General features: G+C 38.9%; 3 protein-coding genes and 1 long non-coding RNA gene across 4 annotated transcripts; 1 reads left to right on the top strand and 3 right to left on the bottom strand.

Moving 5' to 3' along the window:
* Positions 1-25017: 25017 nt before the first annotated feature.
* Positions 25018-31241, bottom strand: LOC107636609 (uncharacterized). The gene is made up of 5 exons (XM_088484681.1): positions 31111-31241; positions 26312-26421; positions 25830-25879; positions 25368-25661; positions 25018-25276 (listed from the first exon to the last, which is right to left on the bottom strand). The coding sequence occupies exons 1-5, from the start codon at positions 31239-31241 to the stop codon at positions 25070-25072; spliced, it is 792 nt and encodes a 263-aa protein (XP_088340807.1). The 3' UTR covers positions 25018-25069.
* A 1315-nt stretch (positions 31242-32556) lies between these two features.
* On the bottom strand, positions 32557-33909 carry LOC148568339 (uncharacterized). The gene is made up of 3 exons (XR_015880619.1): positions 33643-33909; positions 33360-33555; positions 32557-33105 (listed from the first exon to the last, which is right to left on the bottom strand). It is a non-coding gene; the product is annotated as an uncharacterized LOC148568339 (long non-coding RNA).
* A 3394-nt stretch (positions 33910-37303) lies between these two features.
* Positions 37304-42093, bottom strand: LOC107639423 (uncharacterized protein At5g02240). Its single transcript, XM_016342917.3, has 7 exons — positions 41519-42093; positions 40098-40369; positions 39962-39998; positions 39771-39868; positions 39628-39689; positions 38600-38723; positions 37304-37831 (listed from the first exon to the last, which is right to left on the bottom strand). Exons 1-7 carry the CDS (start codon positions 41757-41759, stop codon positions 37712-37714), a joined length of 954 nt encoding a protein of 317 aa, XP_016198403.1. The 5' UTR covers positions 41760-42093; the 3' UTR covers positions 37304-37711.
* Positions 42094-46005: 3912 nt separating this feature from the next.
* LOC148568338 (uncharacterized) lies at positions 46006-46320 on the top strand. Its single transcript, XM_088484680.1, has one exon. It carries the CDS (start codon positions 46006-46008, stop codon positions 46318-46320), a length of 315 nt encoding a protein of 104 aa, XP_088340806.1.
* Positions 46321-72089: the final 25769 nt, after the last annotated feature.

Raw genomic sequence — 72089 nt, 5'->3', positions numbered from 1 at the left:
AACCCCTACTCAACCCAAAAAGTGGCATCAATGCCATCACTTTGAGGTCCGAAACCACACTGCAAGAGAGGAATCATGAGGAGCAAAGTTCACAAGAACACGCCCCAGTGGAGGACATGGTTGAAGTGGAGGACGTTGAAGAGGAAGATGAAGTACAAAACATGGATGAAGAAGAAGCAGTTCAACCAAGAAATGGAGAACCAAAGGAAGCTGAAGCTGTAAAAGACGCCATTCCTATCCCATTTCCACACCTTGCAAGGAAGACCAGGAAGCAGATGGAACTTGATCTCAAAATGGTAGAAATATTCAAAAAGGTTGAGGTAACTGTTCCCCTTTTTTATGTTATTCAGCAAGTACCTAAATATGCAAAATTCCTAAAAAATTTGTGCATACATAAGGATAAAATTAATGAATTAGCAACTATTCCTTTAGGTAGTTCCATATCTACTTTAATGGGGGATATACCTAAAAAATGTAGTGATCCAGGTCCATGCATGGTTAATTGTACCATTGGGGTGTAATATTTTCTGACTGCATGTGTGACTTAGGAGCGTGCATGAGTATTATGCCTTTGTCTATATATGATGCTTTGAGGCTCCCTCCCTTAAAAAGGTTGGCAGCTCGTTTTGTGTTAGCAGATAAAAGCATTATTACAGTGGTTGGAATTGCTGAGGACGTGCTGGTGAGCATTAAGGGATCACATTTTCCATTGACTTCTATATCCTGGAAATGCCCCCTAATGACTCAGGAAGACCATCATCAATCCTGCTTGAAAGACCATTCCTGAAGACTTCAAAGTTCAAGCTAGATGCCTTCTCAGGAACTTACTCCTTTGAGATAGATGGCAGAGCAGTGAATTTCAATTTGAATGAAGCTATGAAGCACCTCCTGGAAGATCATTCCATCTTCTAGTGCGACATCATTGATGAAACTGTAGCTGCAGTTCACCAAGAAAAAGTAGAAGAGAAGCACATGGAGCAAGGTCAAAGTGTGGGGACACCCTCTGAACACAATGAGGACACCTTGCCATTATCACTAGCTCCAGATGATCCAGAGCCTAGCCATGAGCAGATATTGGAATTAAAGCCCCTTCCACCCCATCTCAGGTATGCTTACCTTGAGGATAATCAGAAGCTCCCAGTTATCATTGCAATGGAACTCACTTCCCAGCAAGAGGAGCAGCTGCTTAGTGTGCTGAGAAGATACAAGAAAGCAATTGGGTGGAGCTTGGCGGATATAGTAGGCATCTGCCCTCAAGTTTCTGAGCACACGATATTTTTAGAAAAGGGAGCAAGGCTTGTCCGTCAACCCCAAAGAAGATTGAATCCCACCATCTTAGAGGTTGTCAAGAAAGAAGTGACCAGGCTACTTGAAGCAGATATCATCTCCCCATCTAAGATAGTGAATGGGTCAGTCCAGTACAAGTGGTGCCCAAGAAGTCTGGAGTCACAACAGTAAAGAATGAGCATAGAGAGCTCCTGACAACTAGAGTGCAGAATTCATGGAGAGTTTGCATTGATTACAGGCGTCTCAACCAAGCTACTCGCAAGGATCATTACCCCTTGCCATTTATTGATCAGATGCTTGATCGCCTGTCAGGTAAATCCCATTACTGCTTTTTAGATGGTTATACAGGCTATTTTCAAATCCATATAGCTCCTGAAGATCAAGAGAAGACTACTTTTACATGTCCCTTTGGAACGTATGCATACAAAAGGATGCCTTTTGGCTTATGTAATGTGATGACAAGTCATCTTAGCCTAGTTTCACTAGCCTTTTTCTTTTGTTTTCAATTGATTTTATGCACTTTCTTAAGCCATAAGCAAGCCAATTGGGTAGATTTCCATGTTTCCTTTGATTCAATCAACCATGTATGAATTCATGCACTTTCATGAGATTTTATGCTATAATTGTCATATATTATGAAAGAAACACAATCTCATGATTTGGGGCATAGCTTTGATTGTTTTGATTGATTGATGATAGGTGGAAAGAGTTTTGAAGAAGGTTGAAGGAAGAAGGAATGGCTAGGAGCAGGAGAGAACAAAAAGTTTGAGCCAAAGTTTGCCTCAAACTTTAGCTCAAACTTTTAGAAGAGTTAAAAACATGCCAGAGGAAAAAAGCTTGAGCCAAAGTTTGCCTCAAACTTTAGCTCAAACTTTTGGAAGAATTGAAAACACTCCAGAGGAAAAAAAGCTTGAGCAAAAGTTTGCCTCAAACTTTAGCTCAAACTTTTGGGAGAAAAGCTTGAGCCAACGTTTGCCTCAAACTTTTTGGCAAACGTTGGCATCACAAAACCAACACCCTGGAGGAGAAAAGCATGCGCCAACATTTGCCTTAAGCTTTTTGGCAAACGTTGGCGCCACACATATACACAAGGGGGCCAACGTTTGAGCAAAAGTTTGACCTCAAACTTTAGCCCAAACGTTGGTAGCAGCAAGTGAAGCCATCTGGTATAAAAAGTTTGAGTAAAAGTTTGCCTCAAACTTTTACTCAAACTTTTACGATTTCAACCCGGTTCACAATGGATCTTTCTCCAACTCCAAGAGCAATCAACCAAGGCCTTTATCAACCCAATTCCATCAAGAGCAAAGGCCCAATTCAAAGCTTGAAGACCATTTGAAGAAAGTGTATAAATAGCTTAGGATTTAAGTTTTAGGTGAACTTTCCTTTTAGTTTTGCTGAGTAGTTTTTGGAGAGCTTTTGGTTTTGAATTATTTTGAGTTTCTGAGTTTCGGAGAGGAGAATTGAATTCTCTTCCTCTTAGTTTTCTTGTTTTCATTTTCAATTACACTTGTCTTGAGTCTTGGGTGTTGAGAATTGGGGAAATTCTGTCTCAATCTCACCTTGAGATCTCTTTCTGTTTCTTTTACTGCACCATTGGAGAATTGAGATCTACATTCAAGCTTTCTTCTGTTTTGATCTTTAATTTCTTGCAATTGAATTCTACATTTGGATCTAGGAAGGCATTGAGATCTAGACTCGGTTATCTAGTCTCTTGGGTCCTGAGATCTGGAGTTTGCATTTTAAATTCTCTGTTTAAAGCTTTTCAAGTTCATTTACATTTCCGTTTGAGATCCGGTTCAATTCAAGTCACTTTCCACTTGTCTGATTAATGCAATTTACTTTTCCTTGTTTAATTTCTGCAAATCCACTTCCAAATTCCCTTTACCATTCAAGCCATTTACATTTCTTGCACTTTAAGATTCTGCAATTTACATTTCTTGCAATCTAAGTTTCTGCAATTTACATTACTTATTCTTTAAGATTCAGCTTATTTACTTTCTTTGCTCTTTAATTTTCTGCAATCTACCCTTCTCCCTTTTAATTTCATGCAATTTAGCTTCTGTCGAATACAAACCACTCAAATCAACTCTTGATTCGCTTGACTAAATCAACCACTAAACTAAAATTGCTCAATCCTTCAATCCCTGTGGGATCGACCTCACTCCCGTGAGTTTTATTACTTGATACGACCCGGTGCACTTGCCAGTTAGTTTTGTGTGTTTGGAATTCATTTTTCGTTTTCCAAAATTACACATCAAGTTTTTGGCGCTGTTGCCGGGGATTGATTAGATTGACAATGATTAAGTGAAGTGGAGATCTAGATTAAGCACTTTTTCTTTTTCTTTTTACTAAGCATTCTAACTGTTTGAATTTTTGCTTAAGTTAACACTAACTTCACTCTAGCAATAGAGTGTTTAATTCTGTTTCCTGGTTCTATGTTTATGTCAGGAGGAAGAAGCAATGAATCCATACCTTTTGATCCTGAAACACTTTGGAGGTTGAGAAGAGAACCAAGAAATGGAGAAAAATCCAACAAATCCACAAGTGGGAGTGGCCAACGACAATGGTCAGCCCCAAAGGAGAGTATTGGCTTCATATACACTTGCTAATCCAAGGCATTGTGGGAGTAGCATCCTTACCCCAAATGTCGATGCAAATAACTTTGAATTGAAGCCCCAACTCATCACCTTGGTGCAGAACAACTGTTCCTATGGAGGAGGCCCCTTGGAAGATCCAAACCAGCACCTATCCACCTTCCTGAGGATATGTAACACAGTGAAGACCAATGGTGTGCATCCTGATAGTTACAAATTGCTGTTATTTCCATTTTCCCTCAAAGACAAAGCCACTCAATGGTTGGAATCCTTCCCAAGAGACAGCATCAACAACTGGGATGATCTAGTAACCAAGTTCCTTGCCAAGTTTTACCCACCTCAAAGAGTTATTAGATTGAAGACTGAAGTACAAACATTCACACAAATGGATGCTGAACCCTTGTATGAGGCATGGGAACGATACAAAGCTCTAATCAGGAAGTGCCCTCCTGAGATGTTTAATGAATGGGATAAACTCCAAAATTTCTATGAAGGACTGACAATGAAAGCTCAAGAGGCACTTGACTATTCAGCAGGAGGCTCAATGCAACTCATGAAGACAGCTGAAGAGGCCCAAAACCTCATTGATATGGTGGCAAACAATCAATATTTCTTTGCTCATCAGAGACAACGTCAGCCATCACAAAGGAAAGGAGTGATGGAGTTGGAAGGAGTGGACTCAATTCTGGCTCAAAACAAGATGATGCAGCAGCAAATTCAGCAACAATTTGATCAAATGGCCAAGAGGATTGATAGTCTCCAAGTTGCAGCAATCAACACAAGCCAATCATCAACCAAATGGGGGCAAAATGAAGAAAACCAAGAAGATCAGTAGCAGGAACAACCTCAATATATGCACAACCAAGGCTCAGACCAAAATGAAGTTTATGGTGACACCTACAATCCATCCTGGAAGAACCATCCAAACATAAGATGGGGAGATAACCACACTCAAAACCAGCAGCTATGGCAAAGAAATTCAAACCAAAACAACTCAAGAAACAACCAAAACCACAACCAGCAAAACACTAACCCCAATCCATATAGAAAACCCCAAAACAACCACCCAAATTCTAGTTACTATCCACCCAATAACCAAACCACTAACCAAAACACCTACCATCAACCTTCAACATCTCACAACCAGCCACAAGCGTCACAAGACACTCAAAGAATCTCCAATTTGGAGATATTGATGGAAAAGATGATGAAGCACCAAGAGATAATGATGGAAAAACTCATGAAAAATCAAGAGATGGCCAGACAAGATCAAGAAACAGCAAGAAAAGATCAAGAAGCAGCAAGAAAAGATCAAGCCATAACAAGCAAAAACCAAGAAGCTTCAATCAGAAATCTTGAGATGCAAATGGAACAAGTAGCTAAACAAATTACAGAGATGAGTGAGAAGCAACCAAATGCATCCCCTAGTGCCACTCAAAACCACCCAAGGGACAAAGAAAAAGCTACAAAGTGGGAGGAGTGCAAAGCAATCATAGTGGGAAGTGAGAAGACTGGGGAGAAGAAAGCCATCAATCAGGAAGAACACAACAAACAAATTCCACAAGAAGAGACAGAAGAGAGAAGTGAAGAGGATAGAAAGACCAAGAATGCAAAAAGCTCAAAGAGAGATAAGGACATCCCTGAAACACAACTACAAGAGAAGAAGGAAGGGATGAAGCCATATATCCCCAAACTTCCATATCCTCAAAGATTCAAAAAAGAAAACAAGGATAAGCAATACTCAAAGTTCCTAAACATATTCAAGACACTCAGCATCAATATTCCTTTCTTAGAAGCACTTGAACAGATGCCATTATATGCCAAATTTATGAAAGAAGTGCTAACAAAGAAAAGACCCTTGAAGGAAGGACAGATTATTGAAATGACAATGGAGTGTAGTGCTATTCTCCAAAGAGGTCTACCAGAGAAGAAGGATGATCTTGGAAGGTTTTATATACCTTGTACCATAGGAAACATAACTATTGAGAAATTATTCTGTGACCTTGGTGCAAGTATAAACTTGATGCCTCTATCTCTTATGAGGAAGCTTAAAATTTTTGAGCTGAAACCCACTCGAATAACTCTTCAAATGGCTGACAAGTCCATTCAACAAGCACTTGGAGTTGTAGAGAATGTGCTGGTAAAAGTGGGAAAATTCCTTCTCCCAGTTGATTTTGTCATCCTGGATATAGAGGAAGACCCTAACACTCCCATCATCCTGGGGAGGCCTTTTCTTGCTACGGGCAGAGCATTGATAGATGTTGAAAAAGGAGAATTATTGCTGAGAGTGCATGATGAGCACCTAGCATTCCATGTTTTCAACACCCCACATGAGCCCACTCAAGAAAAAGAGTGTACGGAGGATAAGGCCAGAGATCAAAATTTGAAGGAGGTAGTCAATGAGTTAGCTTCAAGACTTCCAAATCCATGCTTGAAAGAAGTAGAGATGGTGCAACAGACCAAAGAAATCAAGAAGGAACCAGATCCAAAACCTCCAGATGAGAAATTCAACATCTCAGATAAGGAACCACCAAGGTAGGGAGTATCTCTTGAGAAAGAAAAGAAGAAGAGGCCAAGAGGGTGGAGAAACAAGAAGATCCCTACTGAAGGCTTTTCACCAGGGGATAAAATAGTGTTAAACACCCAACCAATGAAGGTGTCCCCACAATCATCTGAATACTACACTGTGAACCGGGTCTTTTCACTTGAACACCTAGAGATCATCAAAAAGGAGACCGGAAGGAAGTTCACAGTAAGAGGAGAAAAGCTGAGGCACTATGATTTTCAACCCCCATGATCTAAGGGGATCGATGTCAAGCTAATGACAATAAAGAAGCGCTTGTTGGGAGGAAACCCAACCTGAGGTAGTTTTCTTTTCATAGCCTTTTCAATAAAAATGTTGAATAATTGATATGCATTGCAAGGAGCTAAGTTTGGTGTTGCACACCAAAACAATTTAAGGGAGAATGAAGGATTCTAAGTTTGGTGTTCCACTAAAATCTCATTTAAAAGCATACTCTCACCTCCTGCATAATGCTAGCTCCAAGAAATCAGACAAATTATTCAACCATTTAATTGCTTTTAGTTTTGGTTCCATAACCTTTAGCATGGCCAAAAGAATTCATAAATGTACAACCCGTTGCATTAGAGACAATGGCAAGGAATTAAGTTTGGTGTTCTCACACCAAATTAAATCCAAAAGCCACACTCAATTCATGCATACTAACCAGTCACCTAAGGGCTTGAGAAGCAAGCAACTTTTGAGAATTATGCAGGGAACTAACCACCATTTGAGGACATTATGCATCATAACTCAAAAGGGACACAACAGAAGGAAGGACAAAAGAACTGCAAACCAATAGGTTGTATCTATACTTAACTTCTACTGTTGAGAAATGCTTTGATTTATGTCTTGCTAAAGTGTTCATCTAGTACAAGTAGAATCATTTTTTTTTTTGCAATAAGTAAGCTAGTCTAAGTGTGTGCTTGTGTGTTTACTTTCACTTAACTAAATGCATGCTTTGTCCCCTGCATCTTTAATTCAATAAAAGAAATGTTTGGAATGTGAAGTAAGATAGTTCTTTGTTAGCTGGAAGTACAATAATAGTAAGTGGTGGTATGTATGTGTGATTGTATGATAGCTCACTTTTAGTGAATAAAAGAACCAGACTGTCTCCTTTTAAGTAGAAAGTAGCTCACTGTCTATGAATCTCAATAAAATAAAACTCCTTGGTTAAAAAGAAAAATAAAAAGAGAAAAGAAAAAGCCAAAGGTGGCAGCAGAACAAAAGAAAAATAAAAAGAAGTAAAGCTAGACACCAATAGCTTGAACCTTAGAATATATGCCTGTGGTGTCTTTGTACTAGGATCTGCTTGGATTATTAAGTTCTTTGGAGTGCATCAACACTCGGTGACTTGGGTTAACTAACCCGGGATCATCAGCTGAAAGTCTACTATCAAGAGCAACCTAACTACAAGGCATTTAGTAACCCAAAGAGGTGCTGGGCATCAATGTTTTAAGAAGGAATGTGAGCCAAGTGTCTATAGTGAATAATGTGTCAAGTATAAAGAAAGAAAAGAACTTGTTACATATGACACTGAACTAAAGCTTATAGAGAAAAACAATAGTCAAGGACAAAAGAATAATGAGAGGTCATAGCAGTGTGTTGCTTGATGCTTGAAGGAGACTTTCTAGGCCTAAAAGTCAATAAAAAGTGAGTGTTTACATATCCACATAAAACCCCATGAACTACCAATAATACTCTGCTAGCATGAACATCCTCTTCTATTTCATTTTTTCTTCTCAATAATTCTTTTCTTGCTTGGGGACAAGCAAGCTTTAAGTTTGGTGTTGTGATGACAAGTCATCTTAGCCTAGTTTCACTAGCCTTTTTCTTTTGTTTTCAATTGATTTTTAGCACTTTCTTAAGCCATAAGCAAGCCAATTGGGTAGATTTCCATGTTTCCTTGGATTCAATCAACCATGTATGAATTCATGCACTTTCATGAGATTTTATGCTATAATTGTCATATATTATGAAAGAAACACAATCTCATGATTTGGGGCATAGCTTTGATTGTTTTGATTGATTGATGATAGGTGGAAAGAGTTTTGAAGAAGGTTGAAGGAAGAAGGAATGGCTAGGAGCAAGAGAGAACAAAAAGTTTGAGCCAAAGTTTGCCTCAAACTTTAGCTCAAACTTTTAGAAGAGTTGAAAACATGCCAAAGGAAAAAAGCTTGAGCCAAAGTTTGCCTCAAACTTTAGCTCAAACTTTTGGGAGAAAAGCTTGAGCCAACGTTTGCCTCAAACTTTTTGGCAAACGTTGGCATCACAAAACCAACACCCTGGAGGAGAAAAGTTTGCGCCAACGTTTGCCTCAAGCTTTTTGGCAAACGTTGGCGCCACACATATACACAAGGGGGCCAATGTTTGAGCAAAAGTTTGACCTCAAACTTTAGCCCAAACGTTGGTAGCAGCAAGTGAAGCCATCTGGTATAAAAAGTTTGAGTAAAAGTTTGCCTCAAACTTTTACTCAAACTTTTACGATTTCAACCCGGTTCACAATGGATCTTTCTCCAACTCCAAGAGCAATCAACCAAGGCCTTTATCAATCCAATTCCATCAAGAGCAAAGGCCCAATTCAAAGCTTGAAGACCATTTGAAGAAAGTGTATAAATAGCTTAGGATTTAAGTTTTAGGTGAGCTTTCCTTTTAGTTTTGCTGAGTAGTTTTTGGAGAGCTTTTGGTTTTGAATTATTTTGAGTTTCTGAGTTTCGGAGAGGAGAATTGAATTCTCTTCCTCTTAGTTTTCTTGTTTTCAATTTCAATTACACTTTTCTTGAGTCTTGGGTGTTGAGAATTGGGGAAATTCTGTCTCAATCTCACCTTGAGATCTCTTTCTGTTTCTTTTACTACACCATTGGAGAATTGAGATCTACATTCAAGCTTTCTTCTGTTTTGATCTTTAATTTCTTGCAATTGAATTCTACATTTGGATCTAGGAAGGCATTGAGATCTAGACTCGGTTATCTAGTCTCTTGGGTCCTGAGATCTGGAGTTTGCATTTTAAATTCTCTGTTTAAAGCTTTTCAAGTTCATTTACATTTCCGTTTGAGATCCGGTTCAATTCAAGTCACTTTCCACTTGTCTGATTAATGCAATTTACTTTTCCTTGTTTAATTTCTGCAAATCCACTTCCCAATTCCCTTTACCATTCAAGCCATTTACATTTCTTGCACTTTAAGATTCTGCAATTTACATTTCTTGCAATCTAAGTTTCTGCAATTTACATTACTTGTTCTTTAAAATTCAGCTTATTTACTTTCTTTGCTCTTTAATTTTCTGCAATCTACCCTTCTCCCTTTTAATTTCATGCAATTTAGCTTCTGTCGAATACAAACCACTAAAATCAACTCTTGATTCGCTTGACTAAATCAACCACTAAACTAAAATTGCTCAATCCTTCAATCCCTGTGGGATCGACCTCACTCCCGTGAGTTTTATTACTTGATACGACCCGGTGCACTTTCCGGTTAGTTTTGTGTGTTTGGAATTCATTTTTCGTTTTCTGAAATTACGCATCATAATGCACCGGCTACTTTCCAAAGATGCATGATGAGTATCTTCTCGGATCTTATTGAGAACTGTATGGAGGTTTTCATGGATGATTTTAGCATTTATGGTGATTAATTTAGCCTTTGCTTGGATAGCTTATCTAGAGTATTAAACAGGTGTGTTAGTTCAAATCTTGTTTTAAATTTTGAAAAATGTCACTTTATGGTAAAACAAAGTATTGTGCTAGGACATGTTGTCTCTAATACTGGTATTTCTGTAGATCCAGCAAAGGTAGATGTCATTTCTAGTTTACCTTACCCCTCCTCTATGAGGGAAGTCCGTTCGTTCCTAGGCCATGCAGGTTTCTACAGGAGATTCATCAAGGACTTCAGTAAGGTAGCATTGCCTTTATCTGGACTACTGCAGAAAGATGTTGAGTTTGAGTTCAGTGAGAATTGCATACGAGGATTGCATGCAAGCATTTGATAAGCTAAAAATCCATGTTCATTGATATGTTATGTTTACTTTTATATTTTTAATAAAAAAAAGAGAAAAAAAGAAAAAGAGAAAAAAAATTATATATTATATTTTACAGCATAAATAAATAAATAAATAAATAGGGGACAAATTACCCCAGTGCTAAGTTTAATAAAAGATCAATGCATGTGTGATAAAATTAAAGAAAAGTTGATACATGAGTATGTGAATTATACAAAAGTGGGAATTTTGGGTAGCTAGGCATGATTCTAGAGTTATATAGAGTGTGTGTATGTCAGGTGATAGCTTAGGTTACTCAAAGATTCAATTTATAGCTCACTTGTTCATACATATATCCTCACCCTTACCTTAGCCCCATTACAACCTTGAAAAGACCTCATGATGTTTGCATTGGTGCATTAAATAATTGTTGATTGGTTAGATGAAGAACAAAGTTTTAGAAAGCATGACTAGAGAAGACTAAAGTGGACTACCATATACACTTGAGAGATTAGAGTGCACATACATTACCAGTGAGGGTTCAATGCTTGATTCTATGTTCCCTGCTTTCATGAGCTATTTTCTTTTGCAAGTCTATTTGTACTTCATTTCTGTGATTTGAATTAGTGAAATCCAATTCATATGTGTTCTTAAAAGATTTATTTACTTTTAACCAAGTAGGTAGAAACATTTTGCATGTAGTTGCATTCATATAGATAGGTTGCATCTCATACTTTCTACCATTCCTCTTCACTCTTATAGTTTCTCTCGAGCTTAGCATGAGGACATGCTAATGCTTAAGTGTGGGGAGATTTGATGCACCACTATTTCGCGGTACATCTTGTGCTTAATTGAGTGGATTTTATCCACTATTCTCACACTTATTCAAAGAAATCGCATGTTTTACATTTTCCTTCCTGATTTTGTGCTATGATTGAAAACATGCTTCTTTGGCCTTAATTTTGCTATGTTTAATCCTCTCTTATTACCATTCGATGCCTTGATATGTGTGTTAAGTGATTTTAGGGTTTATAGGGCAGGAATGGCTTAGAGGATGGAAAGGAAGCATGCAAAAGTGGAAGGAATACAAGAAACTGAAGGAACTGCTAAAGTTGTCTAGCCTGACCTCTTGGTACTAAATCAACCATAAATTGAGCTACAGAGGTCCAAATAGGGCGGTTCTAGTTGCGTTAGAAAGCTAACATCCGGGGCTTCGCAACGATATATAATTTGTCATAGTTGACACGCTGTTAGGCGATACGCACGTGTGGATCACGCACACGCATGACCTGGAGAAAATTCAATCCACGCGTACGCGTGGACGACGCGTACGCGTGACTTTGCCGCGTGCTGGACGTATCAGAAATTGCCCCCAGCGATTTCTAGGCTGTTTTTGATCCAGTTTTCGGCCCAGAAAACATAGAGTAGAGGCTACAGAGTGCGGGAATGCATCCATTCAATCACACTTCTCATTATTCACATTTTTAGGTTTAGATGTAATTTCTAGAGGGAGAGGATCTCTCCTCTCTCTCTTAGGTTTTAGGATTAGGATTTCTCTTAGATTAGATTTACTTCTTCTCAATCCCAGGTTCAATGTTCCTTTAATTTAGTTTCTTTTCTGCTTTTATTTGTCTTAGTATTCTACTTTATCTATTTCCCCTATTGATTACTTTATGTTGCAATTTGGTTTATGAATTCTCATGTTTAATTTGATTTTCTTTATTTAATACAATTTGAGGTATTTTATATTTATGATTGTTTCTTCTATTTATGTTATTGATGCTTTTAATTTAATTTGGATTTCTCCCCTTTTAGCTTTGGTTGAGTAACTGGTGACACTTGAGTTATCTAACTCCTTGTTGATTGAAAATTGGAATTTGCTGATTGATTTGGATCCCTCTAAAGCTAGTCTTTCCATAGGAGTTGACTAGGACTTGAGGAATCCCATTGATTAGTCCACTTGACTTTCCTTTATTTAGTAAGGGTTAACTAAGTGGGAGTAATAAACAATTCTCGTCACAATTGATAAGGATAACTAGGATTGGATTTCCAGTTCTTATACCTTGCATGGGTTTTCATGACAATTAATTTACTTTATTGCCAATTTATTTCCTTATTCCCTATTTCAAAAACCCAAAAAAATACTTTTCTTATAACCAATAATAAATCATACTTTCCTGTAATTCCTTGAGAGACGACCCGAGGTTTAAATACTTCGGTTATTAATTTTATTGGGTTTGCTTTAGAGACAAACAAGTTTTTGTACGAAAGGATTCTTTGTTGGTTTAGAAACTATACTTACAACGAGAATTTATTTGTGAATTTCTTTACTGACAGATAATCTGTTCGTCAATATTCAAACACAAGTAAGACAAATAATACACAAGTAAATTCAAGCAATTAGCACATAGTCACTTAATATGCACAATTAAACAAGCCATGACAAGTAGCAAACCCAAACAAAATAATCAAATGCAAATGATGCATGCTTGCCCTATGGCCAATGAGCTCATTTATCAGTTATACAGCCAAATCTTACATATCCGGTAGCTAACCCTGGACAGTCCCTTGGTGTGCGCATCTCTCAAGAGGAATTCACATCTCTTGGAGGAATTCATCCAAAAAGGTATAAGTTAATGTGTGGAAAATGATCCAACACAAAACTCACCGGCAAGTGTACCGGGTCGCATCAAGTAATAATAACTCACATGAGTGAGGTCGATCCCACAGGGATTGAAGGATTGAGCAATTTTAGTTTAGTGGTCGATTTAGTCAAGCGAACAAGAGTTCATTTGAGTGATTTGTATCCAACAGAAGCTAAATTGCATGAAATTTAAAGGGAGAAGGATAATTGCAGTAATTTAAAGTGCAGAGAAATTAAAGAAGCTAAATCTTAAAGTGCAAGTAATATAAATTGCAAAAACTTAGATTGCAAGAAATATAAATGACTGAAGCTTAAAGTGCAAGAAATGTAAATTGCTTGAATTATAAAGGGAATTGGGAATTGGGATTTCAGAAATTAAACAAGAGAAAAGTAAATTGCAACAAGCAGGAAAGTAAAAGATGAATTTAATTGCAGCAGATCTCAAACAGAAAATGTAAATTGGCTTGAGGAAGTGTTCAATAGAAGAATTAAAAGGGAATTTCAGATCTCAGGGGTTAAGAGACTAGAAAACTAAGTCTAGATCTCACTACCTTTCTTGATCCAAATCAGAAATCAATTGCAAGAGAATTTAGAATCAAACAGTAGAGAAAGTAAATTCAAATCTCAATTCTTCAAATTGTGCAGTGAAACAAAAATAGAGATCTCAAGGCGAGATTGAGACAGAATTTTCTCAATTTTCAACACTCAATACTCAAGTAAAACTTTGCAGAAAAGAAAACAAGAAACCGAAGAGGAAGAGAATTCAATTCTCCTCCCAGATCCAAGTTACAGTAAGTAAAATCCTCCAAGAGGTGTAAATTCAAAAGTAAAAGTCGACCTCTTCTTAAATCAAACTAACTTCTATTTATACACTTTCTTCTAATGGTCTTGGAGCCTTGAATGTGGGCCTTGGCCTTGATGGACTTGGATTGAAGATAGCCTTGGTTGGTTGCTCCTGGGTTTGTGAGAAAAACCCTTTTGCAATTCGGACTCTGAGCCTTTAAGTTTGAGTTGAAGTTTGAGGCAAACTTCAACTCAAACGTTGGTTTTTTGAAATTATGCAGAAAGGTTTTTCATCTGTCATTCACGTTTGAGTTCAAGTTTGGGGTCAAACTTGAACTCAAACGTTGCCCTTCCAGGATCACATTTAGTGCCAACGTTTGCCAGCCCTGGGACGTATGCTTATGCCAACGTTTGCCTCCAAGTTTGAGGCAAACTTGGTCGCAAACTTGGCCTCCCTTGGGTTACAAGTTTTATGCCAACGTTTGCCTACATGTTATATGCCAACGTTTGCCTCCAAGTTTAAGGTAAACTTGGACGCAAACTTGGCTTCCCCTGGGTGCATACATTTCACCAACGTTTGCCTCCAAGTTTGAGGCAAACTTGGTCGCAAACTTAGGCTCCTCCAAGGTTAGTTGTTGCACCAAGTTTGCCTCCAAGTTTGCGGCAAACTTGGGCGCAAACTTGGGCGTAAACTTGGGCTTCTCCAGGGTAAAATTTTGAAATCTTCTCAGGGTGGTTTTGCTGTCTTCTGCCATCCCCTTTCTTCAACTTTCCTCCAAGCCTTTTGATCACCTGTCATCAATCAACAAATACATCAAAGCTTTGCTAAAATCATAAGACTTATTATCATTCTTGACATACAAGCAATTATGGCACAAAATCTCATGAAAATGCATCAATTTACTCACGGTTGATTGAATCTAAATACATATGAATTTCTACCCAAATGACTTACTTGTAACTCAAGAAAGTGTATAAAACTTATAAAAAAACAAAGGAAAAAGACTAGTAAAACTAGGCTAAGATGACTTGTCATCACAACACCAAACTTAAAACTTGCTTGTCCCCAAGCAAGCATCAAACATAAAAGAGAATGACATGAAGCAAAAAGGTGTGTATATCCTTATTGAGCATATAGTTGAATTCAGTCCATGGGATTTATATGCAGACAATGGTGGTTCATTTATTGCTTGCTGTTACATAAGAGATGTTTCCTCAAAGGTTTACTAAACTTGTTGCTATAAGGCTTTACTTTGGCTTGTTCCCTTGCTAACTTTTCCCTTCTTTGTTTTGCTCTGAGAGCTTATTGTTCTTTGAAGGCTTGGTGGCAAATGTTACAGCAGCCTTTGGCTTTATTTTTGCTCAACATTTCTTCACCAAAGACACATGGCTCACCCTTTTCTTCCTAGGATCATTGATGTCCAGCATCTCTTTGGATAACTAAATGTTTTGTAGTTAGGTTGCTCTTTATTGTGGACTTTCAGTTGGCCATCCCAAAACAGTTTATCTAAGTGGCCAAGTTTTGAAATACTCCTCAGAACTTACTTGTCCAAGCATATCCTAGTACAAAAACACCACAGGCATGTGTCCTAGGGTCCAAGCTATTGGTGCCTAGCCTTATTGTTTATTTTCTTTGCCATTTTTGGCTTTTTCTCCATCTTTTTCTTTCTATTTTATTTTATTCTCAAGGGATCTTAAATGGTACAAGCCTTTATAACAACAAACCAGTTCACACTCCAAGGAACATATCATTATGCAGCATTTATTTTATGAACCATGCATTAAATCAACAAATACCACCACTAACTTTCATTCTAACTTATGCAACATTGGATATTTACTTCCTAATTCAAATATTTCTCTTTTATTGAATTAAAAAGGCACAGGGGACAAAGCATACATTTAATCAAGTGAAAGTGAACACACAAGCACACACTTAAGCTAGCATACTTATTTCAACTAGAACATTCAAGATGCAAAATGACTGAACTAACAGTTACTGTTGCAATGGTAACACTCAAACTTCCAAATTAGAATAGTTCAATGCTGATAGAATTAAGTGACAATACAACCTCTTGGTGGCTTCTTCTTCTTACTCTCAGCTGATGGTATGTAACCCTTCCAAGAGAGCGATTGAATTCCTATAAAGTTCATGGAAGTTGCTTGTTTCTCAAGCCCTTAGGTAACTTGTTAGTGTGCAGGATTTTCTTGTAGGCTTTTGAACTTACTTTGGTGTGTGAACACCAAACTTAGTTCCTTGCCACCTTTCTCATGCATCATAATAACTATATGTGAAATCCTTTTGTCTTTGCTCAATGTAATAAAAGCTAGAAAAAGTAAACAATTGGTCAATTGGTTTATCTGATTGCTCGGAGCTAGCAACCATTTATGCAGAAGGTGAGAATGTGCTTTCAAATGAGATTTTGGTGGAATACCAAACTTAGAATCCTTCATTCTCCCTTAATTTATTTTGGTGTGCAACACCAAACTTAGCTCCTTGCAATATAGATAAGTCTAATTAACCCTTTTATTGAAATAGCTGTGAAAATTGACTACCTCAGGTTGGGTTGCCTCCCAACAAGCGCTTCTTTATTGTCACTAGCTTGACATTGGGCCCTCATTAGGGTGGTTGATGACTGTAGTGTCTCAGCTTATCTCCCCTTACTGTGATCTTTCTTTTAGTGCCTTGATGCTCAATTTCAGCATGCTCTAGTGAGAGTATTTTGCTGACAGTGTAGTAGTCATTAGCTTGTTGGCTTGCCCCCAGTTGTTGGTAGACTAACTGCACTTTATCACCCTTGGAGAACCCCTCCGTTGGGATCTTCTTGTTCTTCCACCCCTTCTGAGTCTTTTTCTTGCTTTTCTTTCTCCTTTTTGTTGATCTTTCTTCTTTAACAATGGACTTTGTTTTGGGATTTTCCTTCTTAGTGGTCAATACTTCAATTTCTTCTTGAGTTCCTTCATCACTCTGCATTGTCTCATTCCCTTTTTTTCTTGCTATGTTGTATGTTTCTTGCTTTGGAAGGTGATCACTAGTTGTCTTGTTGCTTCCTTCCTTCCATTGCAAGTCTTCCTTGTCAGTTTTTATGTAATTCTTCTTTTCATCAACGAGTTGTGTTTCTTGAAATACATTCAGAGTGATGCTTTCATCTTGCATTCTGAGGGTTAGCTCTCCTTGCTCCACATCTATAATGGCCCTAACTGTGGCTAAGAATGGTCTTCCAAGTATGATGGAATCACCTTCATCCTCATCTGAGTCTATGACCACAAAGTCTGTAGGGAATATAAATTTGTCCACCTTAACTAGAAGGTTTTCAATCACACCCCTGGGACATATCACTGATTTGTCCACCAGTTCTAGAGACATTTGTATTGGCTTCACTTCCTCTATACAAAGCTTTTTTACCAAAGAGGAAGGCATTAGGTTGATACTTGCCCCTAAATCACACATTGCTTTGTTGATGCTTAATCTTCCAATGGTACAAGGCAGAAAGAAACTTCTAGGATCTTCAAGTTTGGGTGGAAGTCCTTTTTGAATTAATGCCCTGCATTCTTCAGTGAGCATTATAGTTTCGTTCTCATGCCAACTCCTCTTTTTGTTAATAAGCTCTTTCAGAAATTTGGCATATAGAGGCATCTGCTCTAGTGCCTCCACCAATGGAATGTTTATCTCCAACTTCTTGAAAGTCTCAAAGAACTTATGGAAGTGTTGATCATTTTCTTCTTTGTTGAACCTTTGGGGATATGACAATGGAGGTGTGAAGTTCTTTTCTACTTGCCGTTGTTCTTTGGTTTGTTCCTCCTTTTCTCCCCTTGAATTGTGTGGCTGGTTGTCCTTCTTTTCGAGCTTCTCAGGGACATTTTTGCTTGTTGTCATGTCCTTGTTGCTAGCTTCCTCTTTCTCTGTTGGCTCTTTGTTGCTTTCCTCAGGCTTCTTGGTTGCTTCTTTATTGTCCACCAATATCTTCCCACTCCTCAGCTGAATAGCTTTGCACTCCTCTTTTGGATTAGGAATGGTGTCACTTGGTAGTGAACTTAAATGTCTCTCAGTAGCGAGTTGCTTGGAAATCTGCCCAATCTGCCTTTCCATATTTTTCATGGAAGCTTCCTGGTTCTTTGTTGTCATCTCTTGGTATTTCATCATTTTATCCATCAAGAGCTCCAAATTGGTAATCCTCTGAGAGTTTTGTGAGATTGGTTGATTGTGGGGTATTGAGGGCTGAGGGTAAGTGTTTTGGTTGGAGGCTTGGTTATTGGATGGATGATGGTTAGAGTTGGGGTAAGTGTTTTGTGGTTTTCTGTATGTGTTTTGGTTATTGTTTTGCTGGTTGTTGTGGTTTGTGTTTTTCCAATTGTTTTGGTTTGAGTTTCTTTGCCATGGTTGTTGAGGTTGATTGTGATTGTCTCCCCATCTGAGGTTGGGGTGGTTCTTCTATGAGGGGTTGTAAGTATCACCAAAGACTTCATTTGGCCTAGAACTTTGGTTATGCATGTACTGGACTTGTTCTTGCTGCTGCTCCTCTTGAGTCTCTTCATTTTGCCCCCATGTGGTTAATGGTTGGCTTGTGTTGACTGCTGTAACTTGGAGATTGTCAATCCTCTTGGCCATTTGCTTAAATTGTTGCTGAATTTGCTGCTGCATCATTTTGTTCTGAGTTAGGATTGAGTCCACTCCTTCCAACTCCATCACTCCTTTCCTTTGTGATGGTTGGCATTGCCTTTGGTGAGCAAAGAAATACTGGTTGTTGGCCACCATATCAATGAGATTTTGGGCTTCCTCTGCAGTTTTCATGAGTTGCAAAGAGCCTTCTACTGAATAATCCAAAGCCTCTTGAGATTTCAATGTCAAGCCTTTATAGAAATTCTGCAATCTGTCTCACTCACTGAACATTCCAGGTGGACACTTCCTGATTAGAGCTTTGTATCGTTCCCATGCCTCATACAAGGGTTCAGCATCCATTTGTGTGAATGTTTGTACTTCAGTCTTCAATCTAATAACTCTTTGAGGTAGGTAAAACTTGGCAAGGAACTTGGTTACTAGATCATCCCAATTGTTGATGCTGTCTCTTGGAAAGGATTCTAACCACTAAGTGGCTTTGTCTCTGAGAGAAAATGAAAATAGCAGTAGCTTGTAACTGTCAGGGTGCACACCATTGGTTTTGACAGTGTCACAAATCCTCAAGAAAGTAGACAAGTGTTGGTTTGGATCTTCAAGTGGTCCTCCTCCATAAGAACAATTGTTTTGAACCAAGGTGATGAGTTGTGGCTTTAGTTCAAAGTTATTTGCATTAACATTTGGGGTGAGAATGCTACTCCCACAATGTCTAGGATTTGCAAATGTATAGGAAGCCAAAACTCTTCTCTGTGGTGGATTATTGTTGTTATTGGCTGCTCCTTCTGGTGGATTTGGTGGATTTGTTAAGTGCTCCTCCATATCTTGGAATTCTTCTTCTGAATCCTCTTCTCCAACAATGTTCTTCCCTCTTTCAGCTCTTCTTAATCTCCTGAGGGTTCTTTCGTCTTGTTCACAAAAAGTGGGTATAACTCTCCTTGTTCCTGACATACAATCGAAACAAGAAGAATCACACAACACCAGAAAGGCAATTACACTTCCATCCATTGCTGAAGTGAAATGTTAATTGGCTTAAGCAAAAATTTAAACAGTTAGTGGGTTAGTAAAGAAAAATAAAGAAACCGAAAAATAAAAAGTGCTAGATCTAGATCTCCACTTCACTTAATCATTGTCAATCTAATTCAATCCCCGGCAACAGTGCCAAAAACTTGATGTGTGGAAAACGATCCAACACAAAACTCACCGGCAAGTGTACCGGGTCGCATCAAGTAATAATAACTCACATGAGTGAAGTCGATCCCACAGGAATTGAAGGATTGAGCAATTTTAGTTTAATGGTCGATTTAGTCAAGCGAACAAGAGTTGATTTGAGTGATTTGTATCCAACAGAAGTTAAATTGCATGAAATTTAAAGGGAGAAGGATAATTGCAGTAATTTAAAGTGCAGAGAAATTAAAGAAGCTGAATCTTAAAGTGCAAGTAATATAAATTGCAGAAATTTAGATTGCAAGAAATATAAATGACTGAAGCTTAAAGGACAAGAAATGTAAATTGCTTGAATTATAAAGAGAATTGGGAATTGGGATTTCAGAAATTAAACAAGAGAAAAGTAAATTGCAACAAGCAGGAAAGTAAAAGATGAATTTAATTGCAGCAGATCTCAAACAGAAAATGTAAATTAGCTTGAGGAAGCGTTCAACAGAAGAATTAAAAGGGAATTTCAGATCTCAGGGGTTAAGAGACTAGAAAACTAAGTCTAGATCTCACTACCTTCCTTGATCCAAATCAGAAATCAATTGCAAGAGAATTTAGAATCAAACAGTAGAGAAAGTAAATTCAAATCTCAATTCCTCAAATTGTGCAGTGAAACGAAAACAGAGATCTCAAGGCGAGATTGAGACAGAATTTCCTCAATTTTCAACACTCAAGACTCAAGTAAAACTTTGCAGAAAAGAAAACAAGAAACCAAAGAGGAAGAAAATTTAATTCTCCTCCCAGATCCAAGTTACAGTAAGTAAAATCCTCCAAGAGGTGTAAATTCAAAAGTAAAAGTCGACCTCTTCTTAAATCAAACTAACTTCTATTTATACACTTTCTTCTAATGGTCTTGGAGCCTTGAATGTGGGCCTTGGCCTTGATGGACTTGGATTGAAGATAGCCTTGGTTGTTTGCTCCTGGGTTCGTGAGAAAAACCCTTTTGCAATTCGGACTCTGAGCCTTTAAGTTTGAGTTGAAGTTTGAGGCAAACTTCAACTCAAACGTTGGTTTTTTGAAATTATGCAGAAAGGTTTTTCATCTGTCATTCACGTTTGAGTTCAAGTTTGGGGTCAAACTTGAACTCAAACGTTGCCCTTCTAGGATCACATTTAGTGCCAACATTTGCCTCCAAGTTTGAGGCAAACTTAATCGCAAACTTTGCCAGCCCTGGGATGTATGCTTATGCCAATGTTTGCCTCCAAGTTTGAGGCAAACTTAGTCGCAAACTTGGCCTCCCCTGGGTTACAAGTTTTATGCCAACGTTTGCCTCCAAGTTTGAGGCAAACTTGGACACAAACTTGGCTTCCCCTGGGTGCATACATTTCACCAACGTTTGCCTCCAAGTTTGAGGCAAACTTGGTTGCAAACTTAGGCTCCTCCAAGGTTAGTTGTTGCACCAAGTTTGCCTCCAAGTTTGCGGCAAACTTGGGCGCAAACTTGGGCTTCTCCAGGGTAAAATTTTGAACTCTTCTCAGGGTGATTTTGCTGTCTTCTGCCATCCCCTTTCTTCAACTTTCCTCCAAGCCTTTTGATCACCTGTCATCAATCAACAAATACATCAAAGCTTTGCTAAAATCATAAGACTTATTATTATTCTTGACATACAAGCAATTATGGCACAAAATCTCATGAAAATGCATCAATTTACTCACGGTTGATTGAATCTAAATACATATGAATTTCTAGCCAAATGGCTTACTTGTAACTCAAGAAAGTGTATAAAACTTATAAAAAACAAAGGAAAAAGACTAGTAAAACTAGGCTAAGATGACTTGTCATCATAAGTGTCGGGCCATATCTTGCGATGGAGGGTCAACAAGTTCTCAAATCTCAACCTGAAATAAGTGGAGCGAACCACTGCATCTACCCAAGAAGACTCACAACTTAGATATCTCAATTACCAACTCGGAGCATGCGAGACAAAACCACAATCCTTACATCTACCCAAGCAGTTCCAAACCTTAACCCGGAGTAAGTGGAAAAACAACACTGCATCTACCCAGGTAGGTACATTTCACCACATCCCAGATCAAGTGGAACAATGCCATTGCATCTACCTAAGCAGGTACATTTCAGATTAAACTCAAATTTCGTTATCAAATTCATTCTCATTCATATTTCACTTCATTCATAGTCATAATTATAATCAATCATCATCATCATCATCATCTCTTAATATCATAATCATCCTCATCATATCTTAATCAAAGAAATCATTATCATCTCTCAATATCATAATCCATCTTTCTTCGATTTACTGTCTCGACTCTACCCTCTAGTACACTGGATCTAGACTCATAATTGGGTTTACATAGGTTTAGAAAGCTAGAGGAATGGTTGAAAACATCAAAAATTCATTTTTTTAATAAAACAAGATGGTCGCGTATGCAAGCATCTTTCGCGTATGCATGAGTCCAACATTTGGCAATGTCACGTACACGAGAATATTGTCAGAAACGTTTGCTCGCGTCGCGCGACACTACTGTGTACGCATGAGTTCAAAAATGACATTGTCGCATACGCGGACCACTCTCGCATTGCGTGGCAGAACCATTTACTCGTATTGCGTGACACTTCTGCGTACGCACGAATGCAGGATTTTCAAAAAGCTGTTATGTTGCAGAAAGTTCAGTTTTTTTTTATCAAAACTTCAAATATGCATAACTGGTCCGTCAATACTCATTTTTCCTCCGTTCTTCAAACTCATAAACTATTTGGACCCAATGTTTCTTTAAGACAAGTTTCACAAAACTTGAGGGTTCAAAAACCAAGTTATGGTCCGTCGAAGTTGGTTAAAATTTTGCTTTTACCAATTCCATACTATTACTCAAACTCACTAATGAATCTACATTTCATGGTATTTATTAGCTTTAAATGGGTGGATTTTATTGACTTCTCTTGCATTTATTCACTAGAATAGCATGGTTTTGTGAATTCTTCCTAAATTGTGCTTAAGATTGAAAACATGTTTTTTAGGCCCTTAATTTGCTAAATTTAATTCACTTTGATTCCACTCGATACCTTTATATGTTTGCTAGTGATATCAGGTTTAGGAGGCAAAGATTGGATCAAAAAAGTGAAGAGAAAGCATGCAAGATGGAAAATTGTTGAAGAAATAAGGATTTGGTGAATTCATGGCCACGCGTACATGTGACATCCTGCGTACGCGTGACAAGCAGCACGTGACCAACTTAAAGGAACACGCTGGGGGCGATTTTTGAGCTCATCCAAGCCCAAATCCAACTCAATTCTGAAGTATTTAAGGCGAAATTCAAGAAGGAACATGGGAGGGCAATTAGGTTTAGAATAGAAACATGCTGTAGGTTATATTCTAGAGAGAGAAGCTCTCTCTTCTCTCTAGAATTAGGGTAGATTTAGTTTAATTTCCTTTTAAATTTAGACTTTGATCTTGCCTTGATTTAGTTTCCTTTACTATTTCTTGTTCTAGCATCTTGATTCTCTTAGTTTTACTTGTTATTTCTTTTATTTGGTTACTTTTATGCTATTGAACTCTTGTTAATTTTCATTTTCTTTAATACAATTGATGTCTTTTATGTTTCTTATTGTTTAATTGAGTTGTTATTATTGTTATCTTACATTTGGTAGCTTTAGATTTTATATTTCTTGCTATTCTAATAAGCTTTTATTTTATGCCTTCCAAGTGTTTGATAAAATACTTGGTTGGATTTTAGAGCAGATTTTTGTGCTCTTGACTTGGGTTGAGTAATTGGAGACTCTTGAATTGTTAAATTTTTTTGTTGATTGGTGATTGAAGATTCTTAGTTGGCTTGAGTTCCACTAAAGCTAATCTTTGATTAGGACTTGTGGACTAGAGTCAATTTTGCCCACTTGACTTTTCTTCAATTGTTAGAGGATAACTAAGTGAGAGCAAAAGACAATTACCATCATAATTGAGGATGATAATTAGGATAGGATTTTTAATTCTCAACCCTTGCCAAGACCTTTCTTAGTTGTTATTTTTACTTTCTTGCAATTTATATTTCTTGTTATTATATCCAAAATCCCCAAAAAATACTTTCCCAAAACTAATAATATGCACACTTCCCTGAAATTTCTTGAGAGATGACCCGAGGTTTAAATACTCTCGGTTTTTATTGGTTTGCACTTGTGACAAACAAATTAAACTTTGATTGAGGGTTGATTGTTGGTTTAGATCTATACTTCGATGAGGTTATTTTGTGAAAATTCTAAACTGACAATTTTTCTCCATCAACCACCAATTTCACAATCCAAATCAAACCAAAGCCATACCAAATTCATCCTTAAACTGTCTCAACATACATTCATTCATTCTCTACCCCTCTAACCATTCATCACCTAATAATTTAACTTCCAATTATCAATCCACCTAACAATTTCCATTCATAAAATCACCAAATTCTTATTATATTAACAACCAATTCACAATTCAATACCAATTTCAATAATTACCAACCCAATGACAAATCATATCAAATTCTCACATTCCAATCCATCACACTTACCAAGCTTACCTTTCACAGCCTCTGGCCCAAAATCCACAACCACTGGCCCAAAAGTCATCAATTCAACTCATAAATTATAAACAAACAATCCCCAACCAAAATTAAATTTAACAATTCATCAATTACCACATTTCAATTCCATCCAATTACACAATTCAATCTTATTCCTAGGGGCATCTAGCCTTCATGTCACATTATATGGTATTTAAACACTACTAGAAAACTAGTTATTACAGACAGATTTACAGACAGATTTAATCCTTATTACAGACAACTTTTTGGTTACCGACGGATTTTGTCCCTCTGTAAAAGCCCCGTCGGAAATTATTTACCGACGGATTTTTTTTCCGTCGGAAAATTACAGACGAATTTTTACCAGTTACTGACGGATTTTCCCTCTGTAAATTCTCCCTCCATTTCCCGAAGCCGACGAATTTTCCGTCTGTAATTACAGACGGATTTTTCGACAGATTTTCCGTCTGTAATTTGAACTTTGGAAAATCATCTCACACTCTGATTACAGACAGAAAATCCGTCTGTAAATCCGTCAGTAAGGTAAAAAATTTTTTTTTCTAATTACAAAATAAACTTATTTTCATACAAAATAAATATTAATTTAATACAAATTTTTATCTAATTTGTATTCGAATATTTATAATATTTCAAAAAGTAAACAAATTCATCGTATTATCAAACTAAAAGAAAAGTACTATAAACAAGCAAGTCAATATATATAATTCAAAACACAAACAAAATGTATTGATCATCAACTATAATTCCTAGTATATCATCAACATGCTGCTTCTTGTGAAACATTCTGGGTGGCATTAAAACGACAAAGAATGATTGGATGAGAAAAGTTAAACCCCTAAACCAAGCATCTACAGCAACGAATCAGCAGATATCTATATTCTTTCTTTTTCTGCCACTCACACAGGCCCATTCATCCATTTTCGACACTTCTATACCTTCTAAGAATAGTGAATATTTTTGTAATAAGTTCTGGACCTGCATAAGAAAGAAAGGAGATGAATTTAGGAGGAGAATATGATTCGAAGCAATTCCACCAACAAGAATCTGCATTTGGCAGCAAAGAGATAGCTGCATTCCGAATAAAGAAAATCGATAATGAGAATTAATTGAACATTTAAACTACCTGTTCACTTAAGATTCCAGAGAGACCAATAATTGCTCCAAACGTTGCAGAAAAGATAATTTGATCAGCAAGATTTAACAGAGGATTTAAAAGTATATTTGCGATGACCACATCATATTTATCCTTGTGAGTGACTCTGTCTATCTCAAAAGCATTTTCTCCCTCGACAACTCTAGATGGCCAGTCATCCCTGCAGGATGAAGAAGTTTGGCTTGCAATCAAGTGCAGTTGCAGCTTGTCTGGTCTGATGTTATTCAGAGTAGCATTTTCAGATGCTGATGCAATTGCTTGTGAATCTATATCGACTCCAATGGCAAAGGCAACACCAAACTGCAAAAGGTCTATTATTGGTGAATATGAAACTGCAGAAGGTCTAGAATTGATTTTCTGAACTCTCATTTGATTAATTTCTCAACTTATTCTATTACATCAATAATATGCTCTTTCATACTAACTTAATAATTAAACCCTAAACCCTATATAAGGCCCAATAAGTACAGAATATGTCATATCAAAATGTCTCTGAAAATTCATATCTAACATATGTTCTGTCAATTAACCAAAAAAAGACAGTTAAAATATGCAACACTGGTTTTGAAGGATAAAGAGCCTAAAATCAATGAAACAACAACCTATGCATTAAAAGATAAGAAGCATACTTGTTGAGCTAGCTCCCTGGTAGGAGAGAGCACGAGGCAAAAAGAACATTGTAAATTAGAGACTTGGGCAAGGAAAACCATTTGATGAGAAAAACTGCAGCCAAAAACAGAATTCAATAAGCCATTGATTTGCAGTAACAAATACATATATGGACAAACGATACTGATTTCTAACCTTATTGGCAACTGAGATAGGTCTGAAGTAGCTTATTGCTTATTGCAGCAACAAATACATATATGGACTTCTATTCTATTTTATTTTATTTATCTAATCACTAACACAAGTTGCATTAAAGACTTTACACCCACGCCATCACTAACTCTCAATTCCTAAAGGTCTATTAGTATTCTGAGGATCATAGGGTTCACCATAAAAGAAGTCCGGAACAACCACATAGTAACCAGAAGCTGCAATTTCGTCTGCAAGCTTCCTAAACAACAAAAGATGAACAATGTTATTTAGGACAGGAACACATTGAGATGGAAACATAGATAATTGACAATAAGAGCAGATTGAATCAGATTAGCCTCCTGCTTCTATTGGTGGTAAAATTTATCAAAACCTTCAGAAATTTTAAGTGAAAGATAGCGAGGCTTTAATCTTAGCAAGTAACCTCAAACAAGCAAGTAACTCTAACATTTTAGAAACCTAATAATTTCTTACTTCCATTTTAGAAACCTAGCTTCGTCATGAAATTATATTAAGTCTCTTACTTTAAACCAGATAATAATCTTCTATATAGTCAAAATTGAATTTAAAAGCAAGAAGGAGAGTAAGTGATGGGTTTTTTTGGAAAATGAATTCCAAACACACAATCTAACCGGCAAGTGCATCGGGTCACATCAAGTAATAATAACTCACGTGAGTGAGGTCGATCCCACAGGGATTGAAGGATTGAGCAATTTTAGTTTAGTGGTTGATTTAGTCAAGCGAATCAAGTATTGGTTGGGTGATTTGTGATTGCAGAAACTAAATTGCTTGAAATGTAAAGGGAGAGGGGTAGATTGCAGAAAATTAAAGAGCAAAGAAAGTAAATAAGCTGAATCTTAAAGAACAAGTAATGTAAATTGCAGAAACTTAGATTGCAAGAAATATAAATGACTGAATCTTAAAGTGCAAGAAATGTAAATTACTTGAATTATAAAGGGAATTGGGAAGTGGGTTTGCAGAATTTAAACAAGGAAAAGTAAATTGCACTAAACTGAAAAGTAGAAGAAGAATTGAATTGAACCGGATCTAAAACAGAAATGTAAATGAACTTGAAAAACATTAAACAGAGAATTTAAAATGAAAACTCCAGATCTCAGGACCCAAGAGACTAGATAACCGAGTCTAGATCTCAATGCCTTCCTAGATCCAAATGTAGAATTCAATTGCAAGAAATAAAGAAAAGTAAATTGCAGAATGAGTAGAAGAAGAGGCAATGAACAGAAATTGAAATTCAATTATGCAGAAAATTAAACAAGATCCCAAGGTGAGATTGAAACAGAAGTTCTTCAATTCTTCACCCAAGATCCAAAGCAAGAAAAGTAAAGAGTACTAAGCAAGAACAAGGAAGAAGAGAGATCAATTCTCCTTCCCAATTCTCTAGAATTCTAAAGCAACAATTCAAAAATGTAAAGGTGAGCTCTCTACTGTAAGTATGTAAAAATTCTCTCCGGAAGCTCTCTGAAAACTTAAATCCTAAGCTATTTATACACTTTCTTCAAATGGTCTTCAAGCCTTGAATTGGGCCTTTGCTCTTGATGGAATTGGGTTGATAAAAGCCTCTGTTGATTGCTCTTGGAGTTGGAGAGAAACCCATTGTGAACCGGGCCATGAATCATAAAAGCTTGAGTCAAAGTTTGAGGCAAACTTTGGCTCAAGCTTTTCATATCAGCTGCCCCCCTTTTGCTGCTATCAACGTTTGGGCTAAAGTTTGAGGTCAAACTTTGAGCCAAACGTTGAGCCTTCTTGTATGCCTTGTGGCGCCAACGTTTGCCAAAAAGCTTGAGGCAAACGTTGGCGCAAACTTTTGCTCTCCTGGGTGTGTTGATGGTGGCGCCAACGTTTGCCAAAAAGCTTGAGCCAAACGTTGGCGCAAGCTTTTTCTCCCCTGGGTATGTTGGTGTGGCGCCAACGTTTGCCAAAAAGCTTGAGGCAAACGTTGGCACAAGCTTTTGCTTCTTCCAGGGAGATTTCAACTTTTCCAAAAGTTTGAGCTAAAATTTGAGGCAAACTTTGGCTCAAGCTTTTTGTTCTCTCTTGCTCCTAGCCATTCCTTCTTTCTTCAACCTTCTTCAAAGCTCTTTTCCCCTATCATCAATCAACCAAACATATCAAAGCTATGCTCAAAATCATGAGATTGTTATTCTTTCATAGTATATGACAATTATAGCACAAAATCTCATGAAATTGCATTAATTCATCCATGGTTGATTGAATCAAAGGAAATATGAAATTCTACCCAATTGGCTTACTTATGGCTCAAGAAAGTGCATAAAAACAATTGAAAACAAAAGAAAAAGACTAGTGAAACTAGGCTAAGATGACTTGTCATCACAACACCAAACTTAAAGCTTGCTTGTCCCCAAGCAAGAAAGGAATTATGCTCAAAGGTTCTTTTAATTAAGACGGATTGAAGAATAACTTGTAAGGTCCTGTGAGTGAAGTGATTAAGTGACAGTGGGGTGAACTCTAAATCATATGCTCATGCAAGGGCCTCAGTGCTTACTAGTCCTTACATATTGGGGGTCTTAGGTCCTAGGACTTTCATCCAAATGATATCATGGAGGTCTCTCTATAGGTAATCACCTTGAAGCAGCTTATAGTTGCTGTGCTTTGGCCTTGACTCTAAGTGTCATGTCTCAAAGCGGCTCTTTAGATAAGCTTTCAATCAATACTCCTAAACCAGTTGGTTTTAAGGTATTAGGTGTTAAAGCACCCCTAAGGATTTACTTACTCAAACCTCTCTCTTTGACACAATTCGATCACAAGCATTTACTAGGATAATAACTCTTTGAGTTCTTGTTTCTTTTCTTCTTCTCTGCCTAGTAATTGATGCTCAGAGCCTTGGGCCATGTTCTTTTTGTTTTTGTATTTTCTTTATTTTCTTTTGTTTTGTTTGCTGCTTCTTGGATCAATAAATGTTTGAGAATCTCCACAACACTTCTTTGAAATCTATGTCCCGCCTATGAGCTCCCATGCAAGTTTTCATAAGCATGCAACCTCAATACATGATTATACAACTAGAACCACCACTTTTCCTAATCTTTTGCTTGCCTCAAAATTGTTTAATTCCTTAATCCTTCTTTTCAAAGAACTTTCATGTGATGCGTTTTTTGAAATATTGAGTGCAAACAAGTTTGGAGAGTATAGTGTTGTAAATGATCAAGCATCTTGATTATTGAATTGCAGAAAAACTATGCTAGACAGAAGGACAGATAGGGGTATAATATCACTTTTAATCACGGCAATATCTGATAATGAACAATACAACCTTTTGGAGTTTACTTGCTATACTCTTCCTCATCATCATTGCTGGTCTTCACATTCCTCTTTCACCTCTTTGATTGATGATGCTAAATCTTCCAAAAGTTTGTATGGTGCTCTGCAGTGATATTGAAAGTTGCTTGTTCCCCAAGCACTTGAAAAATGGTTAGCATGCATGAATTATTTGTGGGCCTTTGAACTTACTTTGGTGTGGGAACACCAAACTTAGTACCTTGCCAATGGTTCTCATGCATCAGATTAACCATGTGTGAAACTCTTTTTCTTTTTCAAAAGCAATAGAACTAAAAACTAGGAAACAGCAGAATAGTTAACTAGTTCGTCTAGATGCTTGAAGCTAGCATTATGCAGTAGGTGAGAATATATTTTATGATGAAATTTTGGTGAAACACCAAACTTAGAATCTTTCATTCTCCCTTAGATTATTTTGGTGTGTAACACCAAACTTAGCTCCTTGCAACATAGATAAAACTAATTAACCTTTTTATTGAAATAGATATGAAAAGATAGTTACCTCCGGTTGGGTTGCCTCCCAACAAGCGCTCTTTTATTGTCACTAGCTTGACATTTTTCATCCTCGGATCATGGAAGTTGAGGCTTCTGTTGCCTTTGGTTTCCTCCTCTTACTATGGGCTTCCTTTCCTCTGTTTCTTTTTGTGGAATTCCCTTGTTGTGTATTTCTTTGATGATTTTTTCCTTTTCCATAGCCTTCTCACTTTCCTCCATAACTACTTTCCCTTTCAACCCAGCAGCTTTTTCGCTGTTCTTTGGGTCATCTTCAGTGGCCTTTAGGACTATATTTTCCCTCCTCTCGCCCATTTCTGCAAGATGTCTAGCTAGCTATTCCATTTGCCTCTCAATTCTTCTGAGTGAGGCCTCTTGGTTCCTGCTTATCATCTCTTGATTTTTCCTTGCTTCTTCCTGCTCTATTATTATCATCTCTTGAACTTTCACGAACCTTTCCATCATCATTTCTAGAACATAGAGTCTTTGAAAGTTTGGAATTGGTCGTGGTTGTGTTAACTGTGATGGTTGATGAGAGTCATTTTGGGCGAGTTGTAAGGTAGGATGGGGTTGAACATGTGTGTATTGGGGTGGTGCATGATGATTGTTGTTGTGGGGGTGGTTTTTATGCTGGTTTTTGAAGTTGGGATTGTTGCAGTTGAAGTCCCTTGGTCTTTGATTTTGGTTTTCAACCCTCCTCCAGTTGGACTGAGTTCTCCAGGGTGGGCTGTACACATCATTCTGAGACCTATATTGGAATATGCTAGAGGAACTGTTTGGAGAATGTGATTGCTCATAACTTTGTTGCTCATGGTTAATTGCTCCAGAACCTTGTTCAGCTTGATTCCACCCGTAGGAGTTTTGAGTTAGGTTGTACGCATGTACTACAGCAGTTCTCAGCTCATTAATTTTTCTGACCATCATATCTAGTTATTGTAGAGTTTGCTGATGCATCTGCTTGTTTTGGTTCATGACTGCACGGACACCTTCAATTTCCTTCTCTTGTGTGAATGGTTGCACTTCTGCCTCTGGTTTAACAATTCCCTGAGGTGGTTTCAGCTTGGCTAGGAGTTCACTCATTAGTTCTTCCCATCCGATGATGTTTCCTTGTGGGAAAGCTTCAAACCACTGAGCAATGTCGTTCATGGTGACGAGTGGGTGCTTCAAGTTATGGGTTGCATTATCATCTAAGGTGGGGACATTACTACCATGCTGACTGGGATTCGTTGGGTTCTTCTCCATGATCTGCACAGTCATAAATAGTCCAAATGAAGATTGAATACATTCATGTCCAAAATGTGGTTAAAAGGTTTAGCTGACACAATGTATCAAACAGTTGATAGGCTTGAAAGATTAGTAAGAGAGAATTGCTTCTCTCGTATATTCAACAAGCTGAAGTATGAGAATCATACGAAGCCAGAGAAACCAAGAAAACTTCACTTTATTGCTAAAGTGAGGTTTCAGTCAGTTCAAGCAAAAATTCAAACAGTTAGTGGGTTAATCCAAAGTTGGAGAAACAGAAAATAAAAATGCTAGATCTAGATCTCCACTTCACTTAATCATTGTCAATCTATTTCAATCCCCGGCAACGGAGCCAAAAACTTGATGGGTATTTTCGGAAAACGAATTCCAAACACACAATCTAACCGGTAAGTGCACCGGGTCGCATCAAGTAATAATAACTCACGTGAGTGAGGTCGATCCCACAAGGATTGAAGGATTGAGCAATTTTAGTTTAGTGATTGATTTAGTCAAGCGAATCAAGTATTGGTTGGGTGATTTGTAATTGCAGAAACTAAATTGCTTGAAATGTAAAGGGAGAGGGGTAGATTGCAGAAAATTAAAGAGCAAAGAAAGTAAATAAGCTGAATCTTAAAGAACAAGTAATGTAAATTGCAGAAACTTAGATTGCAAGAAATATAAATGGCTGAATCTTAAAGTGCAAGAAATGTAAATTACTTGAATTATAAAGGGAATTGGGAAGTGGGTTTGTAGAATTTAAACAAGGAAAAGTAAATTGCACTAAACTGAAAAGTAGAAGAAGAATTGAATTGAACCGGATCTAAAACAGAAATGTAAATGAACTTGAAAAACATTAAACAGAGAATTTAAAATAAAAACTCCAGATCTCAGGACCCAAGAGACTAGATAACCGAGTCTAGATCTCAATGCCTTCCTAGATCCAAATGTAGAATTCAATTGCAAGAAATAAAGAAAAGTAAATTGCAGAATGAGTAGAAGAAGAGGCAATGAACAGAAATTGAAATTCAATTATGCAGAAAATTAAACAAGATCCCAAGGTGAGATTGAAACAGAAGTTCTTCAATTCTTCACCCAAGATCCAAAGCAAGAAAAGTAAAGAGTGCTAAGCAAGAACAAGGAAGAAGAGAGATCAATTCTCCTTCCCAATTCTCTAGAATTCTAAAGCAACAATTCAAAAATGTAAAGGTGAGCTCTCTACTGTAAGTATGTAAAAATTCTCTCCGGAAGCTCTCTGAAAACTTAAATCCTAAGCTATTTATACACTTTCTTCAAATGGTCTTCAAGCCTTGAATTGGGCCTTTGCTCTTGATGGAATTGGGTTGATAAAAGCCTCTGTTGATTGCTCTTGGAGTTGGAGAGAAACCCATTGTGAACCGGGCCATGAATCATAAAAGCTTGAGTCAAAGTTTGAGGCAAACTTTGGCTCAAGCTTTTCATATCAGCTGCCCCCCTTTTGCTGCTATCAACGTTTGGGCTAAAGTTTGAGGTCAAACTTTGAGCCAAACGTTGAGCCTTCTTGTATGCCTTGTGGCGCCAACGTTTGCCAAAAAGCTTGAGGCAAACGTTGGCGCAAACTTTTGCTCTCCTGGGTGTGTTGATGGTGGCGCCAACGTTTGCCAAAAAGCTTGAGGCAAACGTTGGCACAAGCTTTTTCTCCCCTGGGTATGTTAGTGTGGCGCCAACGTTTGCCAAAAAGCTTGAGGCAAACGTTGGCACAAGCTTTTGCTTCTTCCAGGGAGATTTCAACTTTTCCAAAAGTTTGAGCTAAAGTTTGAGGCAAACTTTGGCTCAAGCTTTTTGTTCTCTCTTGCTCCTAGCCATTCCTTCTTTCTTCAACCTTCTTCAAAGCTTTTTTCCCCTATCATCAATCAACCAAACATATCAAAGCTATGCTCAAAATCATGAGATTATTATTCTTTCATAGTATATGACAATTATAGCACAAAATCTCATGAAATTGCATTAATTCATCCATGGTTGATTGAATCAAAGAAAATATGAAATTCTACCCAATTGGCTTACTTATGGCTCAAGAAAGTGCATAAAAACAATTGAAAACAAAAAAAAAAGACTAGTGAAACTAGGCTAAGATGACTTGTCATCAGTAAGTACCTTACTTATTCATATAATAACATGGTGCAATAAACTTGGATCTGACTCTTGGGTTCCCTTCATTAGATCCGGCAAAGCCCCATGGGCCGTTAGAATCCATCTTGAATGCCAGAGGCTTGGCTCTGTCTCTCCTGCCTGTAACCTGTAACACCCCTTTTCCTCAAACATTCTCCTTGTCTTGCAATCCAATTTCAAACTTCAAATAAGTAAATAAAAAAACAACTAAATAAGAAACTGGCGTATTAAGAGCAACTGGCGTATTAAGAGCAAAACACTGATGTACCTATTAAGAGCAAAACACTATCTTAAGGTGGTTGCTGTTGAACTCTGACTATCTGTAAGGAAGCAACTGGCATAGAAGCCAACCACCATCCCACAGCTTCTCTGCAGATATAATAAAACAACAGAAGAGGCTAACTAATACATCAATTACCTGAAAAATACACTATACATAAACATAGGAATTATCTATGAGAAGAGTAAAAGGTACAACACAGTATACCAAGAATTATCAGACAAAAACAAATATTGATTTTACTTTGTGCATTAATTAAAAAATAATATCACTTTTTGAAAGAAAGTATTGTCGCCTACACACTTGAATTTAGATATTAAACTAAGTAGTATTACCTGTTATTTATCTGCATATAATTTAGTGTTTTTGGCAAATTAAAGTTTTTAAGAGTGAGAATGACGCGACAAACACTCATAGTGGTGTCTTTGTGGGTCAATGATTCAATTTAGTTTGTTTGAAAACTGAAAAAGTGACAAACAAGAGACAAGAAAAAGCTAATAAAAAAATTTCTAACCCTTTAATTTTTAAAAGAAAATTGGAGATAGTAGTTAACAAAAAATTAGATGTTGCAACATTTATATATATAGTGTATGAAGTATCTCACAAAGACCGAAACCTAATAATAAGCTAAGGAAACAGCTTTAAACGAGTTAGTAAATGTACACCAAACCATATGATGTCAAATAGCATATTCTGAAATCCATCAAAAAATATTTTAATAATTTGTATGCCATAGCCATATATATGAAGAACATTAGAGGACCTACATAAAGCTGTAGTAGATAGATGTCAATTGCTCATTAGGCATAAACAAGTGATAGAACTAGTAATGCTATTAAATAACTAAAAAAATAAGTAAGCCATGAATTAGAGTATCCTCGTCCAGATAGTGATAGAACTAGTAATGCTATTTAAGGATAGGTAAAGAAAGCATACCTTAACAGAGACAATACCATTAGAGTATCCTCGTCCAGATTTTTCTTCAATGACGTCTCAAATCCCCAATCAAACCACAACAGGTTCTATATCGGTAGAACCAAACAAGCCTAGAAACTAGAAGTTGTTGGTTTTAGGCAGGGCTAGGTGAGAACATTTTCTTGGTCAAGTGTTTAATGAAAAAATGGCCATATCAAGGATTGTTAGTAATTGAAGTTGATGAAGAAGATGAAGTGCCTTCTATGATACCTAAAGCTATCACAACAAATGGATCTTTGATGTATGAAACATGCAAGGTATTGATTATTGAAAGATGGTGCTGCGGTCCTAGTTATATTGATTAACAAATAAAAGTACCACGAGAAGTTTTCTACTTGTGATATACTAACAAAATTGACCCAGCTCGACAACTCACACAATGAACAATTAAAAAACTTGGAGGAAGAAAAACAGCATCAAAAGAAACCGAGAGTGAAATAGATCATAAATCACAGCACAGCTACTCGAAATTAAAGATCCAAACAAACAAATAAAGAAAAAAAGAGAAAAGCTTGTGGCAATTAATAGTGACTCACAGTGAACTCAAGTCAGCTTCGGGCATAGCCTCCAAACCCTAGAAAAGATAGATTACTTGATTATTCCCATTAAAAAAAACTTAAGCACCAGAAAGCAACTAACTAAATCAAATTCTGCAGGAACAAATTCTAACAGAAGAAATCAAAGAGATAAACCAAAAGGTTGATAAGGAAATAAGAAAAAATTAAAGGAAGCATAGATGAAATCACAAAATCAGAAATGAAATCACAAAATCAAAGGCAAAAACGGCGAGGAACAGAGAATCAGAAACGACGCACGGCGAGGAGGGGAGGAACCCTTCGTGACGGTGACGCCACGAGCTCAACTCAGAACTTGGTGCGACGGCGAGGAGAGGAGGAACCAACAATGCGAAGAGGGCCGAGTAGAGCTTCCCCAGATGATGAAGGTACACACGGTCTGTCTCCGCCGGCGGCGACAGCACCTTCTACCGAAGGAGAAGCGTTCGACGACAACTTTGAAGAGGGAGAGATGAGGGTGAAAATGAGTTCATAGGTCAGGAGGAGAATGGAGCTCGATAAGGGTGGTGATAAAATTAGGGGTAATTTAATATTTTCGATGAAAAATTTTAAATTACAGACGGATTTTCCGTCTGTAATAATTTAATAAAATGCAGAGTTTTGTCTATTTAATTACAGACGAAAAATCCATCTGTAACCATTTTCCACGAAAAAAAATTAATTTTACCGACAGAATTATCGACGGATTTTATTTTCCGTCTGTAATTTATGCTAATTTATTTTTTTGTGTTTTTCGACAAAAAATCCCTCTGAAATTCCGTCTGTATTTTCGTGGGATAAAATCCGTCAGAAATATCCGTCTGTAATAACTAGTTTTCTAGTAGTGAAATCAAACTTAAACCGTACCTTAATGTTGGCAGCTTCCAAAACTCGGGACCCTTCCTCCTCTCTGGCTACCACCAATGGAGACAGGAAACTTCACCATTGTTTTTTCCCAAAAAAAATTGACATCAACATGAAGAGGACGAAGATACGAACACATTAATCGGATTAGATTTTTTATTGGAGTTACAGAGTTTAAGAAATTGAACTCGGAAGGTTCTTGTTCCGTCTCACTCACGGCTCTCTTTAAGGAGGGGACGTGTGTCACGTCTTCAGGCTGCTAAGTCAGCGATTCAAGTTATAAATATCTTAAATGGATAATTACGAAAACTAGATTATTAAAACACAAGAAATAATACATATAGAGATAAATATGAATTACTAATATAAATAACATTAATAACATGATGATCATAAGGATAGAAGATCTATGATGAAGCATTAATAAAACTAAGTTCATCGAAAAGTACCGATATTTATTCATACAAGCATATTTTAGACTTGAAATATTAATTACTCAAATTAAATTATAAAATATTTATTATTATTAGATTATTAAAATTATAATTTTAATTATATAAAATATCTTATTATAGTAAAATTATATAATAAACTTAATTAATTCAAACTCAAATGATAATAATTATAAAAATTTAATTTAATTTTATTTATTTAAAATAATTTTTAATAAATAGTTTAAATTAATAAAATAAATTATGATTAATTTAAATTTTTATAATCATAAAATTAATGTAGTTACTTTTAATAAAATAATACCTAAAAAATAATAAGTTTAGATTAATAAAATAAATTATAAATAATTTATAATAGAAGTTTTAAAAAATAAGTCGTTACAGAGCACAAATAACGAGCATCTACAGCCGCGCCCCATGTCGGGCATGCAAGCCATTTCGCCATTGGTGAATTGCAGGGTCCGTTCCTGACATCCCGCATTCCTCCCCACTCATAATAACACCATCTAGTCCCATTTTGGTGAGAAACACCACATCTGATACAATAATAAAATTAAAAATTTCCATACATGTCTTGAGGAAAAATTTTAAAAACCACACAAAAACATGACTAGATCTTAATAAAATGATAAATATTTTATACATTTTAAATTTTTTTTACATTTCTAATAAAGTGAATATATTACAAATTTTACTTTTAAAATATACTCTTAAAACGGATACAATTTAGTTAAATAATAATAATAATAATAATAATAATATGATGGGGACAATTAGGAAACTGATGACAATAAACACTACTTCGGACAACAAAGGCAGTTATATTTTTGTTCTTCCAAAGAATTGATCCAATCCTGAATTCCATTTGTTATTTATTATATCACGAAATTGAGAACAATGCCAGGAAATCATAAACACTAATAAAGGTGTTGATTAAACACTTGAGTTTGTCAGGCTTGCTGTGCCGGTACCATGAAAGTCTATAATTTTCTTTACACAATCTTTTTAATGAACTGTCATGACAGTGATTTTTGTAGCTATGGAGGGTCCAATCCCAAATGTAGGGACTAAAATAGATAAGAGTTTTTTTGGTTTCCTACGGTATCCCCAAACCCGACGGATCAAGGACTAATCCGTCGCAAATTGAAACTCTATTTAAGGGTCTGCCGCGCCAACTAAGTTATTTTGAAACATGACAACAACACTCAAAATTCAAAAACGGGTAGTGATCTGAGAAAACAAGGCCTTGAAGTCCTTTGTTGGTGAACCAGCTCCTTCAGGTTTTGATGCCAAGTCAAATGCCTTAAACTGAGCCTCCACAAAATTTAGTGCCTGTTAAACAAGAGGAACAACGGGATGCAAAAATCTCAGACTCAATAAGAATCCAAAAAAAGGGGAATTTTCAGGGAGCTGGTACAGACTAACACAATAACCAAGTCGTGTTTCACTAAATAGGTTCACGTGGTTAAAATAATGGAAAAGTTTGGTATTGTGAAACCAAAGTTTCTGAAAACCGAATTAGTCATCGAACCAGTAGAGTCGAGGTTCAAAGATAAGTCGAGTTCAACCGAAGTTGAACCGGATATAATAAAATAATATATTTATGTATAAAATATATAATTTCTTTTAAAAAAATGATTTTTTTTGTGATTTATTATTTTAAACTGGTTCACCGGTAAAAATCAACACTGTTCAATTGGTTATCCTGATTTTTGACCAATTCAGTGGCAAGCGGTTTTTATCTTAAATCGAACTAGTCTGGTGGCCAATTCTTGGTTAACTGAGTCATATCGTCCAGTTCGATCTGGTTCTCAAAACCATGGTAAAACCCTGTCTACAATTTGTGATAGGTTTAGTTATATCGCAAGTCCATATAGTTTAAAATTTTTTAATCAAGTCCTTACAGAAACCGAATATGCAAAACTTTCTAAAATTTCATATAGATTCCTATCTAAGTTTGTATAGTTGAATATGAAAAATTTTGTAACAAGAATTTGCTCTAGAGGATTGATTACTGACATATTCAATGTAATGATTATGATATGATTGAATTCTTAAGATGTATAGATTAATTAAACCTTCAGAAGATGAAGGGGATACCTGAATACAGACTTCTGCAACATCGGGTCTAGCAATGGTTCTGGTTTCTGTCTTGAGAAGCTCATCATCCTTCCCGACAAGTAGTTCCCGAAGACCTCCTTCTTTATCTTGCAAGCCACCAGCCCTGAGGCCAAAAAAGAAAGAAGGAAAAATATCAGCATGCTCATAAGAATGCCCCAACCACAGACTTTAATCTACATTAACAATAAGAACAATTAAAACAAGTTCCCACAAAATATTAAAAAAGAATGCTTAGTGAAGAGTAGTAGCCATGGAACTAAATGTAGCATGCAAAAACCTTTCTGGAAGGAAGGAAAAGGCCCCTTTACGACTAGCCCTACTTTTGACATTATCTTTATTTAACCTAGAAACTTCTTGTTTTCCGCAATGGTATACAACCAAAGGACTTAAATCCACGTTGGATTTTTTTTCACTAACAATAACAAAGGCTACTTCAGCTCTAGCTGATACAAGTTGTTACAGTTAAATGTGTGTCTGGGAAACATGAGAAGAAGTAATATGGACATGTACAAATGTGATGGGTTAGAGTAACATGCAAGTGATAACTGTTAATTAGAACAAGTATCCTATGCATGCCTGTAATTTTATAAGTTTCAAACGGTTGATTTTATCGGTGACAGTTATTAGTGCTGCATTATACTCTCCCAAGTTCACCCTTAAATTCAATATCTAAATCCAAGTAATAATACTTCTATACAAATTCACTTTGCATAAGCAAGGCCATTGTTATTTCCATATACAACTCTAACTTTTCAAATTTTGTACAGAAGAAAGAACAATATAAAAAATTCCGACCAAAACAACCCGGTATGAAGATAATACTAAGCATCAACAGAGAGTGAGTTTGTAGGTGCTGTTAAATTTTAATGGATTTAAACACTTCATTTAAAATGCAATTTCAACTCAAACCCGAAATATTCTTCCACTGAACAAACAAAAGAACGAAACATATAAGAAAAATCCTCGGACAGCTATATATGTCTAAGTACGGACAGAAATTGGTGCACCTTATGATTGTGTATGGAATACCAGAGTCTGCAAGATATTGCTCAGCCTTTCTTTTCCAAACCTGCAATCAATACAAAATGAAACTTGCATCGTGCTCTAAAATGAAATGCAAGCTCTACTGGAAGGAGAAAAAATAACTAACCAATATATTCCCATTACCCAAGCTGTTCAAAGGATGGTTAAGGTCTGTTCCTCCCATAGACCCTACCAACACAACCTGCTTCACTCCTGCAGCCTTAGCTGTTCATATAGGTAAAACCAATTTCAATATTGCAAACATGGACAAATTTGTTATGTTCTATGATTAATCAAAAGAACATAAACAGACCCTACCAGCATCTATTTGGTTTTTCTGCCCAATCCAGTCAACCTAATAAGCAAAAGATATAGTATGGTATGAGTGAAAAGGAGATAAACATCAAATGTTAATTAAGTACATCTAATACATGGAAACTATTAGTAGTTGCACCTGTTCAGGATAAGCACCATCTTCAAAGTAGAACTCGGGTCGTTGACCTTTGGTTGGATCAAACCCAGCTTTCATCTGTGGCACTGCACTTGTAAGAATTATTAGAGCATCCACACCTTGAATTGCAGGAACGATACTATCAGCATTTCTTATGTCCCCCACGAAAACATCATCCGCAGCACCAATTTTCTGTTTGCTTTCTTCAGTTCTGACAAGGCCTCTTGCAACATACTCGGCTGACCGCTCTTTTAGTTTTTTATACACTATTTGTCCTGAAAAAGGTAACAAGAGTAAAACTATGTTAGGACCTCTAACATATCCCTACCCTATTGTATTGTTAACCTAGGTAACTGCATATGCTCAAGTTCTATAAGAAATAGGAATAGGAGAATGCTAAGGGGCTAAGGGAGAATGCTGAAGGGAGCATTCAGTCAGTGGTAAAATAGAACATAAGATAGGAGAATGCTAAGGGGCTAAGGGATAGTGACTAAATTCAACGATTTTCTTAAACATATTTAGTTAATGTCCAATTGAACATGTTATGTGTCATGTATGCTATCAGTTAACATTTTACATCATCAATCGTTGACAAAAATTGTGAGTAGAATAACTGAAAGACATATATAATTAATTCGTAATCTTTGAAGAACCAATTTGATTGAAAAAATCTTTTAGGGACGAATTTAAAAAATGTCTTGTCTTTCGGGGACTAATTTGACTATTAACCCAAGAAATTTTCAATAATCATAAGTCAAAGTGTTTTCCTTTTCTATTCTAATTTATACAATCATATCATTTCAGTTTTCTTTTCATTTATATGGCATCATAAACCAACAACCTTAATCATTTGATACTACAAAACTATGAAGACTTTCAAGAGCAATTCACAAATCAACACATTTGATAATATGTCCTGAAACCCAACCCCTCAGATTGGATAACTGCAGATCGGGTTTGTGTTGCCATCCCTATTGCGATAGAGGCATAGAACTTTAGAATGCATTCTTCACTGTAACAAAACCTCTGTGAAGTGAGGTTCTGAACTTACAAGTGCGATTTCTACAGAAATGTTTCTAATTGCACCACTTAGGCACCTGAGATTGGCAATCCCTAGCGGTAGAGAGGACGTAATTGGTGCAATTGAGACCAGGACGACTATTTTAGTGCAGGCTGCAAATCTCAGGACCAGTTTGGGATTTAACTCCAGCAGAACCATATCATGCTGTAACCTTATCCTTTACACACAGATTATGGTACATGCAACAAGAAACATAACAGCAGCATCTTTCAAACTTCATTTAACTTCACCTAATACCTTAAAAACCCCAAAATGCCAATTTTTGTCTCGCTCTCTTTATCTATTGACAGGGAAAGAAAGCAAGGAATTTGACTAAGCATACAACAAAAAGAGACTCACTCACCTGTACGGCCACCAGCACCAGTGACAATCACAGTTCTCTTTGATGAATCAGCCATGGTCGCAACACTGATTCCCACCCTCCCCTTCACACCCTTATGGCTCCTCCTTATAGCAAACGATGATGAAAAAGACCACAAAGAAGAGGAAGAAGAAGAAAGAAGCCTTAATGAGGAAGAAGAAACCGGTGAGGGAAGTGAGTATTTATGGCATTGAAAAGGGACACGTGTATGAGCCATATCCATCACGGTTGCTGTTCACAACTGCATTGTGCCTAAATCAATGAATGAAGATTGAATTCAGCTGTCTGTAACACTGTGTTCCAAGGTGCCACCCTGAGACAGAAATGTAAATGTATGAATCTATCGGTGGTTGAGCCTCACTTCTTGCTGACAAACTTATTAATTATTAATTTCTTATGATTCCTTTCTTTAGATATTCTTTAGTGTTTACTTTCGGATTTTCTTATCCGCTTACCTTATCCCGTTACTATTAATTTGGATCTGTATTTTCTTTTTTTTCTGGGATTTTCCACTTGTTTGGGATAAGAAATTTGGATGGGTAGTGTCGTGTTAAGTCGAGTTTTGTTCGAACTAGAGTCAACTTTTAAATTACCCATGTTAGAGTTGCACAATAAAATAGCTCCTGATATTAAATATATTTTAAATAAGTTTGTTACACATCTATATAACCATGTAACTAAGTTGGCCCAACACAAAAAAAAATTAATATCATTAAATGAAACATGAAATATATGCGCCCAACATGCACGAAATTACTCTTACCCAACGCTTCTTCTTGTCTTCTTCTCTTCTCCATCACGCTTCTTCTTCTTCTTCTTCTTCTTCTTCTTCTTCTTCTTCTTCTTCTTCTTCTCCCGCGCTTCTTCTTCTTCTTCTTCTTCTTCTTCTTCTTCTTCTTCTTCTTCTTCTTCTTCTTCTCACGCTCGTTTATGCATGAAGTGTCTTCTTCTTCGCCTTCTTCTTTGCGTTCCTCCTCCTCCTTTTTCGCGTTCCTTTTTCTTCACGTATTTTCTCCTTATCGTCATTCTTTTGTTGTTGTTGCTGCTGTATTTTTTGTGTTTTTCTCCTTCTCTCTGGTGAAGAAGTAGTAGAAAGTGAGGCAGAAGAGTTTTGAATAGTGCAGAATGAACCGAACACAGTACTCATGGTGAACTGAACACAGTACTTGTTCATACCACGGTCGAGCTATGCGACCCGAGTTGACTTCAGATAGGAACATCCGACCTCTTAAGGCTGGATGGTCACCGACCTCTCATTTGAAGAGCTCGACCAAATCACTATAAAGGCCCAAGTAGGCCCAAGCAGAGGGACGCAGCCCACTCCAAAGGCGGTTGGCCTAAAAGATAAGATGACTTCACTCAAAAATAAGATAAGATAACTAACTTATCTTATCTAGAAAGGTCAGCCCACACCACTATAAATACACTGGAGCACCCATGTATAACTCATACTCTGATTCTACACAAAAAAACCTGCTCAAAGCCCATGTCAACTTAAGCATCAGAGTCTCTTGCAGGTACCACCACCCTCCGGTGATCAAGGATCGGCAACACCACCAAAGTCAACAAGTCGGACACGTCAGCTCCGGCCACCACAGTGGATCTCATCCGAGATCGATCTTCAGTTCAGGTAACCCTCGGAACATTGGCGCCGTTGCCGGGGAACCTAGAAGTCATCCCATCATCATGGCGGACAATCTTGACAATGATCACAACTCGGGTTTGGACGAAAGAACCCCGCTTAAAAATATGGATGTCACATCAAAGGATGTGCCTCAAACTAAGGGAGACAAGCAGTCTCCAAACACGGAAATCTTAGAGGCCCTCCGTGAACAGCAGAATCGCCTTAAACAGCTCGAACAGGAGGCCGAACATCAGCGGGAGGCCGAGAGAGACCTCCGAAGAGAAACCAGACATCGCCGAGAGCTAGAGGACAAACTCGCAAAGCTCGAGGCCGACCTCAAAACTAAAACTACTCATTCTGGTCATGAAGATACCTCTCACAAGGACCAAGACCCGCTCACAAAGGAGATCATGAAAGCTAAAGTCCTAAAGGACTTCAAAGCTCCTGACATGACCCCATATGATGGTACATCTGACCCCAGCCACCATCTCAGCAATTTCAGAAGCAGGACGTATCTCACAGACGCCTCAGACGCAATTAGATGCAAAGCATTCCCGACTACCCTAACGAAAACAGAAATAAAGTGGTTCGACAGCTTGCCGCCAAGGTCAATAGCAAGTTTCGACGACCTTGCCAAGAAGTTCCTAGCCAGATTCTCCATCCAGAAAGATAAAGCCAAGCATGCCCCAAGCCTGCTAGGAATTAAACAAGGAGATCAGGAAAGCCTCCGTAGCTACATGGAAAGATTCAACAAAGCATGTCTGGACATACAAAGTCTGCCTACAGAGGCAGCCATCATGGGTCTCATCAATGACCTAAGAAAAGGACCCTTTAGCCACTCCATATCAAAAAAGCATCCAACATCTTTAAACGAGGTACAAGAAAGGGCAGAAAAGTATATTAATTTGGAGGAGAACTCTCGACTAGGAAAAACCTCAAAATCTGAATTCTCCCACCCACCTCGAGACAAGGATAAAGAGTCCAGGAAAAAGGAGGATCAGCCTGCTGAGAAACCTCGAAAGTACCACAACTACACTCCACTCAGAGTGTCACTTGTGGATGTGTATAGAGAGATATACAACACTGAAAAGATCCAAGGTCCCGCCCAGTACAGCAAAAACGTAGGAAAGGTCACAAGCTGTAGAGGATCAGGTATAGGGCTTGTTGGAGGCAGAGTTCATAAGGGAGGTAAAATACCCATTATGGCTAGCCAATGCGGTGTTGGTCAAAAAGTCAAATGGGAAGTGGCGGATGTGCACCGATTACACCGACCTCAACAAAGCCTGCCCAAAAGATCCCTACCCGCTCCCAAACATCGACATACTAGTTGACGCTTCATCAGGCTATCAGTACCTCTCCTTCATGGACGCTTACTCAGGATACAACCAGATCCCGATGTATCAACCCGACCAAGAGAAGACGTTGTTCCTGACCCCAAAAGCAAACTATTGCTATGTAGTTATGCCCTTCGGACTCAAGAACGCAGGGGCTACCTACCAAAGACTGATGAACAAAGTCTTCGCCGACCACATCGGAAAGCTAATGGACGTTTATGTATATGAGATGCTGGTAAAATCACAAAGTGAGGAATCATTATTGTCCGACCTCGCTAAAGTGTTCAATACCATAAGAAAGCATGATATGCGACTTAACCCCGCAAAATGCACCTTCGCGGTAGAAGTTGGCAAATTCCTGGGCTTACTCAAAGAGGAATCGAAGCAAACCCAGATAAGTGCCAGGCTATACTTCACATGAAAAGTCCAACCTGTGTCAAAGAGGTCCAGCAGCTTAATGGAAGACTAGCCGCTCTATCTAGTTTTCTAGCCGGATCAGCCCTAAGATCTCTCCCCTTCTATGCAACATTAAGGAAGGGACAGAGGTTTGAGTGGACCCCAGAATGCGAACAAGCCTTCCAAGATTTTAAGAAATTTCTGGGGCGACCACTTGTCCTTACTCGACCTTAGGAAGGTGAAGAGCTCATACTATACCTCGTCGTAGGAAGTCGGGCAATAGCCTCAGCACTAGTTAGAGAAGACGAAAGTGGGAAACAACCCATCTACTTCATCAGTAAGGCTCTACAAGGGGTTGAATTGAACTATCAAAAGATAGAAAAGTTCACCTACGCTCTCATACCCACCTCCCGACGACTCCGACCATACTTTCAAACTCACACCATCAGAGTACGGACCAACCAACCCATAAAGGGGATCTTACAGAAAACAGACTTAGTTGGAAGAATCCTACAATGGGCTGTCGAGTTATCCGAATTCGATATCAAGTATGAAGCTCAGACAGCTATCAAATCCCAGTACTTGCCTGACTTCATCGCAGAATATACTGACACCCAGAGCACCCCCACAAAGTGGAACCTTTATGTAGATGGCTCCTCAAACAAAGCCAGAAGTGGCACAGGCATCATTTTAGAAAGCGATCAGGGAACCAAATCGAGCTCTCCTTGAAGTTCGAGTTTCTGGCCTCAAACAATCAATCCGAATATGAAGCACTACTAGCTGGCCTGAGGCTGGCTAAGGAAGTGGGAGCTCAAAGACTTACCATCTTTAGCGACTCCTAAGTAGTCACTTCGCAAATAGAGGGGAACTATCAAGCTAAGGATCCCACTATGAAAAAGTACCTTGACAAAACCAAAGAACAGCTCGGACAATTTAAGAGATATGAGGTCCGACACATACCCCGAGAACAGAATGCCCGAGCTAATGCACTCTCAAAACTAGCCAGCACCAAGCCAGGGGGCAACAATAGAAGCCTCATCCAAGAAACTCTCCGAAATCCATCAACCTTGGAGGAAGAAAAGATCCTAGCCATATTAGGACAGGATCAAGGATGGATGACTCCCATAATCAACTACCTCAAATCAAAAACACTCCCAGCAAACAAAAAGGAGGCAAAGAGGCTAGTACGAGAAGCTCAGTACAACACCATGATACAGGACGTCCTATATAAGAGAGGTATCTCTACACCTCTCCTAAAATGCGTCCTGACCTCTGCTACAAAGGAAGTTCTCGAAGAAGTTCACAGTGGCATGTGCGGCAATCACCTCGAGGCACGAGCCCTCGCTAAAAAGGTACTCCGAGCTGGTTTCTATTGGCTGACCTTGCAAAAGGAAGTAACAGAGTTTGTCAAAACATGCCCACCATGCTAGAAACATGCCAACTTCCATATAGCTCCGCCTGAGGAGCTCTTCTGCGTTACTTCACCCTGGCCATTCGCAAAGTGGGGGCTCGATCTCCTTGGACCCTCATTCTGCACAGCAGATTCCTTATTTGCCCTACGAAAGGTTTTCATGGAATCAGTGAACTTCACCATTTCTGAAAAAGGGAACCAGGGAAACAGCATCACAAATTTGTAAGAGGTAAATCGGCAAATAAACAGAAGAAAGTCATTATAAAATGAAGTCGAACACTACCCAGTTCGGCACGAAGGAGGGAAGGATCTGCTAGAAACCTCTTCGTGTCCAGATGGGGAGGCTCTCCCCAGTTCTCCTCTAAAACAACGACAACATCTTGTTCTAACTCACTCAAGCTCTCCCAAGAATACTTAACAACTACTGGGTCCTTTTGCCATGACAACAGAAAAGTGGGTTCATTACTTTCATCTAAAAAGAAGGGTCGAGCTTCGTTAACAGCTCAGACCTTGAAGTAATAGTTCTTAAAGTCACGAAAAGACTCATCATATATGAAAAAAACTTTCTTCCCTTGAGTAGCCCGGAAAGAAATCCAAGAGGCTTTCTTCTTAGCTACCCCAGGCTTTGTCAATACAAAAAGATAAAGAAAGAGAGTTTGGATAGGTTGGACACCCAATTCCTGACACAACAGTTGGAAAACTTTTATAAAACCCCATGAGTTCGGATGGAGCTGAGAAAGTGCTACATTGCAAGACCACAACAGGTCGGTCTCGAAAGGGGGTAAAAGGGATGGTGGTACGCGGAATCGTGATTACACTTTAATTATGTAAACTTCATTGCTCTTTCTTTCCCTGGAAATGGCGCCAAAAACATGATGCCAAGACCATGGTTCACAACTCCGTGTAACTAACCAGCAAGTGCACTGGGTCGTTCAAGTAATACCTTACGTGAGTAAGGGTCGAATCCCACGGAGATTGTTGGTATGAAGCAAGCTATGGTCACCTTGCAAATCTCAGTTAGGCAGATATAAATTGATAATGGTGTTTTCGAATAATAATTAATAGAATAGGGATAGAAATACTTATGTAATTCATTGGTGAGAATTTCAGATAAGCGAATAGAGATGCTTTTGTTCCTCTGAACCTCTGCTTTCCTGCTATCTTCATCCAATCAGTCTTACTCCTTTCCATGGCTGGCTTTATGTGATACATCACCACTGTCAATGGCTACTTTCGGTCATCTCTCGGGAAAATGATCCAATGCCCTGTCACGGCACGGCTAATCCTCTGGAGGCATCACCCTTGTCAATGGCTTCATCTTATCCTCTCAGTGAAAATGGTCAACGCACCCTGTCACGGCACGGCTATTCATCTGTCGGTTTTCGATCAAGCTGGAATAGGATTTACTATCCTTTTGCGTCTGTCACTAACGCCCTGCAATCGCGAGTTTGGAGCTCGTCACAGTCATTCATTCATTGAATCCTACTCGGAATACCACAGACAAGGTTTAGACCTTCCGGATTCTCTTGAATGCCGCCATCATTCTAGCTTACGCCACGAAGATTCTGGTTAGGAGATCTAAGAGATACCCATTCAGTCTAAGGTAGAACGGAAGTGGTTGTCATGCACGCATTCATAGGGAATGATGATGATTGTCACATTCATCACATTCAGATTGAAGTACGAATGAATATCTTAGAAGCGAAACAAGATGAATTGAATAGAAAACAGTAGTACTTTGCATTAATCTTTGAGGAACAGCAGAGCTCCACACCTTAATCTATGGAGTGTAGAAACTCTACCGTTGAAAATACATAAGTGAAAGGTCCAGGCATGGCCGAATGGCCAGCCCCCAAAACGTGATCACAGGATCAATAATACAATCCAGGATCCAGGATGATCCAAAAAGACTAGTAAAATGTCCTATTTATAATAAACTAGCTACTAGGGTTTACATGAGTAAGTAATTGATGCATAAATCCACTTCCGAGGCCCACTTGGTGTGTGCTTGGGCTGAGCTTGAGTGTTGCACGTGTAGAGGTCCTTCTTGGAGTTGAACGCCAGCTTTTGTGCCAGTTTGGGCGTTCAACTCTGGTTTTGGCTCCTTTTCTGGCGCTGGACGCCAGATTTGGGCAGAAAGCTGGCGTTGAACGCCAGTTTACGTCATCTATTCTTGGCCAAAGTATGGACTATTATATATTTCTGGAAAGCCCTAGATGTCTACTTTCCAACGCAATTGGAAGCGCGCCATTTCGAGTTCTGTAGCTCCGGAAAATCCACTTTGAGTGCAGGGAGGTCAGAATCCAACAGCATCAGTAGTCCTTCTTCAACCTCTGAATCTGATTTCTGCTCAAGTCCCTCAATTTCAGCCAGAAAATACCTGAAATCACAGAAAAACACACAAACTCATAGTAAAGTCCAGAAATATGAATTTAACATAAAAACTAATGAAAACATCCCTAAAAGTAACTAGATCCTACTAAAAACATACTAAAAATAATGTCAAAAAGCGTATAAATTATCCGCTCATCACAACACCAAACTTAAATTGTTGCTTGTCCCCAAGCAACTGAAAATCAATTAGGATAAAAAGAAGAGAATATATTATAAATTCCAAACTATCAATGAAACATAGCTTCAATCATATGAGCGGGACTTATAGCTTTTTGCCTCTTGAATGGTTTTGGCATCTCACTCTATCCATTGAGATTCAGAATGATTGGCATCTATAGGAACTCAGGGTTCAGATAGTGTTATTGATTCTCCTAGTTCAGTATGATGATTCTTGAACACAGCTTCTTTGAGTATTGGCCGTGGCCCTAAGCACTTTGTTTTCCAGTATTACCACCGGATACATAAATGCCACAGACACATAATTGGGTGAACCTTTTCAGATTGTGACTCAGCTTTGCTAAAGTCCCCAATTAGAGGTGTCCAGGGTTCTTAAGTACACTCTTTTTTTGCTTTGGACCTTGACTTTAACCGCTCAGTCTCAAGTTTTCACTTGACACCTTCACGCCACAAGCACATGGTTAGGGACAGCTTGGTTTAGCCGCTTAGACCAGGATTTCATTCCTTTTAGGCCCTCCTATCCACTGATGCTCAAAGCCTTAGGATCCTTTTTATTGTCCTTGCCTTTTGGTTTTAAGGGTTATTGGCTTTTTGCTCTTGCCTCTTGGTTTTAAGAGCTTTTGGCTTTTTCTGCTTGCTTTTTCTTTTCCTTTCTATTTTTTTTCGCCTATATTTTTTTTTCTGCAAGCTTTGTTCTTTGTTGCTTTTTCTTGCTTCAAGAATCATTTTTATGATTTTTCAGATTATCAAATAACATGTCTCCTAGTCATCATTCTTTCAAGAGCCAACATATTTAACATTCTTAAACAACAACTTCAAAAGACATATGCACTGTTCAAGCATACATTCAGAAAACAAGAAGCATTGTCACCACATCAATATAATTAAACTAAGTTCAAAGATAAATTCGAAACTCATGTACTTATTGTTCTTTTGAATTAAAACATTTTTCATTTAAGAGAGGTGATGGATTCATAGGACATTTATAACTTTAAGACATAGTTACTAACTACTAATGATCATGTAATGAAGACACAAACACAGATAAGCACATAATATAGAAAATGAAAAATAGAAGAAATAAGAACAAGGAATGAATCCACCTTAGTGATGGTGGCGTTTCCTTCTTGAGGAACCAATGATGTCCTTGAGCTCTTCTATGTCTCTTCCTTGTCTTTGTTGCTCCTCCCTCATTGCTTTTTGATCTTCTCTTATTTCATGAAGCATGATGGAGTGCTCTTGATGTTCCACCCTTAGTTGTCCCATATTGGAACTCAATTCTCCTAGGGAGGTGTTGATTTGCTCCCAATAGTTTTGTGGAGGAAAGTGCATTTGAGGCATCTCCGGGATCTCATGGTGATGAGCTTCATACGCCTCTTGAGCTCCATGAATGGGCTCTCTTGCTTGCTCCATCTTTTTCTTAGTGATGGGCTTGTCCTCTTTGATGAGGATATCTCCCTCTATGTCAATCCCAGCCGAATTGCATAGGTGGCAGATGAGGTGAGGAAAGGCTAACCTTGCCATAGTGGAGGACTTGTCAGCCACCTTGTAGAGTTCTTGAGGTATAATCTCATGAACTTCCACCTCTTCTCCAATCATGATGCTATGGATCATGATGGCCCGGTCTATAGTAACTTCAGACCGGTTGCTAGTGGGAATGATTGAGCATTGAATGAACTCCAACCATCCTTTAGCTATAGGCTTGAGGTCCAATCTTCTTAGTTGAACCGGCTTGCCTTTGGAGTCAATCTTCCATTGAGCTCCTTCCACGCATATGTCCATAAGGACTTGGTCCAACCTTTGATTAAAGTTGACCCTTCTAGTGTAGGGGCGTTCATCTCCTTGCATCATGGGCAAGTTAAACGCCAACCTCACATTCTCCGGACTAAAATCTAAGTATTTCCCCCGAACAATTGTAACATAGTTCTTTGGATCCGGGTTCTTACTTTGATCATGGTTCTTGGTGATCCATGCATTGGCATAGAACTCTTGAACCATTAGGATGCCGACTTGTTGGATGGGATTTGTTAGAACTTCCCAACCTCTTCTTTGAATTTCATGTCGGATCTCCGGATACTCATTTCTTTTGAGTTTGAAAGGGACCTCAGAGATCACCTTCTTTTTGGCCACAACATCATAGAAGTGGTCTTGATGGGCTTTGGAGATGAACCTTTGCATCTCCCATGACTCGGATGTGGAAGTTTTTGTCTTCCCTTTCCCCTTTCTAGAGGATTCTCCGGTCTTAGGTGCCATCAATGGTAATGGAAAAACAAAAAGTTTATGCTTTTACCACACCAAACTTAGAATTTTGCTCGCCCTCGAGCAATAAAAGAAAGAATAGATGAAGAAGAAGAAGAAATGGAGGAGAGGGAGAGTGGGAAGTGTTTCGGCCAAGAAGGGTGTAGAGGGGTGTGTTGTGTGAATTTGATGAAGAATAGAGGGCTTTATATAGGGAAGGGAGGGGGGAAAGGTTTCGGCCATATGGGTGGGTTTGGGTGGGAAATTGGTTTTGAATTTTGAAGGTAGGTGGAGTTTATGAGGTAGGTTTATGGGGAAGAGTGGATGGATGTGAGTGGTGAAGAGGTGATGGGGAAGAGAGTTTGAGGTGATTGGTGAAGGGTTTTTGGGGAAGAGTGTTTATGGGGTTGTGTGAAAGAGAGTGGTGAGAAGAAGTGAGTGGAGGTAGGTGGGGATCCTGTGGGGTCCACAGATCCTGAGTGGATCCTGTGGGGTCCATAGATCCTGAGTGGATCCTGTGGGGTCCACAGATCCTGAGGTGTTCAAGGATTTACATCCCTGCACCCATTAGGCATGTAAAAATGCCTTTGCACACAACTCTGGGCGTTCAGCGCCAGGTTGGTGGCCATTTTGGGCGTTCAACGCCCATTTGTGTGCCATTTCTGGCGTTGAACGCCAGAACCATGCCTGTTCTGGCGTTCAGCACCCAGAAGCTGCCCATTTTGGGCGTTCAGCGCCAGAACCATGCTCTGTTCTGGCGCTGAACGCCAGACAGATGCTCCTCCAGGGTGTGATTTTTCTTCTGCTGTTTTTGATTCCGTTTTCAATTTTTATATTTATTTCGTGACTCCACATGATCATGAACCTACAAAGACATATAACTAAGAAAAATATAGTTAGATAAATAAAAATTGTGTTGCCTCCCAACAAGCGCTTCTTTAATGTCAATAGCTTGACAGTGGGCTCTCATGGAGCCTCACAGATGTGCAGAGCTTTGTTGAGACTCTCCAACACCAAACTTAGAGTTTGGATATGGGAGTTCAACACCAAACTTAGAGTTTGGTTGTGGCCTCCCAACACCAAACTTAGAGTTTGACTGTGGGGGCTCTGGTTGACTCTACTTTGAGAGAAGCTTTTTCTGCTTCCTCTCCATGGTTGCAGAGGGAGATCCTTGAGTTTTAAACACAAGGGAGTCCTTATTCCATTGAAGGACTATTTCACCTCTGTTAACATCAATCACAGCTCTTGCTGTGGCCAGGAAAGGTCTTCCTAGGATGATGGATTCATCATCTTCCTTTCCAGTATCCAGGACTATGAAATTAGCAGGGATGTAAAGGCCTTCAACCTTTACTAACACGTCCTCTACTTGTCCATAAGCCTGTTTTCTTGAACTGTCTGCCATCTCTAATGAGATTTTAGCAGCTTGCACCCCATAGATTCCCAGTTTCTCTATTACAGAGAGGGGCATGAGGTTTATTCCTGAACCAAGATCACATAGAGCCTTAAAGATCATGGTGCCTATGGTACAGGGTATTATGAACTTTCCAGGATCCTGTCTCTTCTGAGGCAATGTCAGTTGATCCAGATCACTTAGTTCATTGATGAACAAGGGAGGTTCAACTTCCCAAGTATCAATGCCAAATAATTTGGCATTCAGCTTCATGATTGCACCAAGAAACTTGGCAGTTTGCTCTTCAGTAACATCCTCATTCTCTTCAGAAGAGGAATACTCATCAGAGCTCATGAAGGGCATAAGGAGATTCAATGGAATTTCTATGGTCTCTAGATGAGCCTCAGAGTCCTTTGGTTCCTCAGAGGGAAGCTCCTTATTGATCACTGGACGTCCCAGGAGGTCTTCCTCCTTGGGATTCACGTCCTCTACTCCCCTTGTAGGTTCGGCCATGGTGCTTATGTCAATGGCCTTGCACTCTCCTTTTGGGTTCTCTTCTGTATTGCTTGGGAGAGTACTGGAAGGGATTTCAGTGATCCTTTTACTCAGCTGGCCCACTTGTGCTTCCAAATTTCTAATGGAAGATCTTGTTTCATTCATGAAACTTACAGTAGCCTTAGACAGATCAGAGACTAAGTTTGCCAAATTAGAAGTGTTTTGTTCAGAGTTCTCTGTCTGTTGCTGAGTGGATAATGGAAAAGGTTTATTATTGCTAAACCTGTTTCTTCCACCATTATTAAAGCCTTGTTGAGGCTTTTGATCCTTCCATGAGAAATTTGGATGATTTCTCCATGATGAGTTATAGGTGTTTCCATAAGGTTCACCTAAATAATTTACCTCTGCTATTGCAGGGTTTTCAGGATCATAAGCTTCTTCTTCAGAAGATGCCTCTTGAGTACTGTTGGATGCAGCTTGCATTCCATGCAGACTCTGAGAGATCATATTGACTTGCTGAGTCAATATTTTATTCTGAGCCAATATGGCATTCAGAGTATCAACTTCAAGAACTCCCTTCTTCATAGGCGTCCCATTGCTCACAGGATTCCTTTCAGAAGTGTACATGAACTGGTTGTTGGCAACCATGTCAATGAGTTCTTGAGCTTCTGCAGGCGTTTTCTTTAGGTGAATGGATCCACCTGCAGAAGTGTCCAGTGACATCTTTGATAGCTCAGATAAACCATCATAGAATATATCCAGGATGGTCCATTCTGAAAGCATGTCAGAAGGACACTTTTTGGTCAGCTGTTTGTATCTTTCCCAAGCTTCATAGAGAGATTCACCTTCTTTCTGTCTGAAGGTTTGAACATCAGCTCTAAGCTTGCTCAGCTTTTGAGGAGGAAAGTACTTGGCTAAGAAAGCCGTGAGCAGCTTATCCCAAGAGTTCAGGCTGTCTTTGGGTTGAGAATCCAACCATAATCTAGCTCTGTCTCTTACAGCAAAAGGGAAAAGCATGAGCCTGTAGACTTCAGGATCTACTCCATTAGTCTTAACAGTATCACATATCTGCAAGAATTTAGTTAAGAACTGAAAAGGATCTTCAGATGGAAGTCCATGAAACTTGCAGTTCTGCTGCATCAGAGAAATTAATTGAGGTTTCAGCTCAAAGTTGGTTGCTCCAATGGCAGGAATGGAGATGCTTCTTCCATGTAAATTGGAATTAGGTGCAGTAAAGTCACCAAGCATCTTCCTTACATTATTATTATTTTCGGCTGCCATCTCCTCTTCCTGTTCGAAAATTTCTGAAAGGTTATCTCTGGATTGTTGTAATTTAGCTTCTCTTAATTTTCTCTTCAGAGTCCTTTCAGGTTCTGGATCTGCTTCAACAAGAATATTCTTGTCCTTGCTCCTGCTCATATGACAAAGAAGAGGGCACAGAAAAAATAATAATAATAATATGGATCCTTTATACCACAGTATAGGGATCCCTGTGTGAGTAGAAGAAGAGGGGGAGACAAAGAATATAATATAATGGAAGAAACACAACTGTGAGGAGGGCAGAGATGTGAGATGAGATGAATAAATAGAATAAGATGGGAGAGGGAGAATTTTCGAAAATAATTTTTGAAAAAGAGTTAGTGATTTTCGAAAATAGTTTTTGAAAAAGGTTAGTATTTTTCGAAAAATTTTGAAATCAAAAATAAAAATAATTAGTTAATTAAAAAGAAATTTTTGAAAAAGGAAGAAGATATTTTCGAAAATTAGAGAGAGAGAGAGTTAGTTAGGTAGTTTTGAAAAAGATAAGAAACAAACAAAAAGTTAGTTAGTTAGTTAAAACAAATTTTGAAAAGATAAGAAGTTAGGAAGTTAGAAAAGATATTTTGAAATCAAATTTTTGGAAAAGGTGAGATAAGAAGATATTTTTGAAAAGATATGATAGAAATTTGTTTTTGAAAAAAAAAGATTTGATTTTTAAAATCACAATTAATGACTTGATTCACAAGAAATCATAAGATATGATTCTATAACTTAAAGTTTGAATCTTTCTTAACAAGCAAGTAACAAACTTGAAATTTTTGAATCAAAACATTAATTGTTTATGTTATTTTCGAAAATTATGTGATAAAGATAAGAAAAAGATTTTTGAAAAATATTTTTGGAATTTTTGAAAATAACTAAGAATTTTGAAAAAGATTTGATTTTTTGAAAAAGATTTTGAAAAAGATAAGATTTTCAAATTGAAAATTTGATTTAACTCATGAGAAACAATTTGATTTTAAAAATTTTTGAAAAAGTCAATCCAAATTTTCGAATTTGATGAGAGAAAATGGGAAAGATATATATTTTTTTTTGATTTTTTGAAATTTTTATGATGAGAGAGAAAAACACTAAAGAGATGCAATGCATGAAATTTTTAGATCAAAACATGTGATGCATGCAAGAATGCTATGAATGTCAAGATGAACACCAAGAACACTATGAATGTCAAGATGAACATCATAGACACAATTTTGAAAAATTTTTAATGCAAAGGAAACATGCAAGACACCAAACTTAGAATTCTTTAATGCTTAGGCACTAAGAATTCAAGAATGCATATGAAAAACAAGAAAAGACACAAAACATGCAAATACAAAGATCAAGCAAGAAGACTTACCAAGAACAACTTGAAGATCATGAAGAACACCATGAATGCATGAATTTTCGAAAAATGCAAGATGCACATGCAATTGACACCAAACTTATAACATGACTCATGACTCAAACAAGAAACACAAAAATATTTTTGATTTTTATGATTTTCTAATTTTTTTGGATTTTTATTTCGAAATATATATGAAAAAGAAAAATAAGGATTCCAAAATTTTTAATATGAATTCCAGGAATCTTACATTCATAGTCTAAAGCTTCAGTCCAGGAATTAGACATGGCTCATTAGCCAGCCAAGCTTTCAATGAAAGCTCCGGTCCAAAACACTAGACATGGCCAATGGCCAGCCAAGCTTCAGCATGTAATTCAGACATGACATGCCTGACATACCCTACAGTCGTATAACAGCTGATGGTTGGAAGCCTCAGTCCAAAAGAATTTAGACATGGCTTTACAGCCAGCCAGGCTTCACATGCTTCATGAAACACTAGAATTCATTCTTAAAAATTTTGAATAAAAATAAATTTTTTTTAAAAAACATTTTTATTTTTTCGAAAACAGATGAGAAATTTTTGAAATATTTTTGAAAAAATTTTTGAAAAGAGAACGAAAAGAAAGTTACCTAATCTGAGCAACAAGATGAACCGTCAGTTATCTAAACTCGAACAATCCTCGGCAACGGCGCCAAAAACTTGGTATGCGGAATCGTGATTACACTTTAATTATGTAAAATTCATTGCTCTTTCTTTCCCTGGAAATGGCGCCAAAAACATGATGCCAAGACCATGGTTCACAACTCCGTGTAACTAACCAGCAAGTGCACTGGGTCGTCCAAGTAATACCTTACGTGAGTAAGGGTCGAATCCCACGGAGATTGTTGGTATGAAGCAAGCTATGGTCACCTTGCAAATCTCAGTTAGGCAGATATAAATTGATAATGGTGTTTTCGAATAATAATTAATAGAATAGGGATAGAAGTACTTATGTAATTCATTGGTGAGAATTTCAGATAAGCGAATAGAGATGCTTTCGTTCCTCTGAACCTCTGCTTTCCTGCTATCTTCATCCAATCAGTCTTACTCCTTTCCATGGCTGGCTTTATGTGATACATCACCACTGTCAATGGCTACTTTCGGTCATCTCTCGGGAAAATGATCCAATGCCCTGTCACGGCACGGCTAATCGTCTGGAGGCATCACCCTTGTCAATGGCTTCATCTTATCCTCACAGTGAAAATGGTCAACGCACCCTGTCACGGCACGGCTATTCATCTGTCGGTTGTCGATCATGCTGGAATAGGATTTACTATCCTTTTGCGTCTGTCACTAACGCCCTGCAATCGTGAGTTTGGAGCTCGTCACAATCATTCATTCATTGAATCCTAATCGGAATAGCACAGACAAGGTTTAGACCTTCTAGATTCTCTTGAATGCCGCCATCATTCTAGCTTACGCCACGAAAATTCTAGTTAGGAGATCTAAGAGATACCCATTCAGTCTAAGGTAGAACGGAAGTGGTTGTCATGCACGCGTTCATAGGGAATGATGATGATTTTCACGTTCATCACATTCAGATTGAAGTACGAATGAATATCTTAGAAGCGAAACAAGATGAATTGAATAGAAAATAGTAGTACTTTGCATTAATCTTTGAGGAACAGCAGAGCTCCACACCTTAATCTATGGAGTGTAGAAACTCTACCGTTGAAAATACATAAGTGAAAGGTCCAGGCATGGCCAAATGGCCAGCCCCCAAAACGTGATCACAGGATCAATAATACAATCCAGGATCCAGGATGATCCAAAATAACTAGTAAAATGTCCTATTTATAATAAACTAGCTACTAGGGTTTACATGAGTAAGTAATTGATGCATAAATCCACTTCCGGGGCCCCCTTGGTGTGTGCTTGGGCTGAGCTTGAGTGTTGCACGTGTTCTTGGAGTTGAACGCCAGCTTTTGTGCCAGTTTGGGCGTTCAACTCTGGTTTTGGCTCCTTTTCTGGCGCTGGACGCCAGATTTGGGCAGAAAGCTGGCGTTGAATGCCAGTTTACGTCATCTATTCTTGGCCAAAGTATGGACTATTATATATTTCTGGAAAGCTCTGGATGTCTACTTTCCAACGCAATTGGAAGCGCGCCATTTCGAGTTCTGTAGCTCCAGAAAATCTACTTTGAGTGCAGGGAAGTCAGAATCCAACAGCATCAGCAGTCCTTCTTCAACCTCTGAATCTAATTTCTGCTCAAGTCCCTCAATTTCAGCCAGAAAATACCTAAAATCACAGAATAACACACAAACTCATAGTAAAGTCCAGAAATGTGAATTTAACATAAAAACTAATGAAAACATCCCTAAAAGTAACTAGATCCTACTAAAAACATACTAAAAACAATGTCAAAAAGCGTATAAATTATCCGCTCATCAGATGGTGATACTCAACTGACTAAAAAAGTAGTCATAAGCATAGAAAAAAGGCTGTTCCCTCTTGAGTCAAGGGAGGAAAACTAACCCTCTCCTCAGGGTCAGGCGACACCAACTCATAATTCTTCTCCTCGTCCGTATCACTACAAATCCTATGGAACCTCCTAAGTTTCACACAGTACTCGGGGTCAACCACGGTAACACACATTAAGACTATGGAGTCCAGCCAATCAGACATGCCGTCAGGAATCTTAGTAGACATCTCAACAATGTTTTTTTGGGAAGACATAGGCCAACTATCCCTACAGTAAGAAAAAGAAAAAATGGATTACTACCAAATAACTCGGACAATAAAAAGCAATCAGCAAGTGTCAGATATGGCAGTAAAAGGGAAACCCCAGGACCGCGCTAAAAGTCCAAGGGCACCCTTTGGAGGCAACAATAAGGCAAGAATGCAGAAAAAGGGGAAGACAACAGTTTATGCTCTAACATCTCTCAAATACAAAGAGATCAATTCTTTTCTGGTAGCGTCACTCCATACAAAATAGCAAGAAAACCATCATCATCAACAGACCATGCAAAAATCATCAAAGCTACAATCTTTCTCTACCAACAGTTCAAACAAAAGCACCATACAAAAAGAGGTCAAGCAAAGATGAAAAGAAATAGAAACAGCGGCTAGCTAAAAAGCCCTAAGGAAGCAAAAACTACCAGAGATACAAAAAGGCGCACATCACAATGATGATCAAAGATTCAATCTTTCGAAGAAAGACTCAAACTTTTCAAAGCAAGACTTAAGCAAAAATTAAAGCTTTGCAAAATACGCGACAAGTGAAGGCATGCAGAAAGAACGACTATTGAAAAGTGAAAGGAAGAAAAACCAACCTGCAGAGGAGAAGACGATAACTGCTCAAAGACAAAAGGACGACGCGCCAAACAATCGCTTTCGGGCAAGATGAAATAGGCCTGGGAGTGTGACAACAAGGGAGTGAAGCACCACAGCGAGCAAAGAGACAAAGAGAAAGGAGAGAAGAAACTGTAAAGTGATTCTTTGAAATTCAAAATGAAGGACAAAAGAGGGAAAAAAAGAAACAGAGAAAATAATGAGCATTTAATCCTTGCACGTTCCCAAGAAAGCGCAAAGCGCGCCGCAATTAAAAAGGAAAAAAGAAAAATGCTTTGCATTCAAGAAGTCCCAACAGGACTTATATAGAGATTGACCAAAGGCAAAATGCTCGAGCTCGACTTCCTCAAAGGGTCAAAGTCTAAAGACACGACCTTAAGGGTAAGATTGAGCCTGAGCAGGGGCACTATTCATACCACGGTCGAGCTATGCGACCCGAGTTGACTTCAGACAGGAACATCCGACCTCTTAAGGTTGGATGGTCACCAACCTCTCCTTTGAAGAGCTCGGCCAAATCACTATAAAGGCCCAGGTAGGCCCAAGCAGAGGGATGCAGCCCACTCCAAAGGTGGTTGGCCTAAAAGATAAGATGACTTCACTCAAAGATAAAATAAGATAACTAACTTATCTTATCTAAAAAGGTCAGCCCACACCACTATAAATATACTGGAGCACCCAGGTATAACTCATACTCTGATTCTACACAAAAAACCTGCTCAAAGTCATGCTAACTTAAGCATCGGAGTCTCTTGCAGGTATCACCACCCTCCGGTGATCAAGGATCGGCAACACCACCAAAGTCAACAAGTTGGACACGTCAGCTCCAGCCACCACAGCGGATCTCATCCGAGATCGACCTTCAGTTTCAAGTAACCCTCGAAACAGTACTTGTTCACACCCTGGGTCGAGCTATCCGATCCGGGATGTTCAGTAACAAAGCGACCGACCTCCTCAGGTCAGGCTATCCGACCTCTTCTCAAAGAGGTCGGTCAAATCGACAGAACAGCCCAGTAAGGGGCCCAAATAAGAGGAACACGACCCAAATCCAAAGGCAGTCCAAGCCTATAGAGATAAGGGCGGTTCCCTTGAAGATAAGTTGACCTCAACTCAAAAATAAAATAAGATAAGATAACTAACTTATCTTATCTAAAAAGGTCACTCTACACCATTATAAATACACTGGAGCACCCAGGTATAACTCATACTCTGATTCTACTAAAAAACATGTTTAATACCCATGCTAACTTAAGCATCGGAGTTTCTTGCAGGTATCCCCACCCTCCGGTGACCAAGGATCAGCAGTACAGCCAGTCCAACAAGTCGAACACGACAGCTCCGGCCGCCACTCACCAGCTGGACACGTCAGCACCGACCAGTACAGAAGATCTCATCCGAAATCGACCTCCAGTTTCAGGTAACCCTCGGAACATTGGCACCGTTGCCGGGAAACTTGGAAGTCATCCCATCACTATGGCAGACGATCACGACAACGACCATGATTCAGATCTAAAGGATAGAACACCACACAAAAATGCAGACACTACGCTAAAAGATACTCCGAAATCCAACGGGGACAAAAATTCATCAAATCCAGGAGTGATAGAAGCACTTCAAGATCGTTTAAAGAAACTTGAAAAAGAAACCCATCATCAATGGGAAGTCGGGAAGGATCTACAGAGAGAAGTAAGGCAACGTCGAGAATTAGAAGATAAACTTCTAAAACTCGAAGCCGATCTCAAAGCCAAAGCTACTCGATCCACCCCTGAGGATAACTCACGCAAAGATCAAGATCCATTCACTAGGGAAATCATAAAGACCAAAATTCCTAAGAACTTCAAACTTCCGGACATGACCTTGTACGATGGCACTACAGACCCCAACCATCACCTCAGTAATTTCAGAAGTAGAATGTACCTCACCGACGCCTCAGATGCAGTTTGTTGCAAAGCTTTTCCAACAACTCTCACAAAGACAGCAATCAGATGGTTCGACAACCTACCTCCAAAGTCCATCTTAAGCTTTGATGATCTAGCCAAAAAGTTCCTAGCCAGATTCTCCATCCAAAAAGGCAAAGCTTAGTATGCCCCCAGTCTACTAGGAATCAAGCAAGGAGATCGGGAAAGTCTTCACAACTACATGGAGAGATTCAACAAAACATGCCTAGACATACAAAGCTTGCCAACAGAGGCCACCATCATGAGCCTCATCAATGGCCTACGAGAGGGACCTTTTAGCCAATCCATATCGAAGAAGTACCGCACATATCTGGACGAAGTGCAAGAACGAGCGGAGAAATACATTAACATGGAAGAAAATTCTCGACTAGGAGAAACCTCAAAATCCGGATTCACCTACCGGGATAAAGATAAAGAGTCCAAAAAGAAGGAAGATCGACAAGGGGAAAAAAATTAAAAAATATCATAATTACATCCCCCTTCGAGTATCTCTTGTGGATGTGTACAAGGAAGTCTGCCACACAGAAAAAATACCCCCAGCTCGACCACTCAAAGGCAAGAGAGGAGGAGGAAACCGAAACGAGTATTGCGAATACCATCGTCTCCGTGGACATTCCACCAACGAATGCTTCGATCTAAAAAAGCTCATAGAAAAGTTAGTAAGAGAAGGAAAACTAGATCGGTATTTGGCCACCCGAGACGATGAGCAAAGAAAAAGGAGGAGGAATGAAGAGGTCGGGCGAACCGAGCGATCACCTCGTACACAAGAAAGACATGTTCATATGATACACGGAGGATTTGCAGGAGGAGAAATCTCCAAATCATCTCGCAAAAGATATCTTAAAGAAGTATATCATGTCGAAGGAAAGGAGGAAGCGCCCGACATCCTTACAATTACGTTCACCAAGGAAGATACATCCGGTATCATCTTGGGACACGATGATCCCATGGTCATCACCATCATACTGGAAAACGCCAATCTCCACCGCATATTAATAGACCAAGGGAGCTCCGCCGACATCTTATTCAAAACTGCCTTCGACAAGCTCGGCTTAGAAGAAAAAGAGCTTAAAGCATACCCGAACAGCCTATTCGGACTGGGAGATACCCCGGTACAACCATTGGGATACGTGCCACTACATACAACCTTCGGAAAAGGAAACCAATCTAGAACACTCAAAATAGACTACATCGTGGTCGACGTGAGTTCAGCCTACAATGCCTTAATAGGACGGACAACCTTAAATCAACTCGGCGTAATATTCTCAACTCCGCATCTATGCATGAAATTTCTAACTGCAGAAGGGATAGCTACAATAAAAGCAGATCAAAAGATGGCACGCCGCTGTTACAACGAAAGTCTAAACCTCAGAGGTAGAGGAGAATAATTCCACACAATTGAGCTCGGTGGAGTTCAGAGACGAGAAGAACTCCGTCCACAGCCCGAAGGTGAAGTAGAGAAAGTTCAGATCGGAAACACCTTGGACAAAACAACTAATATTGGCACGATCCTAAAAAAAGACGCAAAAGAATCACCGATTCAGTTCTTACGAGATAATGTCGATCTCTTCGCATGGAAAGCTGCAGACATGCCACGCATAGACCCCAAACTAATGTGCCACAAGTTGGCGGTCTATCCAGGATCTCGGCCAATACAACAGAGATGAAGAAAACTTGGGTCAAAATGATCTCAAGCTGTGGAAGAACAGGTACAAGTGCTACTGGAGGCAGGATTCATAAGAGAAGTCAAGTACCCACTATGGCTAGCCAACGTCGTCTTGGTGAAAAAATCTAATGGGAAGTGGCGAATGTGCACCGACTACACCGATCTCAACAAGGCCTGCCCAAAAGATCCTTATCCACTCCCAAGTATCGACGCACTAGTGGATGCCTCATCCGGATATAAATGCCTCTCGTTTATGGATGCATATTCTGGATACAATCAAATTCTAATGTATCCACCTGATCAGGAAAAACCTCGTTTCTAACACCAAAAGTAAACTATTGCTACATTGTAATGCCTTTTGGTCTTAAAAACGCGGGGGCAACTTATCAAAGGCTAATGAACAAAGTCTTTTCAGACCATATCGGAAAAATCATGGAAGTCTATGTAGACGACATGTTGATAAAGACACAAAGTGAAGAGACATTATTGTCCGACTTGGTCCAAGTGTTCGACACTATAAGGAAGCATGGCATGCGACTCAATCCTGCAAAATGCACCTTTGCAGTAGAAGCTGGCAAGTTCTTGGGTTTTATGCTCACACAAAGAAGAATCGAGGCAAATCCAGATAAATGCCAGGCTATACTCAACATGAAGAGCCCAACTTGTGTTAAAGAGGTACAACAACTCAACGGGAGGTTGGCGGCCTTGTCCAGATTCTTAGCAGGATCAGCAATAAGGTCTCTCCCCTTCTACGCCACTCTAAGGAAAGGGAAAAAGTTCGAATGGACAACAGAGTACGAGCAAGCCTTTCAGAATTTCAAAAGTTTCCTGGGGCAACCACCTATCCTAACTCGACCACGAGGGAAAGAGCCACTCGTATTATACCTCGCGGTAGAAAGTTGGGCAATAGCCTCAGCACTGGTTCGAGAAGACGACAAAGGGCAACAACCTGTATACTTTATTAGTAAAGCGCTACAGGGATCCGAGCTCAACTACCAAAAAATAGAAAAATTTTCCTATGCACTCATACTAACATCTCGACGTCTCCGCCCGTACTTCCAAACTCACACCATTAAGGTTCGGACCAACCTGCCCATAAAAGGGATATTGCAGAAAACAGATCTAGCAAGCAAAATCCTTCAATGGGCAGTCTAGTTGTCCGAATTCGACCTTCAATACGAAGCTCGAACAGCCATTAAATCACAATACTTAGCCGACTTCATTGCAGAATTTACAGACATCCCGGAGACCCCCATAGAATGGAATATTTACGTGGACGGTTCCTCGAATAAAACTGGAAGTGGCGCAGGTGTGATAATTGAGAGCAACCAAGGAACCCAAATTGAGCTTTCCCTCAAATTCGGGTTCCCTGCCTCAAACAACCAGGCGGAATATGAAGCACTACTAGCTGGTTTGAAGCTGGCTAAGGAGGTTGGAGCCCAAAAACTCATCATCTTCAGCGACTCACAGGTAGTCACCTCATAAATAACAGGGAGCTACCAAGCCAAAGATCCCGTCATGAAAAAGTATTTGGATAAAACCAGGGAACAGCTCGGACAACTCCGGGAATACGAGATCCGCCACATACCCTGCGAACAAAATGCCCGAGCTGATGCACTCTCAAAATTAGCCAGCACCAAACCAGGGGGAAACAATAGAAGCCTCATCCAAAAAATACTACAGAACCCGTCAATCTCAGAAGAAGAAAAAGTCCTAGCCATAACAGGCCAGGATCAAGGATGGATGACCCCCATAATTAACTACCTCAAAACAGAAACACTCACCACAGATGAAAAGGAGGCAAAAAGGTTAAAACGAGAGGCAAAATAATACATTATCATAAACAACATCCTATACAAAAGAGGGATTTCAATACCATTATTAAAATGTGTGCCGACCTCCAACACAAGGGAAGTTTTAGAGGAAGTGCACAGTGGCATTTGTGGTAATCATCTCGGAGCACATGCTCTCACCAAAAAAGTACTCCGGGCAGGATTTTATTGGCCAACTCTAAAAAAAGAAGGCCACAGAATTTGTAAAGACATGTCCACCATGTCAAAAACATGCCAACTTTCACATCGCCCCGCCAGAGGAACTCATTAGCGTAACCTCACCTTGGCCATTCGCTAAATGGGGACTCGATCTTCTCGGACCCTTTTTCCAGGGATCGGGACAAGTTAAATTCCTCATAGTAGGGGTAGACTATTTCACAAAGTGGATCGAGGCAGAACCCCTAGCTAACGCCACTGCTCAAAGAAGTCGAAAATTCCTATATAGGAACATTGTCACAAGGTTCGGGGTTCCATACTCCATCACCACAGACAATGGCACCCAATTCACAGATGCAAGCTTCAGAAAATTAGTAGCCGACTTAAATATAAAGCATCAGTTCACCTCCGTTGAACATCCTCAAGCCAATGGACAAGCCGAAGCTGCTAATAAAGTCATATTGGCCGGGCTAAAACAGAGATTACAAGATACAAAGGGAGCTTGGGCTGAAGAACTTCCACAAGTCCTATGGGCATATTGAACAACGCCACATTCCACCACAAAGGAATCACCGTTCCGATTAGCATACGGAACGGAGGCAATGATCCTGGTAGAGATCGAGGAAGGGTCGCCTAGAGTGGTTCATTACAATGAAGAAGCCAACTCCCAACTTCAAAGGGAAGAGCTCGACCTACTTCCTAAAATTCAAGAAAGAGCTCGGATCAGGGAAGAAGCACTAAAATGTCAAATGGCTTCCAGATATAATCAAAAGGTAGTGCCAAGAGGTTTCACTGAGAACGATCTCATCCTCATCCGAAATGACATTGGAACAACTCGACCCGGGGAAGGAAAGCTGGCAGCAAACTGGAAAGGACCCTACCGAGTCATAGAAGTACTTGGGAAGGGCTACTACAGACTATCCAAACTCGACGGGCAAGAACTTCCTAGGTCATGGCACGCCTGCAACCTAAGAAGGTACTATAGCTAGAGAAGGTAAAAGATCTCATCATAGGATGCACTCTTTTTCCTGAAAAGGTTTTTTAATGAGGCACCAAGTTGAGATTCAGAGGATAAAAACTCTATATGTACATATTTTCATTTTCTTCTAAATAAAATATATTAGACATTCTACAAAGTTTTCAAGACGCATTAATCTGAAACATTCATCGTCTGATTATAAAGCGACAGATTGGCAGAAAGTGAAAACAAATTCACTACACGATCACGGTAAAGACCAACAAAGATGAAAACCAAATTCATCAAAAGGTCGACTAAATGAGGATTTAATCCACTTTCTACAAATCGGCAAAGATGAAAACAGAATAATGCAAGAAGTTATCGAAAGTGATCCGGAAAAAGGACCTGACGAGGTCCTGATGGATTGCCAAATAATAACTTAAAAGACTGGCCGACGTTAAGAAGTCGGACCAAGTCAAACCAAGTTATAAGTAAACCCTAGAAAGAGGTCTGGCCAACCCTATTAAAGAGGACTACTTTAACTTAGAAGGGCTCGACATGTCAAAGTCGGCCCAAAACACAAAGTTATAGAAGTAATCCCTGAAAGAGACCTAGAACTAGGTCCAAGAAAGAGGATTACAAAAGTAACTTAGATGGGCCCGACATGACGAAGTCGGCCCAAAACATAAAGTTATAGAAGTAATCCCTGAAAGAGACTTGAACAAAGTCCAAGAAAGAGGATTACAAAATAACTTGATCCGACATGACGAAGTCGGTCCAAAACATAAAGTTATAGAAGTAATTGATAAACCCATATTTTATGATATATTTTATGCTTAGTTTGAGTGATTTATTCAATCCTTCACCCACTTATTCATATTAATTGCATGGTTTTACTTTCCCTTCCTTATTATGTGATGTTTGTGAAAAACATGTTTCATATGCTTTAAAATTAGTAATTTTAATTACCTTTATTTCCATTCGATGCCGTGATTAGTGTGTTGAGTAGTTTCAGATCTTCTAAGGCAGGAATGACTTAAAGGATGGAAAGGAAACATACAAAAAATGGAAGGAAAGCACAAAATAGAGTTTTTGAAGAAATTGGCAGCCACGTGATTGCATGGATGACGCGGCCGCATGCCAGCGCGAAAACACATATGACGCGATCGCATGATTGACGCGACCGCGTGACAAGGAAAACTCCGAATGACGTGACCGCGTGACCCACGTAGACACGTGATAGAGGCCACGCACCAGAAATTATAGAAAACGCTCATAGCAAATTCTGGAGCCTTTTTTGGCCCAAATCTAAGTCCAGAAGGCATAGACCAGAGGTTATGAAGTGGGAAAATGCATCCATTCAAGAGAGAGTATCTACTTTAGTTAGTTTTTCATGATTTAGATTTAGTTTAGAGAGAGGTTCTCTCCTCTCTCTCCTCTTTTTAGGATTAGGATTTAGAATTAGGATTTTATTCGCTTTCAGGATTATCTCTTTATCAGGTTCAATATTCCCTTTTATTTACTTTCGCAATTTAATTTATGAATTCTTCCATGTTACAGATTACTCTTTTAAATTAATGTTATTTGAGGTATTTCAGTTTAATCTTGCTTTATTTTATTTATGTTGCTATTATTCCCAATCTGAAGACATTTTTATTCTAGTAGATTTACTTTTCTCCTTTTGGTCTTGGTTAAGAAATCAGTAACTCAAGAGTTATCAAACTCAAACATGATTGATAATTGTTATCTTTGTTAATTAAATTGAACTTCAATAATCCCAATCTTTTCTTAGGAAATAAATAGGATCCGAAGATCAAACTAATTAATCCCTTGACCTTCCTTTGCCTTAGTAAAGGTTAACAAAGTGGAATTAAGATTCAATTTTCATCATCATTGATAAGGATAGCTAGGATAGGACCTCTAATTTCTCATACCTTGCCAAAAGTTTAAATTACAGTCTTTTATTTATTTCAATTGCAATTTAAATTACTTGTTCTTCATTTACTTTAATTGCTAATTAAACCATTCGCTCCTCATTCTCAAAACCCCAATTTACAACCTCCATAACCAACAATAAGAACATACTTCCCTGTAGTTCCTTGAGAAGATGACCCGAGGTTTGAATACTTCGGTTATCAATTTATTTAGGGGTTTGTTACTTGTGACAACCAAAACGTTTGTACGAAGGAATTTCTGTTGGTTTAGAAACTATATCTACAACGCGACTATTTTTATAAATTCTTTACTAGCAAAAATCCCTAACGTCAAAATGGCGCCGTTGCCGGGGAATTGTAATCGTGTGCCTTATTATTGGTTATTGTAAATATTTTTCTTTTACGTGTTTATTTGTTTTTATTTTCTTCTTTTATCTTCATTAGCTACTATGAATTCTCACCCCTCTCGCTTTGAGTTTGGTTCTAATATTGTTGAAAGGAATGAAAGTTATAACAGGAACATGCATCAAGGTCAGAACAATCAAAGATGGATGGAGCCAAGAGGATCTGATCAAACCTTTAGGCAACAACACCCTCCAAGATATCATGGACAAAGACCATTCTACAATGCATACCAAGCCAATAGACATGGTGGACAACCTTGTAATATCCCACAAGCCCCACCATGTGCTTATAGACCATCCTCTCAATATAACTTCGAACCACCACACTCACAAGCTCCTTTTCACCCTTCACCATCGTATGATCCTCATCTACCCCGATTCCAGTCCAATTACTCCCAAACATCACCACTTCCCCATGTACCATATCCAAATCTATCACCCCGAGAATCAGAGGTTCGCCTCAAGGAAACAGTAGATCAACTTCAAACAACCCTTCATCAACTGGAGTAAGTAGTAAGTCTATTATCTTCTAGACGTTCGAACATTCAAGGACCTCCCACAGCCCCATGTGGATAATCTAACGAAGAGCGTAGCATGAATGATATACTAGAGACTCCAGTGGACAAGACAGAGCATGGCTTCGTCCTGGAACAAGTAGAAGAAGCTGTCATTATTAAAGAAGAAGAGTTGGTTGAAGACTTAGGAGACACTGAACTTCCATGGGAATCCAGAGTTGTGGAAAATTCTGTCAAGGACGTTACAATTGATGCTAAGGAGGACAGTGCCCAACCCTCACGTAATGAACTTGCATCCGCGAGTGAATTCTCTGAGATCGAAGAATCTTCCCCAAGTGAATACGAAGATGATACGGAGGTAGATTTCTCTCAACCTCTAGTCTATGACTTAAGTGATGAGGAAGACATAGATGGCTTTGATCAGGACATGGATACATTTGAAGAATCTTGCAAAGAAGTGGAGAAATTCATAGAAGAACACAAGGGAGTAGAACTCACAGAACCACTGGAACCACCTATCCCAAGGCCATTACCACCCAATACAAGTTTCAAGTGGGTACAATCCTTAACCTTTAACTGTGTTTTTCCACTTGAATATGGTTTGCTTGAAATAGATGGCCAGCTTAGAGCTCTCTGCGGCTTTAAGAGTAAGCGGGAAATAGCTCATACTCAGAGCTGGTGCACAAGGTTTAATAAGGTTCCACGCTTCAACTCGAAGTGCACAGATTGGCATCATGATCAATCGGATGGATCTCAGAAAACGTTTGGTTATCCTGGTAAGAATCTAATTTCTAAACCGCCCAGATGGAAAAGTATAGATCAAGACGAAGGTGGATTTAAAAGCAAAGTTTGGGATCCTGGAATCTATGCTGACAATCATCACCCCGGGAGCCTGACAATCAGTTTGAAGCTGCTCAGAAATTTCACATGCCTAGTTTGGGACCCCGGAGGCTATTGGCATTCCAAGCATTGGTGGAGATTTCTGGATGAATTTAAGCATAAGCCGCCATAACAGGAACCTCATCCAATGTCCAACTTAAGGACTTTAACTAAAAGTGCTAGGTGGGAGACAACCCACCATGGTATGATCGTTCCTTTTTCAATTTTTATTTAGTTTTATTTGCTTTCAAGTTTTATTTTATTTTATTTAGTTTGCATCGCATTCATATTAATCATTGCATTCCGCATACTACATAAAAAAAGGGTGCGCGACGCAACCGCATCATTCATGCGATCGCGTCAAGTTGCGAAAAACACTTCCCACGCGACCGCGTCATTCACGCGGCCGCGTGGTCTGGAGATCAGCGTAAAGATCCAATGTCCAGAAAGTTAGGCTGGAATCGTGCGGCCATTGTGCATTTTGCACAAATGACCCACGCGATCGCGTCACTTGCACAACATCAATCCGACGCGATCGCGTCTCATGGATTACACAACACCCCCAAAGGAGACAGAGAGTTGCGCTAAAACGACGCTGGATTCGTGCATTTAACACGAATTCCAGCGACGCGATTGCATGCCCCAGGCGATCGCGTCATTCACTCTTTTAGCTATCCCATGCGATCACGCCACTCACGCGATCGTGTCGACCCCCATTTCACTCCAGCCACGCGACCACGTGCCCCACGCGATCGCGTGGATTCAAATTTATAACCCCCAGTCACGCGAACCCTACCATTCGCGCCCCCCTAAACCCCTCTCCTCCCTTTCTTCTTCTCCGATCACACCAACCCTACCCAACCACCATCACCGAACGACCGCCACCCCGCCGACCACCCAAACACCGCTGCCACCCACCCCCTTCCTTCCCCCCCTCTTTCTTCTTCTTCCTTCTTCTTCCTCCCTCCACCGCCCCTGCCCTCCTCCGCGATCACCACCACCGCGCCGCCGTCACCGCCGCCGCGCCACCCTCCTCCGCCGCGCCAGACATCACCGCCACCATCCCCAGCCACCTCTCTGCCCCACTCTCCTTAATTCGCCTACAAGGTTCCGACGAACGCCACCCTTCTATCCATTTGTAGTTAATTCATATTTTTCTGTTTATGTTCATATTTAGGCTCGTTAGATATGCATGTTGTAGTGAATTCTAGGTTGTTAGGTAGCCTAGGATGTGGTTAGTGGATTTAGGCCTGTTTAATTGCACTGTTCGTGTTTCTTGTTTTATCAATTTGCAATTCTGCTGTTGCTGTGAAGTTAGTAATGTTCATATGCTGCTCTTCGAGTTCATGTTGCTATGCTCTTTCTTATTCATACTATTTAATTGCAGCTTTAATTTTGATTCATATGAACTATTCTGTTGCTGTTTATTTTCCGGGACAATCCAATTTCAGCCGGAATGCTGCCCAAATTTTTATAAACTATTTTTGACTTTCATTCATGTTTTGGTTTTGGCTATTTAAACTCTGCTTTACTCTGCTTTTCCCAAACCAATTCATGAATGCTAGGACAAGCTTTCTTATTCTTTTTGATTTCCTGGTTCTTAATCTGCATTTTTGATGTTTAGATTCCAATTTTTGCTATTTCTATATCTATCTGAATCATCATCAACTTAATTTCCTTGTTTGGATATGAGTTACCTATAGCTTCTATTTGTGAATGCCTGTTACTTGGAATATGATCATTATGCCACTTACTTTACCGACTTTTTACTAACTCACTAATTTTAACTTCCTAAACTATTTTTCGTTTCTAACCAAACCTAACCTTTCAAAACATTTCTTCTGTTTTTTTCACTTTCTTTTAACATTCTAACCAAGGCATGATGATACTTTTTCTAATTAACTTGAACTGAAGTACATTTTGGATTGTGACATTTTTCTTCTCAGTTTTCTAACTCTTCTACAATCCTTAATGCAAATTTGCTTAACTCAATCTCCTCTTCTATTGCTCATTTGCCACTTTGTGTTTCTTTTGATTATTTGCCTATTTGTTTTCCTATTTTTTTTATATCCTGGTTTTCTGTCTTTCAGGATGTCTGCCAGCCAAAGAAAAGGAAAAGCAAAGGCTACTACTGGAAAACGTAAAAGAGGAGAATCCACTATGTTCATCATGGATATCATGCACGATGACTCCTGGCGGGAGAAAAACTTTACCCCGCAGGAGAAGGCCGACCAGCTACTCCCTACTAATAATCCAGTAAAGTTTGCAAACCGACACTGTGAGCTGAAGTATCCGGTGTTTGCAACCTCCAGGAACTTATACCTGGAGAGGACTCTGAAGATCCCAGAAGAACTTCAGCAATACACCTCTGATCAGATCAAACAAAGAGGCTGGTTCTTCCTGGAGAGAAACCTGACTGAGGTCAATGCATCTTGGGTAAGGGAATTCTACTGCAATTACTTCAAGACTTCTCTAGATGCAGTGAACCTAAGAGGGAAGCAGATTTTGGTCACTGAAGAGGCCATAGAGGATATTTTGAAACTTCTGCCTAAATCTGATCAGCTGGATGGTTATCAAAAAGCTGAGGAGGACATGCGCTTTATGAAGTTTGATTGGGATGCAGTCAAGGCCAGGATAGCCCTTGACCCGACTGTTCCTTGGATTATGGGTCAGAACACTACCATGCCAAAGGGAATCAAGCGGATTTACTTGAATGATAAGGCTCGGCTATGGCATTAGATACTTAGCAACTTCATTATGCCGAGTACTCACGAGACTGAGATACCAGCCGCTATGATCACCCTCCTATGGTGTGTGATG

Source organism: Arachis ipaensis, chromosome B4 (assembly GCF_059453495.1).
Source record: "Arachis ipaensis isolate K30076 ecotype BB chromosome B4, ASM5945349v1, whole genome shotgun sequence".
Lineage (NCBI taxonomy): Eukaryota > Viridiplantae > Streptophyta > Magnoliopsida > Fabales > Fabaceae > Arachis > Arachis ipaensis.
This window is presented reverse-complemented; position numbering and strand designations above follow the sequence as displayed.

Excerpts from the sequence above, each read along its gene's own strand:
- LOC107636609 (XM_088484681.1), bottom strand. The coding sequence starts at position 31,241 with ATGACTGTGCAGATCATGGAGAAGAACCCAACGAATCCCAGTCAGCAT. Across the intron at positions 26,422-31,110 it reads ATGAACGACATTGCTCAGTG|GAAGCTTGCAGACGAAATTG; the intron begins GTTTGAAGCTTT and ends TTTGTTGTTTAG. Across the intron at positions 25,277-25,367 it reads TCTTTTCTGCAACGTTTGGA|CTATCTCTTTGCTGCCAAAT; the intron begins GCAATTATTGGT and ends TTCGGAATGCAG.
- LOC107639423 (XM_016342917.3), bottom strand. The coding sequence starts at position 41,759 with ATGGATATGGCTCATACACGTGTCCCTTTTCAATGCCATAAATACTCA. Across the intron at positions 40,370-41,518 it reads TGGTGCTGGTGGCCGTACAG|GACAAATAGTGTATAAAAAA; the intron begins GTGAGTGAGTCT and ends TACCTTTTTCAG. Across the intron at positions 38,724-39,627 it reads ATTCCATACACAATCATAAG|GGCTGGTGGCTTGCAAGATA; the intron begins GTGCACCAATTT and ends TTTTGGCCTCAG.
- LOC148568338 (XM_088484680.1), top strand. The coding sequence starts at position 46,006 with ATGACTCCCATAATCAACTACCTCAAATCAAAAACACTCCCAGCAAAC.